At 38.4% G+C, this 70,373-nt stretch overlaps 1 protein-coding gene across 1 annotated transcript; it reads left to right on the top strand.

The window, feature by feature from the left end:
- Positions 1-17,703: 17,703 nt before the first annotated feature.
- Positions 17,704-38,541, top strand: ATP6V1G3 (ATPase H+ transporting V1 subunit G3; the record flags this gene model as incomplete). The annotated part of the gene is made up of 3 exons (XM_079698094.1): positions 17,704-17,803; positions 31,157-31,257; positions 38,368-38,541. Exons 1-3 carry the CDS (start codon positions 17,722-17,724, stop codon positions 38,539-38,541), a joined length of 357 nt encoding a protein of 118 aa, XP_079554220.1. The 5' UTR covers positions 17,704-17,721.
- Between the last annotated feature and the right edge of the window lie 31,832 nt (positions 38,542-70,373).

Raw genomic sequence — 70,373 nt, 5'->3', positions numbered from 1 at the left:
TTTCCCAAACCCTTCAGCTGTCATTCTGTGCTGACCTGCATTATTCATTCTGGAAAACGCAGGACACATGAATTCAAGAAGCACTTGTGACCTTAAAGAAAGCCAAGGTAGTGCGTACAGGGAGTCCTGGTAGCTGAGGAAGTGTCTGCATGAACAGGAATGATCTTCACTGACTCAGACTGTGTCCAAATTCTTCTAGTCACTTTTAGCTGTACAACCTTTAGAAAATCAAGTATTTGAACATTCATTTCCTCAACTAAAAATGGGGTTCTAATCATCTAACATGGTCATTCTGAAGTTTTAAGGGCCTATGATGGGCCACACAGCTCCCAGCACAGAGACAGGCAACGATGCACAGACATTTACTGGCCTTCCATCGGGACTGATTGTCTTTTCATCCGTCAGACATCAGCCGTAATATCAGTACATCTTTAACTTAAGTTAAAAAGAACATGCCCCAGGGCCAAACGTTTTTGAGAGAGAAATATTGTCCTGCCTAAGAATTCAGATGAGAATGACCACCATTTCAGCAGAACCACAACTTCTTGGGAACAATCTAAGGCCTACTCAAGGGAAGATTCAAACATCCAATTAGTTCTAAGGGGAAGAGGAGGTGGGAGACAGAGAAATGAAGAAGAGAAAAGAGTAAACAGAATTAGTTGAATTCCTTAGAGGAGAGAGAAAAACAATCACTCTGTTACTGTTCACCTTCTGGACCCCTGTAATCCTGTCTTACACATCCAATGAAACCATTAACCTGTAGAGACACAGATCTCTCCGACAAAATATATCATTTCTATGACTTCATTTAGACTTTAATAGTCTTCCAAAGTGATCAACTTTTCTAATTGACCTAAAAAATCAGAATCTGCCTTTGATCATATTTTTTTTTAGTGTAACCTCTCTCTCTTCTCTTTCAGTGCCCATTTCTCTCTCCAACTCTTCTTTTCCCTAAATTAAGAAAGGAAAGCCTCTGCCAGGGAAGATATTCTCAGAAATAACCCTCCAGATAGACTCTTCTGAATAAGAAATCAAGGAGGGATATCAAAATTAACTAAGAGTATAATCATCTTGTCTTTGGATCTGCTACATTTTCTAACTTGCTGGTTTAGAGGATGCCCCAGTTTCTTTTAGGACTTGGCTTTTGAATTGGAGCACGCTGAATTTTCCAGATTGAGTGATGAGGGTTATCATGTGTTTATCTCCTTGTTCCTACTGAGATCACAGGAAACACAAGGAAGAGGAAAAAGAAATTGAGGTCCATTCTGGCAACAGACCCAGCAAGCAGTTGTGAAGGAACTAGGGCTGTGAAAGCGAAACCTTAAATGCATGTGCCACAGTCAAGAAGTCTCCTTTCCTTTCAGTAAATATTTAACTTTCCTTAATAAATCTAAATTCTAGAAAGCCACAGTAGATTCCAGGAAGGGCGAAGGTAAATCTTTCTGAGTGTTTCTTTGCCAGATCTAATGCTAGTAATCTCAGGCTGAATAGTCCGGAAGGTCTTTGGAGTCAGATGAGCTTTTCAACACTGGAAGCTTAGGGCCAACAGGGAGAGTCAGTCTTGAGACCAGCCTGTTCTCATGAATCCTTCAGATTGAAGATTACCGGTGGACAGGGTTATCTGCATTCCCAACATTCTGCATTAGATGGGGTTTACTGGTCCATAACAGCAACCCTGGCATTGGCCTCCTGGTAATAGGAGACAGAGCATCATGGACAGGTAATTTTACCTAAAGCTTTCATATCTTATAATAATAATAATCACCTTGTTATATTCTTAACACCTGCTATATTCTTAATGCTTATCACATAGTAATAGATACTTGCTGAATGAATGAATGATGTAGTGCTTATATGATGATAGACACTTAGCTTAACTACTTTCTGTGCATAATTGCATTTTAATTACAAGCTCACACTCACCCTACAGGGCATTAGGTATGACTGATCCAATTTTACAGATAAGAAGATAAGCCTCAGAAAGGCTAAGCAACTTGTCCAACCTAGAAAAAGAGCTGTTTGATTCTAAAACTCCTGTAACAATGCACCATCAACTCAGCTCATCCTCAGTCTTAAAATCAAGGATTATTAAGGAACTATTTGTAATGGTTCTAGCGGCAACAAACTAATTATCTCAAATTATTCTAAAATACCCTTTCCAGAAAATTTAACATCCCTATGTTTATTCATGTATTCAGGCAACATACAAGAACACTGCCAGGTTCTGGGAAAATGGGCAAAGAAGGCTTGAGTTCCTGTCCTCGGAGATCTAGAGAGACTCACACAAAAGTGGAAAATCACAATACAGAGAGTTGAGCATCATGTTAGAGAGAGGTACAGGGTATTAGGGCACATGGAAGAAGGAGATCTGTGCCCCCCCTCCTCCAAAAATATCAAATGCATGAGAAGAAATAAGAAGCATGATCTTGAAAGCACGTAGGTGGTGGCAGGGATGCACCTGAGACAATCATGGAACAATGCTCATGTTCACTTGTTAGACTCATGGCCTCAGTCTCATTTTTCATTTCCAATTTTGGTAAATTGTCACTCATCCTTTTCCCAGGTTAAAAACTCTGTGGGTTTTCATTTTAAGGATTAAAAAACTCTTGTGTTAAAATGCTTTGTTTTAGGGCTTCCCTGGTGGCGCAGTGGTTGAGAGTCCGCCTGCCGATGCAGGGGACACGGGTTCGTGCCCCTGTCCGGGAAGATCCCACATGCCACGGAGCGGCTGAGCCCTTGAGCCATGGCCACTGAGCCTGCGTGTCCAGAGCCTGTGCTCCGCAGCAGGAGAGGCCACAACAGTGAGAGGCCCGCGTACCGCAAAAAAAAAAAAAAAAGGGCTTCCCTGGTGGCGCAGTGGTTGAGAGTCCTCCTGCCGATGCAGGGGACACGGGTTCGTGCCCCGGCCCAGGAAGATCCCACATGCTGCGGAGCAGCGGGGCCCGTGAGCCATGGCCGCTGAGCCTGAGCTTCGGAGGCTGTGCTCCGCAATGGGAGAGGCTACAACAGTGAGAGGCCTGCATACCGCAAAAAAAAAAAAAAAAAAAAAAAAAGCTTTGTTTTCAGGTATTTTATTGGCTAATCCTTTCATCATTTTTGCTATTTTTCTCTATGTCCATCACATTCGTTTTAAATTATGGAGTCAAAAATTAAAATCAGTCCCCCCTAAAAAACATTGGAGCAATGATACATATCACATAAAAGAGAAACTCTCCTATGATTCTACTCCTGTTTATATAGCCCAGGGTGTGTGGATAGATTCGTACGTGTGCAAGCAATTCTTGAATGACATACCATATTCTTGATATCCTATCAAGTCCCTTAAATTACAGCAACTGCAATTTTTCTATTTCCCCTTTTTCTATTAATCACCCTCCTCCAATCCAACCAGAGCTTTCAGATTTTCTGTCCTTAGAAGTGTCCACATGCTATAGGTTTTAGGCTCACTTCTAAGCAAATTAAAAGTAGTTTAGGAGAAGAAACTAGCAAAAGGAAACACACAAATAAGTTGCAGATTCTAATTAAACAGCTCACAAATTCCAGTGTAATTTTTTCTTATTTACAGTAAACAACCAGCAACATTTGTCTGTTTATACTACAATGCGTGCTGTACCTGCTGGACCCTGCTTTGTGTGTTTATTGTCATTGCAGTCACAAAACAAGAAAGCTCTATGGGAGTTCACATTTTTTAAAGATTGTGAAACTATTTTGAGAGCTAATTGAATTATTATTATTCCATTATCAGCAGTATACTTTAGATGCTTTCCATAGCTACAACAGTTGGCTGGAAATACAGAAATGCATTCTAATTCAACCCCTTTCTAAGGGTTCATCTCTGATTGGTAACTGTAGCTCACTGAAACTCTTTTGTGAAAGAAAGGAAGAAAGGAAGGAAGGAAGGGAGGGAGCAAGGAAGGAAAGGAGGAAGCAGGACAGAGAGAGAAGGAAAGAAAGAAAGGAAGAAAGAAAGAAAACTGTGATAATAGCTAAATTTTCTACATTGTAAATATTTTTCTAAGTGTTTTTCATATATCAAATCATTTCATCTTCACAACTCAATTACTTTATAGTTGAGGAATTGCAGGTACAGAGAAGTTAACCTACTTCCCCAGGGATACACAGCAAATAAATGGCAGAACTGGGTTCAAGAGCAGCACTGTCCAATACAAATATAATATGAGCCACATATGTAGTTTTAAACTTTCTAGTAGTCACATCAAAAACAGTAAAGAGATGGATTAAATTAATTCTCATACATTTTATTTCACCCAGGATGTCTAAAATATTATTTCAGCATGCAATTAATTTTACAAAGAGATGTTTTTACATTCTCTTATATACACTACATTCTCAAAGTCCAGTAGGTATTTGTGTTTATAGCACATCTCCCTGTGGACTAGCCAGCCACATATGTGATCTCAATGGGTGGGTACGGCAGATGGCTACCATTTTGCACAAAGCAGCTCTGGAGTCTGGGCTTTTTTTTTTTTCTTTTCTTTTGATGTTTGACATTGATCAATGTCAAATGATGAACTTTTGAAAATGATGAACCTTTCCACTGGGTTAGTGGGTTTAACTTACATGTACCTAACATCAGTTCTAGATAATAATCCAAGTACTTTATGTCTGTCTTGACTTCAGAGGGTGCCTGATGCTCACAGCTGAGTGTTAAGGAACGCCTACCTTTTACAAGAATAGGAACCTATTTCATGCAGATGAGCCCAGGCTTCCCCTCGCTGTTCCCATCCACCCCACAAGCTTCGGTTCCCCTGGGCATCAGCAGCCCCCTCCCCCTCCTTCCCCCACAGCTACCCATTTCCTTCTGATGAGTGTGCAGCTCCTTCTGCCTGGGGCTCTTCTTCCAACCGATGCTTCTTTTTTTGTGTGAGTTCCCAATGCAGAAGAACTTCTAGAGCTCCTTGATCTCCTTGAACTCTCCTTCCTGATGCTCTCTTCCATCTTCTATGGTCGGGTGCTTCGCTGACCAAGGGGACATGGTGTCCTGGGAGCCAACGTTGCAGAACTGGGAGTGTCCCAGGACCCAGACTGTGAGCAGGACAGCACCTATTCCAGGATAAAGGCTGCACCAGGCAGCCCTTTCTCTAGGTCTCCTCCTGGGCATCATTATTATTATTATTATTATTATTATTATTATTATTATTATTATTACTATTATTAATTTTTGACCGCCAAGCAATATAGAACCTTTATTTTAATGTGATTACTTAAACTCCTATGGACTCATATCAAATACCAGTTTGGTTTTGTCAGTAATAATTATTCTAGTAATAATACCATTTATAATAGGGTTACTCCTGGGCACTTTCTCTCTGACACCTTACCTCCATTTTGTTGAGGTTTCCTGAACATTCGTCAGGGTCACCAAAGTGTAGCTCAGTGGTTGTTCCTTGTTTCCCTCTCCCATATACCCATAAAGCAGGAACTAGGTTAAAGGAGCATTTAGGCAGTCCTAGAAGATAAAAAGCTCCTTAAAAGGTCAGCCTGGGGTGAGGGTGAAAGGCAAGAGAGAGGTTGCCCCTCTCTTTGCCTCCCTGTGCAGTTTCTGGTGAGGAGGTCATGTGAAGATGATGCTGTGTAGTCTCAGTTCTCTATAAAACAAGCTGGGAAACACCCTCTTCTCCCCAGTCTTGTGATGCCCTAAGTCACCCAGGGACAATTTTTACCCCAACCAAGACCATGGTGTCCCCAAGGGCTGCCTCATCAATTTCTTTACCATGATTCCAGCCCAGGGGTGGCTCAACCCCATTTTACCTCAAGGTTCTGCATCTTCAGATTCCACCTCAAGCTTCCTTGCTGCTTTCTTTTTCTTTTTCTTTCTTTTTTTTTTTTTTTTTTTTTTTGGCTGCGTTGTGTCTTTGGTGCTGCACGCGGGCTTTCTCTAGTTGCAGTGAGTGGGGGGGCTGCTCTTCCTTGCAGTGCACGGGCTTCTCATTGTAGTGGCTTCTCTTGTTGCGGAGCATGGGCTCTAGGTGCGTGGGCTTCAGTAGTTGTGGCACGCGAGCTCAGTAGTTGTGGCTTGTGGGCTCTAGAGTGCAGGCTCAGTAGCTGTGCTGAGCAGGCTTAGATGCTCCACATCACGTGGGATCATCCTGGACCAGGGCTCGAACCCATGCCCCCTGCATTGGCAGGTGGATTCGTAACCACTGCGGCACCAGAGAAGCCTGTTCCTTGATGCTTTCCTTCACTTTGCTGTTGGTGACAAAAGGCACAGGGAGAAGATAATTCCAGTGGTTGTTGATGGTGGACGTCCACAAAATTTTGGATCCCATGCCCACCTCAAACCACCTCATGCCACATACAAGCAATCCAGTTTATCTGCAGAATACCCAGTCTTTTCCATGCAAACCCAGGCATACTTTATTCCTAAACCTCTTAAGAGTAAGACAGCATATTAAGTAGAAAGAATATTAAAAGTCAGAGTCAATGTCAAATCCTGGTCCTTGCTTGACCTTTCAGGAGCCAGATAACTAGGACCAATCTCCTGAATTCTACGCATCTTAGTTTCTTCATCTATAAAATGGACAAAATGATGCTTGTTGTGCCTACCTCATGGTGTCATTGTGAGATTCAAAGGAGGTAACACATACGAATGTGCTCAGCAAAGTGTCAAGAACTATGTATATATTACGACTGTGTCAAGTCCTCTATCTCATCATTAACATCACGTGAGTGTGGGTACTCCTTTGCTGCAGAGTCCACTGTGGTTGCCAGTAGCACCATGAAATTTATGGAGTTCAAGTCAACTAATTTGTATCACAAAATCCTTCAATGGAGGATTGATTGAATTTCCAAAACCTGTAACCTCTAGGCTGGTCTAAAATAGGTCAAATAAAAAAATTCATTTCATACCATTTATTTTCCTTTGATATAGAGCTACCTCTGAGAGATGAAGGGTGAAGTCTCAACATAAGTCTACTGCCCTGGCATTAAAATCTAACTCAGTGACTATCTCCTCCATTACTTTGTTTGATCTTCGCAAAACCAAGCACATCTAATGGCATATGTTATGGTTAGAAATCAATAGTAAAACAGAGTAAAGCCAACATTCCAGGCAATCAAGAATAGTTCCCAATTGTCCACCCCACTGCACTCACCATTAACCATTTGATAGTTGTCCGAAAGCCAGAAAAACTGGAAAACCCAGATACTCTCTCCTTTTGTTCTTCCCTTCAGTTTATGTCAGTAGTTTTTAAACTTTGGCATTCAAGGAATTACAATACACAGTTTTTTTTTTTTCTAAGCAAATTCAAGTAAACCAAACTTCACAGGACTTCAGAGGGTTTTCATTCATATCTTGACATGGGCAAGCCATAGACTTTGGTACCTAAAATGGCTTTATAAACTGCAAGTCGACCCCAGGACTCCCAGTAAGTCTACTTACTTCTGCCACTGCTATTTCCTTCATTTGAGCACTCCAACAGCTGACACTGATAACTACCATTTGCCGGGAACCGTCTCTATGCCAGTCATTACAATAGGCATCTTTTGTGATTATCTCTTATAGGTACAATGACAGCAAATTGTGGATGTAACTATCACCATTTACAGAAGAAAAAATAGATGTTCAGCTAAGGAAAGCAACACTTTGGAGGTTTCTTGCCTAGAAAATGGTGTTGTCAAAACCTAAGCCCGAGGTGGACCCAATGTGTATGGCTCTTTCCACTAGGATGTACCACAGTACATCCTGAAATGATGTACTGTGGTACATCATTCAAATGATGACCTGAAAAGGACTGCACAGTTCAGAAGTCTGCTAGACAGTCACTGTGATAACCCATGCCGTGTAAAAGTCAGGGAGGTTACACATTATTTCTGCTTTATCCAATGGCTGCCAATAATAGCAACACTTATGGAGTACTTTCTCCATGACAGGCATTTCTCACACTTGATCCAATTTAATATTCAAGATATACTCATGACACAGGTACTGATTTATCTGTTTCATGGATCAGGCAATATAACTTGCCCAAGATCACCAACCTTACCAGTGACAGGGGTGTGGCCCTAGTGTCTTGAGCTTTGGGTGCCATTTCTGAGCCACCTTACACCCTAGGAAGCCAGGGTCCAGCTGCCAGGGGTTCAGCCTTCGGAGCAAGGGATTCTGAAGCAAAAAGCATGTAGCGTATCTTTGAAGAACTCCACTGAAATCTGCCCTTTTAGTTGGGATACATTTCAAACGTTGAGGACTAGAAAATATCTTTAATAAAAGTGTCTTGTTTTTCTTTCAGCCCTTCCCTGGATTCCTATTTAAATCCTTTTGTCTTATCTCTGAACTGTCTATCTGATAGTGAGAATTCTTGCTTGAAAACAGAGTTTAGCAATGTATCTTAGCTAATCCAAACCCTAATTTTTCATAATTAGAAATTGATAAATGTTCTCACAGCAAAATTAGGCCAAAAGATAGGACTTTTTACTGTTATGTCACAAAACGAAGCACTGTTTCTACATCATTATTCCATAGACAATTCCTTTTAGCCATAGAAGTTTGTCTTGAGAACAAAGATTCTACTTGAAATAATAAATTTGATTAAAAAATAAAGTAGGTCGTGGCAGAGTAGGGAAGTGAGTTCTCTTGGTGGGCAGATAGAAAAATCATAAGGATGTGAGCCATGAGGGTGATGAGATAAAGGAACTAAATATAAGGTTTTGAACACTTTTTTTTTTTTTTTTTTTGTGGTACGCGGGCCTCTCACTGTTGTGGCCTCTCCTGTTGTGGAGCACAGGCTCCGGACACACAGGCTCAGCGGCCATGGATCACGGGCCCAGCCGCTCCGTGGCATATGGGATCTTCCCGGACCCAGGCATGAGCCCGTGTCCCCTATATCGGCAGGCGGACTCTCAACAACTGCACCACCAGAGAAGCCCTGAACACTTTTTTATTTAATTATTCAATTTTTAAAAATGTAGCAGTAACTTGTGCTAGATACTATTCTAAGTGCTTTATAAATATTGATTAGTTTAATCTTCACAACAGCCCTGTAAGGTAGGTACTGGCTTTATCTCTCATTTTACAGCTGAATAAACTGAGGCACAGCGAGAGGAAGAGCTGAGCTGAGACCCAGACTAAGCTCTCTGCTCCCAAGTCCCTGCTCTTAAACAGCTTTATGCTATTTTATTAGTGGTGATGCATACTCCTAACTAGACAGTGAGGGCGTGGAAACTAAGATATAGTCACTTAATGCCTTGACCAACAATTTTGGAATATATTATAGTACAGGTTAAATCTAGTTGAATGTCCTCTCAAAGAAGAGATTGTACAGAAAAATTTTAAAACATTACTTTTCCTCCTGGTAATGGAAACCTTGATCTATCTTGTTTATTAAAAGGAATCTCTCTTCTCTTTTTCCTTTTCTCTCTCTTCCTTCTCTCTTTCCCTCACTCTTTTCTGCCTCATTATGCTTTAGGTCTGTGGTTGATTAATATGTACAGGACAGGGAGCTAAGAGGTAACGTGGTGGTGAATGTACTTTATGAACAGACCTCTTACACAGAAACATTCACACTTACTATGGGATAGACCAGTTGCAGTCATCATACTCTCCCTGGAAGCCCCATATACCTTTGCTCCTGTAGCCATATTTGAGGACATACTGTCTAGCAGATACAGTAAGTCTCCTACATACGAACAAGTTCCGTTCCAAGAGTGCATTCATAAGTCCAATTTGTTCCTAAGTCCAGCAAAGTTAGCGTAGGTACCCAACTAACACAATCAGCTATATAGTACTGTGCTGTAATAGGTTTATAATACTTTTCAAAAAAATAATACATAAAAGACAAACACAAAAAATAAACATTTTTAATCTTACAGTACAGTATCTTGAAAAGTACAGTAGTATCAGCTACTTCACTGCTGCTTTTACACTTGCTTCTGGACATCCTGGGCTTGAAATAAAGATACTGTACTACTGCACTCTATACAGTGCTATACAGTAAAGTACACAAAAGCACATCCACTTGTAGAGGATGCACATACGTGACAACATACGCCAGACCCGTGAACTAACTTACGTGATTGGACATGCAAACGCACATTCGCATCTTTGAAAGTTCACAACTTGAAGGTGCGTATGTAGGGGACTTACTGCACTGTTATAGAAGCTAAGTGTAAAGGAATGAATTAAACAGGTAAGATCTGTGCCTTCATGGAATGTATTATTCTAGAGGGAGGAGATGGATAATAAGAGAAATAGAAAAACAAAATGTGAGATGGTGCTAATAGCTATGGAGTAAAATAAACAGAGAAGCAGAGTAGTGAGTGTATGGGAAAGGGAGGAAGCAGGGCCTGCAAATTCAGATGGGAAGTCGGAGAAGCCCTCCGTGAGTCAGGACAGGAAGTGGGAGGACCCAAGTCAGCAGATACTAGGGGAAGCACTGCAGACAGAGGAAAGGGCAAGGACACGGGTTCTGAGGCAGCAGTGTGCCCGGAGCAGGAGTCTTCAGATACCTTGGTTAAGGATCTGATTTTTTTTATTTTTCAAAGTATGTCCTTTTATAAAACAATTAGTTATTTATTTTTTGGCTGCTTTGGGTCTTCGTTGCTGTGCACAGGCATTCTCTAGTTGCAACGAGCGGGGGCTACTCTTCATTGCAGTGCACAGGCTTCTCATTGCGGTGGCTTCTCTTGTTGTGGGGCACGGGTTCTAGGTGCGCGGGCTTCAGTAGTTGCAGCACGTGTGGGCTCAGTAGTTGAGGCTCTCAGGCTATGGAGTGAAGGTTTGGTTGCTCCACAGCATGTGGGATCTTCCTGGACCAAGGATTGAACCCCTGTCCCCCCTGTTGGCAGGCGGATTCTTGACCACTGCACCACCAGGGAAGTCCCAAAGATCTGATTTTTACCCTAAGGGCAATTGCTATAAGGTCTTGAGCAGAGGAGTGACATTGTTCTGGCTGTTTTAATAGGATCACTCTCACTGCTGAAATCTGAAAACAGATTTAAGTGGAGCAAGAACAGAAATAGAAGAAAGATTCGTAGACTAAGGCCTATCATCTATCTGAGACGATGATGGCTTTGCCCAAGATGATGATGAGAAGCAGGTGAGAAGTCAGATTCTGAATTTATTTTGAAAGACGAGTCAACAGATTTGCTGAAGAATTGTATATGGGTAAGGAAAGAAAGGATGACTCTGCTTTGATCAAATATGTGAAGGGAAAGACCATTTTCTTAAATGGGGGAAAATGTAGGAGGAGCAAGTTCACTGGGTTTCAGGAACTCTGATTAGGACTTGTTAAATCCAAGGTGACTTCTAAACACCCAAGTGAATAAGAGAATGGTATTCAGGGCAGAGTTGCAAAGTGGAGATTTCATTTATGAGTCATCAACATGTAGATGGCATTTAAACCCGTGAGACAGGATGAGATCACCCAGGGAGGGAATATAGATAAAAAGGGAAGTGGTCTAAAGGACAAATCCTGGGCAGCTCCAAAACTTACAAGAAAATGGGAAGGCACCAGAGAAATAGACAGAAAGGGAGCAGCCAGAGAGGTGGAAGGAAGATCAAGATTGTTGGTGTCCTCCAAGGTATGTAGAAGGTGGCTTTCAAGTGATTCAACCAGGAGTCATGGCCAGAGATGCCCATGCCTACCCTTCAAAGCAACATGGTGTACTGAGGACTGTATCCTCCATCCTTTTGAATAAACACTCATATACTTCAGTAACAACAGTTGGCAGAGCAGGGAGTAGAGGTGGTGGTAGACAGTTACACAACTGTCTCAGGATAACTTCCTTAGACTAGAACCATCAAGATATTTCACAGAATCCATCCCAAGAAGCAACATCAGCTTCACAGGGGATGGGGAAGACATTAAATACTGCGAAAGATGCAGAAAGACCCGAGTGACAGCATTGTAAGTTTCTCACAGGAAATAGGGTTATTTGTTGTACTGCATATGAAGGAAAGTGTCAATGTAATAAAATATAAATATATATGGAGTGAAAATATATATGTGAGGGCAAGTGAAGCTTGAGAAATGTCCTCTGACATGTCAGAACAAGGTCCTGAAAGGTGGAGAAGGGATCGGTGACGTCTGAGAGGATCCAGAAAGTTTCATTCTTTCAAGTTGACATTGGAAATGGGCCTTGAAGGCTTTGTTTTCCAGGCAATACAAGAAAGCTATTCCAGGTGAAGGAAAAGTCTGCATAAAGGCGTGGAGGAAGGTTTCTGGGGGTGGGAGGGAGGATGAGTAGGAGGATGAACGAGTTAGAGGAAGAAGAGGGTCTGCGGAGGGGAGACAGGAGTCAGGAGGGCTGCCTCCCTATCGAGTGACAGATAAAGAAAGAGAAGAGGATCATATTGGATTTTGGTATTTGTTTTATGTATCACTGCTCAGCTATAATGAATATGTGATGTGAATAATGATTCTGGGCTCTGTAGAAAACTCCAGACCAAGTCTTGGAGCTTTGCCTAAAAAATTGCAGCTTACAGTTTGGAAATACCTAGAAGCTCCGGGCCTTCTGGAAACAAGGAGTTAAGCTACTTTTCACTATTACTGAGACTCAGGGACTAAACCAACGTGGGCAAAAGGAGGAAGGATCATATTATTAGCTGAAATATGCAGGGGATGGATGGATGGTGAGAGGAAGTCTGAGCAGAAATGAAACTTCAAACGAGAGAAACCAAAAAATATAGACTGAACGCTCGCTAAATGTATAATTTAGCTATTCAAAACTTTCAATGTTACATTTTTTTCAAGCTAGGTACAAGCAAAACTAAGAGGTATTTCACTGGACTTCTTCAACATTCAACAGTGAAACGTTTTCAAAGGGTACAGGTTTTGTTTTTAAGAGTTTGTCATTTTTTGTAACTTTTTTTTTCCATTCTGCACTAATAAAAAAGAAATATGAAAGTATTTAGAAAAGAGAATCAAAGAACAAAGACCTAAATCTACACTATACTAATTCTTACACTTCCTTTTTACAAAGTTACTATGAGTGCTATGTCTTATTTCTCTACCTCTTCTGAGAAACCAAATCACTTCTATTTTTTGGAATTTGTATAAAAATATATAACAAATATTCAGTTTATTATTGAAAATAATAATTAATAAGAATAAAATAACATCATATATATATAATAAATAATATACATAATAATAAGTAATAGTATCAGTAAATTGTGTTTCTTATATGGTTACACACAGAAATCAACATTAACACAGAAAAAAATGATTCATACCACTCAAATTAAAGAAAACAGTATTATTTGGTTTAATTTTTAGGTATAAAAGGAAATATAAAATAGAATAGAATAAACAGTAAGACCAGAACAAGTGGTCCCAAATAAATTGGATAGGAAGAATTCTCGTTGCCTAAAACAAGTATTTCTGAGGAGAAATTTTCACTAATCAAGGAGATCTAAATTAAACCAAATCTCACTTTGTTTTGACATTTTTGTTTTCAATTGTTTGAGCACCTAGCATTTTGTTTGATCCATATTTTGATCGTGTTTTATACAGAGGGAAATGCCAATTGATAGGCTTGTTTTCTGTTCATCTTTTTCATGAAGAAAAAAGAAATATGGAAGGAAATTGTTCCTGGGAAGAGAGAGGATTGGGGGGTGGGGTGGGAGGGAGATAGTTGACTTTGAGATCAATTCAGTCCTTCCACTTAGGAGCCCCTGACCTTGGGGCTGCCTCTCAGGTTTTCTGAGCCACAGTTTCCTGACACTAGTCTTGTTTATTTTATAGGTGCCCCAGTCTCTTTACTGATTAAATCGATGTGATATGTGACAACAATACCCATTTCCAGGACAACCAGGAGAATCAAATGGGTGAATGTAAGGAAATATGCATTGGAATTGTGAAGTCTCAGACCCAATTTTGTTGGTATTTTGCTGGTGAACAGAAAAAGAAATGCTTGTTCATTAATGCCTCAACAACACAAAATATTTAAAGAACAACTCAAATCTGGGTTATTAACAGATAAAATTTGTAAAGTATGATTATCCTCAAAATGTTAAATTTTATAAATGAAAAGTCACATCTGGAATTCGCTTTGATTTTAAAAGGGACTAACACAGTTACAGTAAGTAATCCATTAGTATGATTAAAAAATCCCCTCCATTTATGATAAAGTTCAGATTCCCATCCCAGGCTTCCAGCGCTACCCAACCCCACTCTGCCCACTTCCCCTGGACTTTATGTTCCCATTTGTTCTGCAGTTTAGATTGTAAGTTCCTGTCCAGCATGGTTTTATTTCTACAGAAGATCCTGTTAATATACCATCAAATCTACACAAGTGTAGGCCTGTAGTTACTTTTTTTTTTTTTTTTACCCAGAGCCCAGGCTGAGATGATATCTTTCTCTGCTTATGGGTAGATTTTTCTATCCCTCCTTCTAACAGGGACTGTGATCCTTTGAGAGTCAGGGGAAGACAAGATGGAATCATTCTAATTCCCTACTTTGAGTTACACTCAAAACCCTTTACTCCTGTGTAAGTGGACACCTCTTTCAATATTCCACTTTGCATCATTTTGTCAAGAAGGATCATGCAATGTCCTGTTGGTATTTCTGGTCCCAAGAAAGACTCCTCTATTAATTAAATGAAGAGAAGGAAAACTTCTGTCATAAAATTTAAAATTATGAGTGAGATCTTAAAGGAAATATGATTTCTGCCAAGGATATGTTCACTGTAAGTTACAGGTATTTTGAAAGTACCTGATAATATTATTGTGTTAGTAGCATCTAACAATGGGTGATTCCTCTGTTCTGACTGAACATCTAGGTTATTCAAAACTTGTCACTACTACAAAATACAGTTTCCATATGATCCAGCAATCCCACTCCTGGGCATATACCCAGACAAAACTATAATTCAAAAGATACATCCACCCCTATGTTTATAGTAGCACTATATACAATAACCAAGACGTGGAAGCTACATAAATATCTATAGACAGAGGAATGGATAAAGAAGATGTGGTACGTGTATACAACAGAATATTACTCAGAATAATAAATGGAATAATAAAGAATGAAGTAATGCCATTTGCAGCAATGTAGATGGACTTAGAGATGATCATACTAAGTGAAGTAAGTCAGAAAGAAAAAGACAAATACCATATGATTTCACCTATACGTGGAATCTAAAATATGATACAAATGAACTTCTCTATGAAGCAAAATCACAGACATAGAGGACAGACTTGTGGTTGCCAAAGAATGGGGGGATGGGTTTAGAGTTGGGATTAGCAGATGCAAACTATTATATAAGGGATGGATAAATGTCATAGTCCTAACTGTTTAGCACAGGGAACTATATTCAATATCCTGTGATAAACCATAATGGAAAAGAATATGAAAAAGAATATATATATATAACTGAATCACTTTGTTGTACAGCAGAAACTAACACAACATTGTAAATCAACTATACTTCAATAAAAATTTTAAAAAGAAATTATCATTATTGCTATCAGAGTTTACTTACAGAATTCTGATAAGTGTTTGAGAACTTTGTAGACCAAAATTCAATCAGGGCATTGCTGAGTTCTGAGTGCTTGAATTTGTACAATTAGTCCCAGTGTAAATCACTGATGGGCATCACTTTGTGTTAGTGGCAGGAAGTGGTGTTGAACACCTTTTGTATTTCACGTAATACATATTTTCTGTACTGAGTGTCTGAAAGTAAAATGTTCTCCAAGTTGATTTAAAACACACACACGGGGGCTTCCCTGGTGGCGCAGTGGTTGAGAGTTCACCTGCCGACGTAGGGGACACGGGTTCGTGCCCCGGTCTGGGAAGATCCCACATGCTGCGGAGCAGCTAGGCCCGTGAGCCATGGCCGTTGAGCCTGCACGTCCGGAGCCTGTGCTCCTCACCGGGAGAGGCCACAACAGTGAGAGGCCCGCATACCACAAAAAAAATTTTTTTTAATAAAAAAATAAAAATAAAACACACACACGTTAATATTATATTATTTAGGCAAACTGATTTGAATGGAAAAAAAAAAAAAAAAAAGAAACAGCCAGGAAAGGAGTCTTAGAATCAGGCCAGGAAGATGTTTATTGTGGACCAGAGATGCCTTTGCTGGTGAGAATCTAGCTAATTACCTTGTTCAAATGATGACAAAGTCATACCTGTCCCTTCAAGCTTTTAGTATTTTTCTATGCTAGTATAAAAATATCATCTTTCTTACCTAATTCCTCTCCTGTAATCTCTCTCCAGAATCACCCTTTCTCTGTAATTCAAGATCTGATTCTCCTGAATTGACCTCATTTGGTGCAATGCACTCAGGAGATAGTCAATAAACACTGTTGGTATAAAATTAAAGCAAGTTTCTTATAATGACCTCCACCTAACCATTCACTGAAATCACTGATGATCTCCATTCTCTCAGTTAGTAAAAAAGTACTAACTGATGCCTAAGACAGGCCAAATATGAAGCCAATGAACGAGCTTCTAGTTTGCCTTCAGTCTTCTGCTCTTACAATTGAAATCTGTGTTTACCAGGAGCTGCGTTTGTTCACATATCTGTTTATCCCAGTTGGGTTGTAATTATGCAATAAAAATTAAATTTTATAAAATGATTAAATATGAATGCAAAAAGAAAGGTGCCCTTGTGAAAAAGAGCTTTTTTTTTTTTTTTTTTGGAAAGATTTGTACACATGATGTACACCTGGTGCTTTGATACAGGTATGGATGATGAGATATTTTTAAACTGTTAGGAGGAAACTAAAATCTTAAAAGATTTAGCTCTAAGGATGTATTCAACTTATCTTTAAATCCATTCATCTATTGAAAGAAATTGCACCTGGTATTTACAGATGAGGCAACAGAGGTGTAGTTTATAAAGCAATAGTACATGACACTCCACTCTGCTGATTATAAAGCCTTGGCCATATGTCAAAAGATTAACTTTTCATTTCAGATAAAATTCTTAGATACAGGTGAATGATATTTTATGATCCTCTACTGTGAAGAACGTTCCGATCTGTCCAATCACTAGTGGATTGAATCAAATCAAATATGATGGATTTTATTGGACTGTCTTAGGACAACCCCCAATGCAAGCACAAAGCAATTAACATAAAATGCATGTTTAGATGATGTGAATTTAAACTCAAAACCTTCAGTAATATTTCCCTTAATGCTGATTTAGTCACTGTATTAAGATCGAACTCTAGCAAACAGCACTGCTACAGAACAACACAAAGCCCCAAAGAATCCTTTTCTTTCCTATCACCTGAGGCCTAGGGAGAGAACAGAATAGATGTCTATCATAAACCCAGGAAATCCTATTTCCTCCCAAAATGTTAATAAATCTGTCCTGAGGAAATAATTGAATCACTAGAAACAAATAAAGACCTAAAACTAGAAGCACCAGGACAAAGAACAAAGAAAGATCTTGTAACTTGAAAGAAAAATTCAGTAAATAAGTCAGTATTCCTAGGAAGGATAGGGACGCTGATCTCCCTAAAGACCTCTTACTCACTCTTTGTAAGTAGATGCAACACCCCTTTCATAGAAAAGAGCTAAAGTTGGCAGAAATAAGTTCGTGACTTCCTTGACTTAACTTGTTTTTCTGGATTCCACCCTTGGGCTCTCCTTGGAGCCCAGCTAACCTACTCAGGCCATTTTGGAACCAACAGTTGTGCTTAGAACTCACTGTTGACGCAACAATTTGAGCTATGCGGTGATTTCTCTAAGGATAAATAGATCCATCACTTCCCAGAGTCACAGAAGCCGCCCGACTGGAGCCGCCGCCATGACCAGCCAGTCTCAAGGGATCCACCAGCTCCTCCAGGCAGAGAAAAGGGCCAAGGACAAGCTCGAGGAGGCTAAGAAGAGTAAGTCTCCATTCTGTCTGATTTGTGAGGGTTTTGTCACAAAAAGGGACAAGGAGGATGCAGTAGGATGAGCACGGATCTCAGGGGCAGGCAGACTCTGGTTAAATCCTGGTTCCATGGGGCTTCCCTGGTGGCGCAGTGGATGAGAATCAGCCTGCCAATGCCGGGGACACGGGTTTGAGCCCTGGTCTGGGAGGATCCCACATGCTGCGGAGCAACTAGGCCCGTGAGCCACAACTACTGAGCCTGCGCGTCTGGAGCCTGTGCTCCACAACAAGAGAGGCCGCGATAATGAGAGGCCTGTGCATTGCAATGAAGAGTGGCCCCCGTTTACCACAACTAGAGAAAGCCCTTGCACAGAAACGAAGACTCAACACAGCAAAAATAAATAAATTAATTAATAAAACTCCTACCCCCAACATCTTCTTTAAAAAAAAAGAAAAAAAAAATCCTGGTTCCACCACACTCCCTGGGAGAACTTGGCCAGTTCATAGAAGCTACCCAGTTGTCTGTCCCCCATCACTGTAGTGGGGATGGATTTTGCCAGCTCAGATCTTTTGGACAGGCCACTTGCTAAGTGAAATGATAATAGACATTGAAGTTATGGAGACACAGGCTTAAGCTTTGCCTCTGCAGTTTCCTTCACATTGTCCAGCCTCAGTGTCTCAATATTGTGACATGGTTCAGAGATAGACCACTGGGAATTCCTTGGCTGTCCAGTGGTTAGGACTTGGTGCTTTCACTGCCAGGGCTGGGTACAATCCCTGGTTGGGGAACTAAGATCCCACAAGCTGTGCAGTGTGGCCAAGGAAAAAAAAAAGAGAGAGAGAGATAGACAACTTCCATATTGAATCTACTTACTAGGGAGTGAACTTAAATAAGTGACTTAACCTCTGTAAGCATCGGTTTCTGTTTCTATAAAATTGTGATCATAGCAGTTAATGGCTCATTCTCCTCCCTCTCTGGATAGCTTTTAACTTCTAATCTTTAAAAATATTTCCATTTTATTCTCATTTTCTAATACTCTTGCTATTTAGCCCTGCATCTACTGACTTAACAGGTAAGATGTTCTCAGTAAACCTCAACCTGCTTCCTGTTCTCCTTGATACTCACAACAACCATATAAATTAAGTATTACTATTATTTCCATTTCATATACGTAGAAACTGAGAGTCCATAATTTGCCATAATATTTTTTAAAAATAGAAAATATCATCCAAGCACCATGTTCAAAGCTTATCTTATTTACCCCTCACACAAATCTATTTTGTAAAAAGGGGAAAGTGATGTTTAGAGAAATTATGCTCCGTTCCCAAGGTCGCACAGAGGGTAAATGGTAGAGACTGGATTTGGATGGGGTCTGATTACCCAGCCATGATCTTAACAACACATGGCACAAAACGTACATGATTTTGATAATGAATAAACTAAGATCGCAGATCTGCAACCCAAATTCATGTTCCCTGGGCCAAGACCTCTGTTCTTCCCACTGTCCCATTTCATATCACATGATGACTTAATCTATAGGAAGGTATGTCATTTACCTTCTCCCTAATCACATGCCCTGTCTCTGCAATTAGATTCAAAGCCCTGCAAGATAGGGATCATGTCTTAAAATTGTTGCTTATGTAAGTAGTTGGATTCATGGAGTGATAGGAATCTGGTGATACTGGCAGAAGCTAGTTTCAGTGTAGTGCATGAAACGTAGACACAGGACATTACAATGAGAGAGAGGAAGTCGGGTTGAGGCACTGCTCTGTCCCCTGGGGTTTTCTACCGCAGGCAAAATCATTTTCCTTTCTTAAGATAAATTGATTTCCTGAACACTCAGCAAGGTGGGCACCAACAACAAAAAAAGAAAAAGACCCCATGTGGAGGAACTAGAAGAGAACAGCACGGCAAAAGATAATGAAAAGGAAAACTTTACCTACTTCTCCATTTTTTTTCCTACAAGAAACCATGCCAAGGATGGCAAAATGGTATGAATGCAGCGTACTTGTACAGGAAACAAAGCAGTCCAGGACCTGCCAGCTGAAACAGTGTAGAAAACTCCCTTATTTTTTATTCAGATTTCTTTACCACATTTAAAATATCCAGAACAGAAAACCAACTTATTTTAAGATGTGATCATTATGTTACCTTTATTTTCCATTATGGAAGAAATGAAACAATGATAAAGCACGTACAGAATCGATGTTATCAATAAACAGCAAGGTCCTACTATACAGCACAGAGAACTATATTCAGTATGTGTGTGTGTGTGTGTGTGTGTGTGTGTGTGTATATATATATATATATATATATATATATATATATATATATATATAACTGAATCACTTTGCTTATACAGCCGAAATTAACACAGCATTGTAAATCAACTATACTTCAATAAAAAAATAAGTAAACAACAAATGAGAAACCAAAAAAAGAAAAAGAAAGAATCGATATTATTATAGGATCCAAATGATTTTTACCAACTACTTCTCCTTTTTCAACATCACTAGAGAAGTACTGTGAATCATACAAGTTGTTTGAAAGTGGGAGCCAGTCAGAACAACCTAAGCTCAGATTTCATAACAAAGATAAAAGCCAAACTTATTTTCCTTTCCTCAAGTACGTATGCTGTCCTTGGGCAATCTTTCCTCAGAATTCAGCACTAGAAAATCCATACTGTATTATTCGTATACAAAATGTTCATTTTGTTTGCTGGTCACTGAAAGTACATGTGTACTTTTCCTTTTCTACATCTTTGTTCTTAAATATTCAAACAAATATCAGTCAGTAATAGTAAATACCCAGACCTTAAAAACATTTTGGAAAATATGTTTCCAAATGTTATTTCAACCAATAACCTCTGCACTCAGTTTTACAGAGAATGTCTCTCCTCTGCGTCAAAGAGCTTTGAGAAACATTTTCACTGGATAGAAGCTGTTTTCTTGCCCAGCTGTAATTGGGCATCATACTCACTTCTTAAGCATACTAAGGCAAAATAAAATAATACCTTTTTCTACCTGGTATTTTGTAGCTTCTCTCATATTTCACTATGTTTTATTTCATTCATTTATTTAATTCAATAAGTACTTATCGGGCACCCACCATTTCCAAGCCACTCTAATACATATACTGATGAGTAGACCTAGACCGTTCCTTAAAGAATTCCCCAGTGACTTAAATATGTAAATGACATGAGAGGTACAGATAGCCATCATTTTTATAAACCCATATGCTTCACTTTATCTTTTTCCATAAAGAGATTTATTTGAAAATCTGACATAACGAGGGTAGAATAGAGATTCAGAATGAGAACCAACAGATCACAACAGTGAACACCATTGTAGGAGGTCTAGAATCACCACCTCTTTCTTAAATCCATTTATTTGAAAGTCCCTCAGAAACTTACACATAGAGTCTCTGCTAGGAAGAGACTTGGGAATATTTATTTTAAAAGGGAGAAATAGAGGGAGGGAGAGAGATAGAAAATACAACAATTTACATGTTAATCTTTTATTTATAAGATTAATAAGGTGGAAATGTTTAATATTATGTTGCAAAAATATTGATTTATCAATTAAGGAGGCTGCCGCAGATCCCGGTGAAGCTGTTACATAATCCAGTAGATGGTTTAAATAAATGTTAAAAAATAAAAGTTTTGCCTAAAGGGGTACAGATTAGGGGTTGGAGGCCCTGTGTATAAGGATCACAGGTCCCCACTTACCAGCTGCTGAGACAGATGAGTTTGTTTTTTGTTTTGTTTTGAAGGAGGGGGAGTGCGGGGTTGGGGGTGAGTGAACAGACTTAAAAAGTGAGGCAACAAAATAGAAAAAACATTGGCTTTTTCTTATGTTTCTTTTACAAGTTATTGAGCATCTCTGAGTTTCAATTTTTTCTTTTCTAAAATATATAAATATATTTTATATTTTTTAAAATATAAAAATATATAAGAATAAAATATTATATATAATATTTATATTATACATTATGTTTATAATATTAAATATAAATATTATATTTTATACAAATATTTAATACATATATGGCCAAATTTTTTAAAGATCAGAAAATGATGCCTAAGGCAGTAGAGTACAAACTAAATAGTTATTGTTGTTTTTAACTTATACTATATATATTGTATATTACTATAAGTAATAACAATAGAAGAATGAAATAGAAGAATAGAATACACAGTCTAATTTCATTCTCTTTTACAACTGCTGCAACTTCTGGGTCAATTTTTCTCATAATGGGGGAGACTGGGTCTGCTTCTAGATATTTGTCTCTATTCACTGATTATGGATTCCATTGTATTTTTTAGTTAAGATCCTTACCTAAATTTTTATTTGAAGAACTCAGATATTTGCCTCTGTTCACCGATTATGGATTCCATTGTATTTATTAGTTAAGACCCTCACCTAAATTTTTATTTGAGACACTGTTTGGTTGAATTCAGATGGAATCACAGTAGGTTGACACTATTTTAAATAATCTTACTTGAAGTTAATACCTTTTGCCTAAAAGTTGTTCACAATCAAAACATCAAAGTGAGTGTGTTGGCCGAAGACAAACTAAATACATTTTTGCAACAGAACTGGGACCTATCCTGGAGCCCAGGTTTGGGGAATTGAACTGCATCTTTGATCAGAATTAGAATAGAAATTCAAGGTAGCATTATCAACAGGAGGAATAAGGACTTGTGCTTCTTTGGAATATGATTTTTTACTTTAAGTTATGACCTTTTATGAGAGCAGTATTTATTTCACTTATACCACTGCAATCTTGGAAAGGGACACACCCACAGGGGTCGCAACCAGACAGTGTGGGCTGAGCCTCCAACTGGCTGGGTGGCACTGGGCAGGTCGTCTCTTAGGATCCTGATGCTTTGGCCTCCTTAGCCTCAAATTGGAGGAACAGTATCTACCTCATGGAGTTGATGTCATAATCAAATGAGCAAATGCTTATAAAGGAGTTAAAACACCCGTTGGTACCTAGAAGAGGCTGCATGAGAATTAGCTACGAGTATTTTTCCACTACTTAATAACGAGGATTCTGAGTTCAACTGAGTTCCCCTGACCTCCTCAGCATCTTTGATGAAGTCCCCATTGGATTATACTTTAGTGCAAAATAAATAATTTAAATATTTCTACTTCTTACTTAGATAACACATCAGTGAATACAATAATGCAGATTTGTTTGGATCTCTAGGAGGCCTACCAACAATATTTTTGTAAATCAACATTTTTAATTGTTTGTTTCCCAGTATACAGATATTCCAAGTTTATTTAAACAAGCACCTTGATTTCATCAATTTTCACTATGCAAGTGTGTGTTCTGATTCATGAAGATACAACTTCTACTGAACTAATAAAATAGAAATGGTTACAGTAAAAATTCATGGCCCTGTTTTGTATGTTTTGTAGGCTTGTAAATTCTTCCTTTTTCTTTATAGTCCACAGACTAATGGGTATTTGTAGGTATATTGGACGTTCATTTCTTTGAGTGGGTCATGTTAAAATAATAACCACACAACATTTCATCTCTTAATAACATTTGGTTATATTCAATCCAGGATCTACACAAAACTACTTATTTTATATATATATATATATATATATATATATATATATATATATATATATATATATATATATATTTTAACAAGGCAAGAACAAGTAAAAGAAAAAGCAAAGTAATTACAAGGAGGTAGAGTAATGAAAGGAGAGAAGAGGATAGGCACCAAAAGAGAGGCGCTTCTTTGTTTCCTTGGCGACTTCACTTTTTCCAATGTTTGTAGTAGGTGAGCCAAAGAAAAGCATTCTTCAAACCAGCTTGGTTATATCATAATATTAACAACCCTCCAAAGCCAAGAAAGTTTTTTTTCTTTTTTTCTTCTATGTGGTAGAGCAGAATAAAATTGTTATTAGCAACAGTTAGAAATCTCCAAGCATTCCTTAAGTGCACTTTGTGTTTATACCAAATCAAGGTGACCTCTGCTCTGTTTATGTTTATTTTATTTTTTTTCATTTGTATACCTGCTCTTTGTACCACACTCAAGTATCTGACTTGGTTTCCAAAGCTCAACTAACATTGTTTCTCTGATTCTCTAAGCCACTATATTATCTTCCTAGGGCTACTGTAACCAATCACCACACACAGGGTGGCTTACAATATCAGAAATGTATTAAACTCCAGCTCTGGTGGCCAGAAGTCCAGACACAAGGTGCTGGCGGGGTCGCTTCCTTCTGGAAGGAAGAAGGAGAATCTGTCCTGTGCCTCTCTCCTAACTTCTGCTGATTGCCAGCAATCCTTGGCTTTCCTTGGCTTGGAGATGCATCCTTCTAATCTCTGCCTCTGTAATCACATGGTCTTCTTCCCTGTGTGTCTGCTCTGTGCCCCTATGCTTCTGTCTCCAGATCTGCCTCTCCTTAGAAGGGCACCAGTCATCAGATGTAGGGTTCATCTCAATCCAGCATGACCTCATTTTAACTTGATTACATCTGCAAAGACCTTCTTTCAAAGTAAGGTCACATTCGCAGGTACCAGATGTAAACATATTTTGAAGGACACAATCCAACATCCTCTAATTGTCAGATTCACTTGGCTGTCCTGAGTCCTTACCTTCTTAGTCTGTTTTTGTTAGTGAAAATGTCTCAAAGAAATTGCCTGTATTGCCCGTGTCTACATTTATTTAAACTCCATTTTCTCCTGAACCCACTCTAATCAGACGTTTGCCCCTCCAACTCCGCCAAAGCCCCCCTTGTCAAGACCAGCAAAGTTGCTAAATCCAATTAATTAATTATCTCAGTCCCAACTGAATTCCTCTTTCATCTCTGAAACTCTTCCCTCATTGGACTATGCAGCCCTGCTCTCATGCTTGGTTTTCTGTCATCTTCCCAATCTCTATGGTTGGTGCCCCAGGTGGGACTTGCTCTTTTCTGTATCCACAGATACTTCCTAAGTGATTACATCTAATTCCATGACTTTAAATCCTGGCTCCAGGTTGATGATTCCCAAACTTAATATTTCCAGCCCGACTTGCTTCCTTGATCTCCAAATTTATATAAACAGCAGCTTCTCCCCATCACCACTAGATGGGCATCTCAATTAAACTGCTTTCTTGAGTCTGCCCCAAAATAAAATGATGGAGCCAGCATTGACTCATCTATCTCTCCTGTTTCTCCATCAACTCTCTCTTCAAAGTATATAGAACTTCTTGTCAATTCCACTGTTGCTTTATTATTTCTAATCTTCATTAACATTTGTCTGACCTATTGCAATAGATTTCAAATCAATCTTCCTTCTTCTCCCTAGCCCTTACAATCTATTTTCACCACACTAGCCAAAGAAATCCTTTCTTTTATTTATTTTTTTCTTTTTTCTTTTCTGGTCACTATGTGCAGCATGTGAGATCTTAGCTCCCTGACTGGGGATTGAACCAGTGCCCCCTGCATTGGAATCTTAGAGTCTTAACCACTGGACCACCAGGGAAGTGCCAAGAAATCCTTTTAAATCAGAAGTAGTATAATGCCACATTGTGGCTAAAAACCCTTCATGGCTTTAGCACCTCAGGGATCCCAGTCTTTATCAACCCCATGAGGTCTCTGTGACATGGTCACACTGCTGCCTCTCTGATATCACTTCCTAACATTCATCCATTCTGCTCTCTTTGACCTGTGACCCAGTCAGGTGGATGCTTTTACTGTTCCTTGAACTGGTCAAGTACCCTTCCCCCTCAGGGTCTTTGCCTCTACTGTTCCCTCTGCCTGGAATGCTCTTCCCTTTCAGGCATTTGCATGGCTAGTTGTCTCATTCCTTGAAGTCTCTGCTCATGTACCCCGTCCTCTGAAAGGCTGCCCTATCTGTGTCAGCACCCACTGCCATCTCTCTGTCCTTAGGCGCCTTGATTCCCCTGCACAGTTCTCATCATCCCTGCTGTATCATATCCTTACTGCCTGTTTCCTAACTCTGCTTCCCCCTCATACATTCAGAGCTCCATGAGGGCAGAAATTTTGTCTGTTTGTGGTTTTCACTGCTGTATCAACAGACCTAGAAGAGTGGGGGACATAGTAGATAGACAGGAGTATTGGTTGGTTAAATGTCTTTTATTTCCACTCCATGGAACGTGTGTTGGCCACCTCCTCCTTGCACTGTTCTGTCCTCTCTCTTGGTTTCCCCTACTTCTCTGATGACTACTCTCAGATCCTCCTGAGGCTCCTCTTCCTTTCCCCATCCCCCAATGTTGCTGATCCCTAGGTTGAGACCTTAGCACTCTCTTCTTCTCTTTCCATACACACACACACACATAAACACACCCTGTCCCATGGCTTTGATTTCAGTGCAAACCCGCTGCTAGGACTAATACACACACAAACTCAGATGACTAACAAGCAAATCTCTGTCTCCATTTTAGACCTTTCTCCTGAATTCCAAAGATGTCTGTCCAGCCGCCCTCTGGATATCTCCATGTAGGTGTCCTCAGGGAAACCTACAGGGGCTTCTTTTTTGGTGACATCCTAGGGACCTTTCCTCCAGCTCATGCTTTACTTGCTGCCTTCCTTCTTAGCAAAATTCCCCCAGGAATTGGAATCTGTTTTCCTAACAATGATTAGAAAGTGTTGCATATTCTTACAATCACTACATATACAATTTTAAAAATCCTTCCAATGACTCTTTGCATTAGGTTCTTAAATCTCTTTTATAGATGAGAATACTCAGGTTCAGAAACTCTAAATGACTGGCTTAAGGTTACAAAGCTTCTAACATCTTATTGTATCAGTGCCTATTATATCATTCTGATTTCCTTCTGAAATGATCAATGTCATCTTGTCTTTCCACAAGAACAAGTTCCAGAACCAGTTTAGCTGTACAACCAACAGAGTGTCTCAAGGGCCGATCAGCATCTTGGCACAGTCCCTTGGCCTCTTGTAGCCAAGAAGCCAGGCAGGATGCAGCTGTGTGCCTTGCCCTCTGTCTCCATATAGAGTTCAAGTGTAACCTGCCCAATTTCTTAGTCCTTTCCCCACAAATCACCTAAAAATCATTCCAAACATCTTTTTCTCCTACTCTTCCTCCCACGAAACATCCTATGGAATATATCCCAATAATGGCTTGTTGAATGTAGGACATTTCTGTGTAACAAACCAAATGTCTAAAAATGAGTGACTTCAGATATGGAGAACAGATTTGTGGTTGCCAAGGGAGAGGAGGGTTGGGGGAAGGATGGATTTGGAGTTTAGGATTAGCAGATGCAAACTATCATATAGAGGATGGATAAACCACAAGGTCCTACTGTATAGCACAGGGAACTGTATTCAGTATCCTCTGATAAACCATAATGAAAAAGAATATGAAAAAAGGAATGTATCTATATGTATAGCTGAATCATTTTGCTCTACAGCAGAAATTAACACAACATTGTAAATCAACTATACTTCAATAAAATAAATTTTAAAAAATAAGGGAATTCCCTGGTAGTCCAGTTTTCTCAAAAAATATTTCAGAAAAGCTTGTCTTGTATTTTTCTAATCTCAAAAGTAGACAATTCATTCCCATTTCTGTGCTGGCTAATAAGTCTATTCAGCTTAACGTTTCCTCCTCACAAGTCTTCCCTGACCTCCCCTAGAAGCCTTTTCTGAGCCCCTTAATCTACATGTGTGGGTCTGTTTGTATTTTTCACTTCCTCTGTTACCAGAAGATGCAACATGACTCTTGGGATGAAGGGGAAGCACAGGCTCTAGAATTTTCATAATAGAAGTTTCCATAAATATTGTCATTTTTAACTTTCACAAAACAAATAGAACTAAGATTTCTGTTTCATTGCTTTCACAGTTGATTTTGTGTATCCTTCACAATTTTATGCATTTTCTAATTTTCCTCTTGGACGTTGAAGCAGCATGTACATGTTTCCAAAATACACCATATTGGGACTTCCCTGGCTGTCCAATGGTTAAGACTCTGTGCTCCCAATGCAAGGCGTGTGGGTTGGATCCCTGATTGGTTAGGGAACTAAGATCCTGCATGCCTTGCATTGCAACCAAAAAAAAAAAAATACACCATATGTACCTCAGCTAGAGTCAAGGACCATATCATATATTTTTCTAGTTCTATTCCTGTGCATAATAAGTAGTACATGTTCAATAAATATTAAATAAATAATGGATGAATAAATGAAAACCACTTTCCTGCACCACTCTGAAGCACCTGCTTTAGCAGTATTTATAATTGTGTTGTGTGAGATCTCCACATTCTCTAAAACAAAAATTAGAACATTCAGCTTAATAAGCCTGTGTGATCTTGGAGGAAATTTGGGACAAAAAATTTGACTGTTGTATTTAAAATCTGGACTGTCCCATAGGGTCGCCCTTGTGTTTGATAGAGAAGGTATTGAGAAATAAGAAAATGAATCCCTTTTGGCTCACAGCAACCATGTTTTTAATGCTTAAGAAGAACGAGGTGTAATTTTTTATGCTTTTCTTTAATTCTTATTTTATATTGGAACATAGTTGATTAACAGTGATGTGTTAGTTACAGGTGTACAGCAAAGTGATTCAGTTATACCCATAAAGTATCCATTCTTTTTCAAGTTATTTTCCCATTTAGGTTATTACAGAGTATTGAGCAGAGTTCCCTGTGCTATACAGTAAGTCCTTGTTGGTTATCTATTTAAAATATAGTTGTGTGTACATGCCAATCCCAAACTCCCAATCTATCCCTCGACACCCTGACACGTTGCCCCTGGTAACCATAAGTTCATTCCCTAAGACTGTGTTTCTGTTTTGTAAATAAGTTCATTTGCATCATTTTTTTAAGATTCCACATATAAGTGATATCAAATGGTATTTGTCTTTCTGAAAGAGGTGTAATTTTAAAATTTGGAAATCTCCCGAACAGACAGAGAAGCCAGCTAGAGGTTAATACAAGTGGATTTGATGCATGCATTTTGCTTCACCTCCAGCGAGACAGCCAGCATGAGGCTCTAGTTTCTTGCCCTGGATAAAATCAGGTGGAACATATGCAAGCTCTCACAGGCAGCAGCTGCCCAGTCCTTCCAGAAAATTGCTGTGCCAGCAGCGACTTCCCTGTGGCTCTCCTCTTTAACTGAATGAGAACCAGCAGGTGACTGGTGCCATGAGGAGGGGATCAGACACTCCGAACTTGTCACTGTGCGATGGAGCTAATATGCAGCCTCTTAAGTGGAGCACTGGATTCTTCCCGGCGGCAGGGCACATGGAGATTTTCTTCTTTCTATTATTATTTTTATATGCTAGAGTCATGATTTTGAAACCAGCATATTTTACATAATTTGCAATTAAGGTGGAAAGTCAAGATGTTTTATGTGGTTGATTGGATAAAATCGTATCCTACAACCCATCATTATGTATCCAGAACCCATTATAACTAAGAAAATGTTAATACATCTTAAATATATTTTTGTCCTAATGTGAATGATGAGCCGTGATAAGAAAGCGGGCTGGGGATCCAGCAACAGCTTTCCTTGCCAGCATATCTAATTGTTCTGCAAATAGCATGTGTTTGGTTACCTCAAAATGGTTAGAACTCTAGAGAATAAAGAAATTTGTATATGTAAAATGGTAAAGAACATTAATTAAGTAGGAAAAAGGTAAGCATTTCTGTGAATGTTCCATTAAGCCTCAAGCATCAGAAAACCATTAATTTATATGAGACCTTGGATTTTACAGAGAATGTAGACAGATTCTGTTCTGAGTGAGGTCAGCTCAGTCCCATTCAAGGGTAATACATATTCAAAGTGACACATCTCAATTTATAACTCAGTGACACTCTTTATCCCATCTATATACAGTGACTAGCAAAACAACTCATACGCAGCAAGGAGAGAAATTTAGACACTATCTACACTCAAATACAATGAAGGTACAGGAAGATGAAACCATGTAAAAGCCTGCATCTAGATTGACACATAGATAAAAGTTTAAGATTTTTTAAATGCTACTTAATGAGAACACATATATTTATTTATTTATTTATTCATTATTTTTATTTTTATTGAAGTATAGTTGATTTACAACGTTGTGTTAGTTTCAGGTGTACAGCAAATTATTCATATATATATATATATATATATATATATATATATATATATATATATTCTTTTTCAGATTATTTTCCTTACAGGTTATTACAAAATATTCAATATAGTTTCCCGTGCTATATAGTTCTTATTGGTTATCTATTTTATCTAATTTATGTTTATATATAGTATTGTGTATATGTTAATCTCAAACTTCTAATTTATCCCTCTTCTCCCCTTTCCTCTTTGGTAACCATAAGTTTGTTTTCTATGTCTGAAAATACACTTATTTAGTTCAAAGTCTACACCATATAACAAACCCTTGACAAAAATTAAAAACAAAAGCTTGAGACCTTATCATAGAGAAGAAACTATGTTAAATGGGCAAAAAAATAAAGGCATTTAACTAAAATAAAAAGACGATAGATTCTGAGACAAATTAATTTTAATACAGTTGAGAATTTCTTTAAAGTTTTAATGATCACAAAGCATTAGTATCTGAAGGTGGTGGGTGGTGAGTGCCTAGCAGTGATGACTCTTACTCTATAACGCCCCAAACTTACTCTGGTTGTCAAAAAAAGTCATGTGTTTACCTAATGATCTCCACAGCTTTGTGTTTGTCTGAAACTTTCATCTGCATTGCTGTCTGCTGACTTAAGACTTACACCTTTGCTCTTAATAAACGGAAAGAGAGCTACTTAACTAAACCTCCTAACCATTAAAAACAATTGGTTTTACAATCACTTTCAAGTCCCCCTCAGAGAAAGCTACTACAAAAAGTATCTACTTTGATGTGCTCTGGGGCTTAATCAGACTTTCTAGAGTCAACAAATGGCAAGGAAAAAAAACCCAATAAAATGCTTTTAAAAATTGTTAGTTGGTTTGATAGAGTCTGAGCTGCATGTTTGTGCATTTGGAGATCTGCCAGTATTCAATAGAATCCAGTTGGTATGGACTGAAGGATTCCTGGCAGCAAATCAGGACAGAAAGTCTGACCAAATAATGTCTTTTTGACTCAGTGACAGCTAAAATCTGTTCTCTGGCTGGTACTGCTGTGAGTAAATGGGCAGATATTTTATTGAAACATGGAGGTGTGAAAGAATGTTGTCATTTCCATGTTCTAAAGAATCCAATTGAAAAAATCAGGAATTTTTCAATATCTATCATTTTTTAATGCAGGATGTCATTCTAGAAAAAAAATGCATCAAAAAATAATGTAAGACCTCACCCATATTTTTAAAAATCAAGTTGTAAATTCCAGATGGGTTGAAAAGAAATAGTGCTCCTTCTATGCCACTGTTAATTTTCAGGAAAAGCCAAGCGTTTGCGGCAAGCCAAGGAGGAAGCAATGGCAGAAATTGACCAGTACAGAATGCAGAGAGATCAGGAATTTCGACAGAAACACGCTAAGGTAAGTAAGAAAGTCAGCACTGACTTTTTGCAGCATAGACTATAAGGTATGAATATTCATTAATAATGATAAGATATTAATCCTCATAAGGTGTCATGCACACTACCAAGAGAGAAAAATACCCTGGATGGAGCGAATATAGTTCAACCCAGGCTGACTATCAAGCGAAATCTTAAACGTTACAGAATTACTGATTTTACATTTTCACTTCCAAGGCTTTTTGATTTGTCATAGAAAGTGTCAATCTATAGTTATTGTCTAACACATTGTAGATTAAAAATCGTATTCTCAAATATACAAGTGGATGGAATTGCTTAAAGTATTATTCCTACAACAGATTTTTTTAATTAATTTATTTATTTATTCATTTATTTTTGGCTGTGTTGATGCACGTGGGCTTTCTCTAGTTGCGGCGAGCGGGGGCTACTCTTCACTGTGGTGCGCAGGCTTCACATTGTGGTGGCTTCTCTTGTTGCAGAGTTTGGGCTCTAGGCGCACAGGCTTCAGTAGTTGTGGCCTGCCATTGCAGGGGGCACCGGTTGGAGACCTGCTCTGGGAAGATCCCACATGCTGTGGAGCAACTAAGCCCATGTGTCACAACTACTGAGCCTGCACTCTAGAGCCCCCGAACCACAACTACAACAGATTATTGACTAACACATTTTAGAAAGAAAGAAACATCAGAGAACATTTATGTTGCTGTTATCTGTTAACGTTTACTAATAGAATCAATAAAATGTGTTGTACAATGTTCTACAATGAACTTGTTAGGCCAAATTTCCTTTGGTGGATTCAAGATTTAGGAATGACCCAAGTAGATGTTGTTATCTATTGCTGAAAAGTCTTCTGGTATTTCCTTACGATTTCCTTTTCAACTGACTGGCTTCATTCAACAAATCTTTTAGGAAAATATAAAGAAATGCTTTTTCCTACACTAGCACTTAAAAAATATCTGCAGTTTACAGTAAAATAATATATAAGTGCATGAATTTTTCAGAGCTGATTGCAATATGTCTTAAATTCCATGTGCCATAACTAAAGTTTATATATTTTCTTTTTGCCTCAGCAAAAATACAAATAAAACTCTGTGCAGAAGCCTGACATTGCAAGATGAACTACAAGCAGATTTGTAAATCTTTCCGTTTACAGCTTTGATTTTAGTGGCAGTAGTTGCGGAGCTCATGTGGGATCAGGTAAATTGGATTACACGGTAGGAAAAACTTTTCCAATGGGTTGTTTCTTAAAATAAAATGCCATTTCTAGAACAAAGTGGACCACTCAGCAAAAATAAATTCTTCTTATCAATATTTGGAAAAAGGAATCATAAAGTCCCAAGTCCACACACGCATATATGCCCTCTATGATTGGCCCTTGGTTATCTCTCTAAACTGTCAGTTCTGAAAATGTCATGCACTTACCTTTTACTCTGAACTGCAGATATTTTTTAAATGTTAGGGTAGGAAACAGCATTGCTTTATATTTTCATGAAAGATTTATGGAATGAAGACAGCTAATTGAAAAGAAAATCATAAGGAAATACCAGAAGACTTTTCAGCAATAGGCAACAATATTTACTTTGGTCATTTGTAACATTTTTTACTACTTTTGTCCCTACTTGTTCTATCCTCGCCATATGTCTCCCTGTTTTTCCCCAGAAGAACTAAACAGGCTGCTGCCACAGTGTCTTTGCCTATGCTCTATCCATTCTGAGGATCTTCTTCTTTTACACACATTCATCTCTCCTTGATCTCTCTTTAGTTGTTAGCTCTTCTTCCTGATCACCTTATCTAAAATTGTGTCTCTCATAAAAAAAGAAAGTAAGTACCTATTGTAGTCATAGCACTTATCACTACTGGATATATTATATATTTACATATTTTGCTTATTGTTTATCTTTCCTTCTGGACCATAAGCACCAAAATACAGGTTCTTTGTTTTTTTCTCTGTTTCTTTCCTTGACATTGGTATGGAGTCTGCTCCACAGTAAGTATCCAATAAGTATCCAGTAAGAATGAATAACTAAACATCTCTTCCATACCTTTATCTTTCCTATTGAGTTCTGTCATAACCATGCCATATTAGGACCTGAAAAAATAATCATTCTTCACACCAATCAGCTCTTTTGATCCTGTGTTGAATGTTTCTAATATATGCATTTTTATGTAATTACAAAACTGACGATCATTTTAGAAAGTGGCTGGGTTTACTCTCTTGAAGTATTATTTCTCCAGAAGAATATCCTAAAATGTAAATCTGGTTCAGGATATTTGTTCTCTGTGTCAGAGAATAATTAAAATTCCTCATTACTCTCATAATTAGAGCTCTAAGCCAATCTTACAGCTAGTTGATCAAAAGCTTACATAAAAAGTTCAGCATATTTAGGCCTCTGCTACCTCAAGCATATTGTCAACCATGAGCACAGATCTTCTTTCCTGGCATGACCTCCATATGTCAGATACAGTGCTATTCCAGTTAAGGCTCATCATCGTTAACCCAGGTCATGTGGGAGGTCTGGGAGGAGACCCAAGAAACCAGTTTTCTGCCTGCTGTGGGTGTTGCTCCTTGATGCTACTTTTTTTGGTTGCTTTTTGGCTCTTGTTAATGTCTGGGTTTTTCCAACTCCCCTGACTTGTCAATAGAAGCGAGTATCCCAATGTGGGCTGTATATCAATGAATATTTTTATAACAAAGATTTACTGATCACTTGCTTATTTACTTATTTGTTGTTTCACTTTATCCCTTGCTAGAATTTCGTACCATTCAGCAATGAAAAAGACCAAACTAAAAATATATGCAACAGCTTGGGTGACTCTAAAAAAGATGCTATGCTGAGTGAGAGAAGGCCATCATTTATACTGTTTGATTCCATTTATATTGGATACAAAGTATATACTGTATGATTCCATTTATACAATATTCTCAAAAAGACAAAACTATAGTGATGGAGTTACTGCAACTATCCTGTAGAACTTTGGAAAAGTCCTACAAAATAACATCTTCTACCAAAGATGATAAAAAGAAATCTGGACTACTACAGTGGAAAAATTAAATCTACTGTTAATGCAAGTAAAAGTTAGATGCACCATTCATGTAAATCAAAGACCTGAAAATGGTTGCCCTGGACATATTGAAGATTTTTGTCTTTAATCTTTCTCCCTAAATTCATATCATGAAAACATTTTTGTTTCCTTGAAGCAACCACAAATTGAGAACTCAAAACTGTGTGTGGGACCTGAACCTCTGATTGCCCTTAAACTGGGACATGTAAACAACTTAAAAAGAAACTTATTGAATGATGAAAGATTTCACCAACACCATCGGTCATTAAGCTGTAAAGCTATACACATCAGTCTCAACACTGAAGGTTTGAAAATACACATAGAGAAGTCTTTAAATTGTACCCTTCGACCATATGTACCATTAGTTGTCACTTAAATATCAACTTCTAATTTATACAGTGTCCCAAATATTCAAGCAGCAGGCTTTGGCCAAGAAGAGCAGTAGAACAGGTAATAAGTTCTCTGTAACACCTGGTGATCTGCTCATTCTATTCTGTTCAACAAATATATATTGAACATCTACTATGTGCCTGGCAATGTTTGAGGCAGTTATAACTCATCCGTGGACGAGATGACACTTATCCTTCCCTTTGTGGAGCTTACATTCATTAATTTAAACTCCTACATGGCTTAAAGCAGCACTGTCTTCAGATACAAATGCAATTCTTCCCAAGGAAGACCATTTAAAGAGGTGTATGGTGAGTTACGGTATCGTACCATCTAGGAGACAGTGCAGAAACTCAAATTATTACAGGTCAAATAAACTCAGAAATAATGTCATATAATTATGCAGGATGAGACATAGGAGTATTGGTTATTGACAAGGGTATTCCAATGTTTCTGAAAGTTTAAGATGGATTATACAAATTTTAAGTACAAACAACACAGTGAGAAATCATAATGATCATTACTAACACTTACTGATTACTTGCTCAGTGCTAAGTTTCTGTGCTAAACACCATCTTCATAATAAATATCTTCAGAAAATTATCATGTTGCCTTAATAAAGGACCTTAAGAATATAACTAATACTAGTGGCTGTCATCTGCCGCCCTAGACCTGCACTGTCAAAATGATGGTAATTCTCATGTAGCTACCAAGCACTTGAAATGTAGCTAGTCCAAATTAAGACATTCTATAAAGGTAAAATACATACCAGATTACAAAGACTTAGTATGACAAACAATAATGCAATAATATTACACTGTATATTCAAATAATAGTATGATTATATTGGGTTAAGTAAAAATATTATTCAAGTTAATTTTACCAATTTTTTAAACACAACTCTTGAAAAAAAAATACTTACATGGTTCACTTTGGGGCTATTACATTTGTGTTGGACAGCACCACTTTGCACTCATGAATCTGGGTGATTTTTTAAAACGATCCCATCAAATGGGTGATGTTATCCCCATTTAAAAAATAAAGATCCTAAGGTTGAGAGAGTAGCATTGACATATATACACTACTATGTGTAAAATAAATAGGTAGTGGGAAGCTGTTGTATAGCACAGGGAGCTCAGCTCGGGGTTCTGTGATGACCTAGATGGTTGGGATGGGTGTGGTGGGAGGGAGGTTTAAGAGGGAGGGGATATATGTATACCTATAGATGATTCATTTTGTTGTACAGCGGAAACTAACACAACATTGTAAAGCAAATACACTCCAATAAAAAATAAAGATCCTAAGGTTGAGATGAACTTTTCCAAAGTCCTTCAGGACAGTTGCAGGAACTTAGCCTAATAATAACTATTTTTAACACTACTCCAAAGAAAAGTAGATAATAGTTTCATAACTGTGTGTCTTTTAAATTTTTCACCACTTAAGACATTGAACATAGAAACACTATTTTTTTTTCTTTTGAGTTTGGTAGACTCTATCAAACTCAAAAAAAAAAATCCAATATTGGATTTAGAGGAAAAATTTTATTCTGGTAGAACTATTTTGGTAAGTAGTTCTCTTCTATTTTTCAATATCTTCATAGCAAGGGAAATTTCGTCCACATGTCTGTGCTTCTTGTATACTCACTTATCAAAATGTTATTTTATAAAAGTTATTTGATGTCTTAGAAGTTATGTCACCCCAAAATGACTTTCTTTGAACTAGGAAGCCCCAATTGCCTGGACTATAAACAGAAAAGAACTTGAACCTGATTGCCTCAATTGCATTTGATTTCAACTTTGGGACCCAGAAAGATCATGTGGATTCTAGAATTTAGAATAGCCTTCTTTACCTTGAAGTAAAAAATCAATCATTAGTGAGGTCTCTTGGACTAAATTAAATGCATATTTTCCATAAACACTCATGGAAGAGAAAAACCAGCTGTGTTGCCTTAGCAATGTCCTGTTCAAGAAAGGCTGAGTTTACAACGGGGATAAAATTAGGAGTTGTCTGTTTGCTTTAGCAAAGGATAACCTTACAAAGGGTTTCTCTGCAGAATCCCTTTACATTGGTAACTCCCCGGGTAAAATTATATTTCAATCATATCACTACTTGACAGAGAGGTTAAGAGATAGTGGAGGTACTAGGAAATACTGGGACTCACTGCCCATGAAAGACCAATCAGAAAGATAAGTTAAACAGACGTCTAAAATTACAATGGAACTAGATGGACAAGTACAGATCTTCCTCAGCTTATGGTGGGGTTACCTCCTGATAAACCCATGGTAGGCTGAAACTATCGAAGTTGAAAATGCATTGAATACACCTAATCTACCCATATCATAGCTTAGCCCAGCCTGCCTTAAACGTGATTGGAACACTGTCATTATCCTACATTTAGGCAAAGTCATCTAACACAGCTGATCTTGTAATAAAGTGTTGAATATCTCATGTAATTGATTGAATACTGTACCAAAAGTGAAAAACCAAATGGTTGTTTGGATACAGAATGGCTGTGAGTATAAGGATTGTTGACCCTTGAGATCACTGGGCCCACTGGGAGCTGCGGCTTCCACTGCTCAGCAACACAAGAGAGTATCGTATAGAATATCACTAGCCCGGGAAAAGATCAAAATTCAAAGTACAGTTTCTACTGAATTTGTATCACTTTCACACCATCAAAAAATTGTAACTCAAGCCATAAAAATTAGGGACCAAATGTCTGTATATCCCAATTTATACCAAAATTTTCAAGATTATATCTAATACCTAAAAAAAGATACACCTGTGCATGTGAAAGTATCTTATTGAGCATACTGTGGCTGTATCTTTCTAAAACAAAACAAAAAAAGATTTAATGAGTTCAGATAATGTATTTTAAAAATTGACAAACCAGGTATTTGCTCTTTAAAGACCATCAAAATGGGTTTAATGATGTCTTTCAACTTTATTTTCCAGACTTTTAGTACAGAAAGTAAGCAATAGGTAAGATACAGGAACTCAATGGAAACTATTATAAATATCAATACATGAAAAAATTTCTGAGCATGGTATAATGACTGTGAACTTGCATTCAATTTGTACTGTATGAAGGTCAATTTAGAAGTAGAAGTCACCTGTTGTGGCCAGCTGTCTTTTTTTTAAATAATTGATTTACAATATATTTTCAGGTGTACAGCATAGTGATTCAGGTTTGACTCTTTTTTCCAGATAATATTCCTTTAGAAAAGTGTATCCATCCCACTCATAACACTGGTGATCTTACCCATTCTCTGAAAAAATTCTGGAAAAATAATGCATAATGTAAATGACAAACAAGCCAAAATGAATTTAACTTACAAAACAATTAAATTTTTTAATAGATCTTTATCGGAGTATAACTACTTCACAATACTGTGTTAGTTTCTGTTGTACACCAAAGTGAATCAGCCATATGCACACATATGTCCCCATATCCCCTCCCTCTTGAGCCTCCCTCCCATCCTCCCTATCCCACTCCTCTAGGTGGTCACAAAGCACCGAGCTGATCTCCCGGTGCTATGCTGCTGCTTCCCACTAGCTATCTATTTTACATTCAGTAATGTATATATGTCGATGCTACTCTTACAAAACAACTAAATTTTAATATGATGTATAATGTAGTGAATTGTCTGTTTTATTTTGGCAGATAATGGGCTCTCAGAGTAATATCTCAGAAGAAATAGAAGCACAAACGCTAGAGAAGATAAAAGAACTGAATGGAAGCTACAGCAAGTCCATGGAAAGTGTGATCAACCAGCTTTTGAGCATCGTCTGTGATGTGAAACCAGAAATCCATGTGAACTACAGAACTGCCAACTAAATGTGCATCCCATTGTTCAATAAACGGTGTCTGCATGCCTCCTGGTTACTTATGGTTTCATGTTTATATTAAGAGATTTGAACTGTACATCTTAAATTTACTAGACATCTACAGATTATAATGTGACATAATTCATACATGAATACTGAATTTAAAAGCAAACCAACAAAAAAGTTGTTACAGCTTTCCTGGTAATAACTATGACCTTGTCTTTTAACTCGGAGTAAGTCAGGAATGCAGGGCAACATATTTTTTGACACTTGAAGGAAAAACATGGACTTGAACATTTTTTTAGTGGGTGTAGGTTATTTTTTTTATTTCCTCTCCTTTTTATCAGTATAGAAAATGTGCTCTTAGTTGCAGTTGTTAAAAGATCATTTTAAAGGGAGATATAATCATGACTCTGATCCAGATATAAAATGAATATATGTTAAGGATTTTATTTAATTCAATAATCAATGAGGAAACCAGTAAGATGTTATCACTAGTTCAAAGAAGAATAAGAACTTCATAGATAGAAAGAGAGATGATAGATAGATAGACAGATAGATACATAGATACTTAAAGAGTAATGGGTTATATAACCATCCTCTCTGCCGAACCTCAACAAAACAATTATTATTCTCTTTCTAGCAGAAATGTTAAAAAAATATTAAATGACAATTAAATTAGTTGCTAGCATACATGTTTAGGCTAAAACAAAAACAAAAACAAAAAAACCCCAAAATAACAACAACAAAACCTCCCAGGAGAAATAGTAGGTTAGTATGTATTACTAAGTTATCAAAATGTGATCTTCTCTCTGGAATGAAGAATGCTTCATCAAGTAGTTAATATCTTCCATTTGTTGGGGGTTTTAGTTCTGCAGAAGAGCTCAAAGATATTGTTATGCATATCCCTTGAGGTGGAACCAGGACCCTGCCCCAAGGCTGCACTATTGTTTTTTTGCTGCTACACCTTGTCTCTGCATCCTCTCCCTTCCCTGATTAGCAACTGTTTGAACCTGCCCTTTGGAATTTGGGGCAGGTCATGGAGGCTGAAGCCTATTTCCTACAAATAAGAAACAGGGGACACAGAAAGGCTTCCATGCCCAGGAGCCCCATGGGGTCCTGCTTGGTTTCAGTGTGTATCAAACATGTGTTCTTTGTTTGGGACAGGACACGTTAGAGCATATTCATACATTGACTGAAATTCCACTAAAGAGGAAAAGATTGTGATGCAGAATAGAAGAAAACTATTGCAGAAGCCAAGTCCCTGAGAGGGCAAGAAGCATAGGATTCTGATTAAAGCAGAAGAGTTGGCCTTAGATAAAAGTAGGAACTATTGTATGAACAGGAAGATGGCAGTGGGATTGACATACAAATGGGTAGGTAGATTTAGTGCTAGGAAGATGAGAAAGTTCCTATCTGATTTACTGCTGCTGCTGTTGTTTGTTTTAATAAATAGGAGGAAAATGATTAGCTGAATGAGAAATTTTAGGAGACTTAGCAAGACAAAACAAGGGGGAAGTGATCATTTTAGAAAGTATGAAGATGGTGATGCTAGGGAAGTGTAATAGGATTGCCAACAGTGTTGAGTGTCAAAATGAGGTATAGTACATTGTCATCCTTTTAGAATGAGATGACGTCAGTCATGTGCTTTTCTCTGGTGATAGCAGGATTCAGGTGTGGGCAGATGGTCTCGTTCCACCTCTAGATTCATCAACAAAGACCTGAGATCAGCTCTCTTGTCCTGCTTCCTTCAGCTCAAAAGTTGCACTGGGAAAATTGTCCTCAAAATGGTTATTGTAGCCCTAGACCTAAAGAAAACAAGATCACTGAAAGAAAAGCACTAAATATAAAGATAGGTATATATTCTTCTTCTTTTTTTTTTTTTTTTTTTTTTTTTTTTGCCATGGCACGTGGCTTGTGGGATCTTATTTCCCCCACCAGGGATTGAACCTGAGCCATGGAAGTGAAAGTGCCAAGTTCTAACCACTGGACAGCCTGGGAATTCCCTAAAGGCAGGAATCTAGATGTCATGGAAAATGTTATGGCTCTATTTTATCAGCAAGAGGGAACGCAATTGCTTCTCTTTCTAGCTGGTTGTCCTGTTTCCCATTCTCCCATCTCCATCCTCCCAGGATGATGGGATCCTGACATTGCAGGGAGTTACTGGTGTAAGGAATTTCTTCACTCACTTCACAGAGTGCCTGAAGGAGCTTCTTACCAATGACATAATGGAGATCTTACATCCTGTGCAATAGTAATCATTCATCCCCTCATTCATTTATTCAACCAAGGTTGCTGAATTGCATTAAATCACACATTGGATATGGGAAATATATCCAGGGCCATTATGGTAATTGACAAATCCATGTTCTTACTCCTCCCACCTCCAGTCACCCAAGTGCTCACTTCCAGTGTAAGAGGGGGTAGTTGGATTGCATGGGGTTCCCTATGTCCTCAAGTCAATTAAACTCCTGTTATGACACTGTGAAGAGAAGCATATTGACTATGACTGTGGCTAGAGAGATCGTGTAGCACAGTATTAAAGGGCACCATACCTGCAACTAGACTGTGTGGATTCATATCTCAACACCATCAGTTACTGACTCTGTGACTTTGAGCATGTTACTAACCTCTCTGTGTTTTAGTTCCCTCATTCCTCGAACAAAATAGTAATGGTGTTACCACAGAGAGTTCTTGTAAATATTAAATAACTAGATACCCAGAAAATGCTCAGAATGTTACCAGTCACATTATGTGTAATATATAAGAGTTTATAATAATAATTATCATTATTACTATTATTATAGTAGAAAAAGAACTAGCCAAATCAACTGATTTAAGGACAGAATGATTGTGGTATGGGGTGGTGAGGTGGGAAATGGCAGAAAACCATTGTAACTTACTTCTGTAGCCAGTTTAAATAGACTATTATGAAATTATCTCATTTTTAGAGTAAGCTGTTTATCTTCGGTGAAATAGAATCCAGTAGAACAGAAGTTTAATTGAGCTTGTTTTATCATGCTAGCACTTCCACTGAAAAATGAAAAAGCATCTACAAGTGTTAACTTGTTATCATTTTTATTAATGTGTAATCAATTAATAAGAACATATGTGTTCCACAGACCAACCCCAGAGATATTTAAATAGAGCTTACAGTGAATATGAGAACCTTGCCAATCTTCTAAAGACCTGTTTCCTAGTGAATTCACAGTTTGTAGTCACAGTTCAGAAATATGCTTTCCTAAGCAAAAGTGTAAATATGCCCAAACACCCCAAATAAAACCACCAGCACCGAATGTGATGTACATATCATTCTACACAAGAGGCAAGAAGTTTCCTACACTGACCCTATCAGAGTCAGCAAAGTTTGAAAGAGCTGTGATTTTGCTGATTGAACACTGGATAGACCACCATTCGTGAAAGAAGTTTCAGAATCATCTGTGATCACACAGAAGGGAAAGAGGAACCCTCAGGCAATATATATACACCAACACAATACCACTTATCACCCCAGCTGTGAAATTAGTAATTGCATCGATAGTCGATAGTAACCTATACCTCTCTCTTTCATTCAAGTTAAGGCCTTGTTAATGGTGAGAAAGTCAAAACAATAGTCTTAACAGCAATATTAGCAAATGAAAAATATTAAGGGCAGTTATTATAATAACTTGCCATTCTCTTTGCCTAGAGTTTCTTTTCTTTCTTTCTCTATCTGGCAAATTCTACTGGTTTTTCAAGGCAGTGATGCTGAAAACTTGGCCTCTGTGCACCCGTGCCGAATAGAATCTCAGAGACAGAGTTTTGGGTGAAGTAGGAAAGAATAGCTTTATTGCTTTGCCAAGTGAAGGGGGACTCAGTGGGCTTTTGTCCTGAAAAACTATGTGTCCCAACTAGGAGGACTTGATGAGGAGTTTTATAGCAATAATTCAAGGGTGGGGTTGCTGATAAGATTAGGGTGCATGCAGGGCCTGCATTCCTTTAATCTGGTCTCAGGTAATCTTCTTGATGGTCTTCTCTGGTTCCTTTAATGTAGCCTCAGGTGGGTTCTTGGCTGCTACTCCCTTGTCTCTGCAACCCCTCCCTTCCTTGATTAGCAACTATTCGAATATGCCCTTTGGAACTCAGGGAAGGTCATGGAATCTGGAGTCCTTCCCTACAAACAAAAAAATGAGATACAGAAAGGCTTCCATGCCCAGGAACCCCACAGGGTCCAGCTCGGTTTCACTAGGGTTAAAGGTCTGTTTCATTTGTGAAGTCTTACTCAACTCCCCTAGGAAAGGTGGCCATTACCACCTTGGTGATTTTATAGCTCTATTATAACACTTCCCATGTTGTAGGACGTATTCTATTGGTCTCTCCCCATCCCCTAACTGTGATTCCTCCAGGTCAAAAGCTATGTCTTACTAATCTTCATCTCCTAAGGCTTAACTCAGTGTTTGGCCCTGGATTGTTTAGTGACTAATTAATAAATGTAAAGTTCATAGTAATCAATAGTTCTTATTATGATATGAGAATAGATCCTCATGAATACTGCAACAGGAATTTCATAGAATTAGAACTTAGAACATTTCTTAGAATCTATTTTTCTGCTAGAAAAAAAAAAAACAACCCAAACACAAAGTTGATTAGGAGGTAGCCTGGTAAATGTGGGAGGGTGGGAGAATGGTACAGCTAGAAGAAGAGCACCCACAAAGGCAAGGAGATGTAGAAAGCTAGAGAATTGCATTTAGGAGGAGGCTTAAATTGCTGTTGGAGAGGCTAGAAGGGTGGCTTATGAAGGGCCTTCAAGGCCACGCTAAGAAGTTTGTTCTTTACCTGAAATGAATCAGGAGCCATTGAGCAGCTGTAAGCAGTAAAGTAAAATAATGAGAACTGCACATGTATTGATCAGAGTGCCTCCAGTGGATTAGAAAGGGGGACCGGACTTGACACCAAGGCATCTGTTAGGAGGCTATTGTTGGAATCCAAGTGGGTGATAAGTAGGTCCTTATCCATAGCAGGAAAAGAGACAAGAGGATAGAAAGAGAGACAATAAAGAGGTAGAACTGACTTGAGAACTGAATGGATATGAAAAGAAAACATGATAAAGTTCTAAAAAAAAAAAGAAACTTAAGGAGAATTCAAGGGAAAAAAAAGACTGCAGACACTGAGAAGAAACAGTCCTGAGGACAAAGGGGAGAACCAGATGTTAACAGTCCTGCAGAAGGAGACTGAGCACATATCCTGGCTAGTTCCTGCCAGACAGACAGACTCAGTTTATACCTGTTTCCCTGGTAGACTACTGAGAGCTCCCTCTTTCATTCTCACAGTTGTCATAATATGCAAAAACCAAAGTTAAATCAAAATAACATACTTGAAATCCCGTTGAGTTCTACATTGCCTCTACATCTACCTGCCACTACTGACACCCCTTCGCCCCACCAGAATCTTGACTCTCAGATTTTGTCCAGCTCTCTCCATCTCAATCCCCTTATATCATTCAGCCCCTGCCATTGTCTCCTTCTCCTCCCACCCTATAACAACACAAAACAATATAGAGAGCCTGGAGATCTGGGGGGATTGTTGGTGGGTGTGTGAAATATCCTAGTAGCTACTATACACTCATCATTGTGCAGGATGTACAGCTGTTCATGCAGGCAAGTGCACTCTATTCTGAGTCGTGATGACCTGGAGTCAATCTCATGCCATCATAGGTTTTCTCAAGAGAGCTCATCTCTCCAAGCTCATCTCTCCAAGCATATTATGGGTTTTATACTTTTCCTGAACATTGATGGGGTCAAAGGGATTTTTCATGCCCTAGCATGTAGCATCTCACTTGAAAATTTTCTTTTGCTCCTGCCTCTCCCCCAAGGTCTCTCCAGCCATTCTTTCAAGCAGTCTTGCTTTGCCAACCTCAAAAACATGGAAACCAGCCACCTAGTCTCTTTCCTCCTGAAGTTTTCTTTCTTACATTGTCTTCCCTTCTCTCTTTCCCTGCACACTCCCTTATATAATCCCTGGGGGAAAAAAAGAATAACTAAATCCAGCATCAGCTTCTATCTCCAAAATGGATATTCCCACATCCGTCACTTTGCTTGGCAAACAAAGAATCATCCAGCTACCAGAATCCAACCTTTAATAAGACAATGGGAAAGTTTAAATAACAAACTCCAATCTTAAATTAGTTACAGTACACAATTTCTCAGATAATCCACAAAACTCTGTCTGTTAGACACAGCTAATCTTAAATTCCAGGAAGAAATGGGAATACTGGGTTTTAAATTTACCTTATTAAAAATGTGAATATGGCAATACCATCATAGAGTTTAATTCAGTAGGTCTGGGATGAAATCCAAGAATCTGCTTGTTTAACAGGCACACTTGGTAATTCTGATGCTGCACTGTCTGCAAGAGATTCACTTTAGACAAAAGGACACACACAGGCTGAGAATGAAAGTATGGAAAAAAGATATTCCATGCAAATAGTAACCAAAAGAGAGCAGAGGTGGCCATACTTATAACAGACAAAATAGACTTTAGGTCAAAAATGATCACAAGAAACAAAGAAAAACATTATATAATGATAAAAGAGTAAATTCATCAGGAAGATGTAACAAATATAAATGCATATGCAGCCATGATCAAAGCACCCAAATATATGAAGCAAACATTAATGGAATTGAAGGAGGAAATGGACAGCAACAAAAATTAACAGGAAATTTCAATACCCCATTTTCAATAATGCATAGAATATCCAAAAAGAAGATCAACAAGGAAACAGAGAACTTGAGCAACACTATAGATCAAATGGACCTAACATACACAGAACATTCCACCCAATAGCAGTAGAATGCACATTCTTCTCAAGTGCACATAAAACATTCTCTAGGATAGATCACATGTTAGGTCACAAAACAAGCCCTAAAATATGTAAGACTGAAATCATAGCAACTATCCTTTCTGACCACAACAGAATGAAACAAGAAATCAAGAGCAGAAAAAAATCTGGAAAATTCACAAATATGTGGAAATTAAACAACACACTCCTGAACATCCAATGGTTCAAAGAAGAAATCAAAAGGGAAATTTAAAAATACCTTGAAATAAATGAAAATGGAAACACAAGATACCAAAACTTATAAGGTGCAGCAAAAGAAGTCCTAAGAGGGAAGTTTACAGAAATAAATGCTTACATTTTTTAAAAAAGAGAAAGATTTCAAATATAAAACCTAACTTTACATCTCAAGGAACTATAAAAAGAACAAACTAAGCCCAAAATTAGCATAAGGAAGGAAATAACAAAGATCAAAGCAGAAATAGATGAAATAGAGAATAAAAAACAATAGAAAAGACCAAAAAAACTAAAAGCTGGTATTTTTAAAATTATATCTGCTTTACTTTTATTTCAAACTTTATTAATTTTTTATATTTTGTTTACTTTTTTAACATATTTATTGGAGTATAATTGCTTTACAATGGTGTGTTAGTTTCTGCTTTATAACAAAGTGAATCATATATATATATATATATATATATATATATATATATATATATATATATATATATATATATATATCCCTATATCTCCTCCCTCTACGTCTCCCTCCCACCCTCCCTATCCCACTCCTCTAGGTGGTCACAAAGCACCGAGCTGATCACCCTGTGCTATGTGGCTGCTTCCCACTAGCTATCTATTTTATATTTGGTAGTGTATATATGTCCATGCCACTCTCTCACTTCATCCCAGCTTACACTTCCCCTTCTCCATGTCCTCAAGTCCATTCTCTATGTCTGCATATTTATTCTTGTCCTGCCCCTAGGTTCTGCAGAACGTTTTTTATTTTTATTTTTTTAGATTCCATATATTTGTGTTAGCATACAGTATTTGTTTTTCTCTTTCTGACTTACTTCACTCTGTATGACAGACACTAGGTCCATCCACCTAACTACAAATAACTCAATTTCATTTCTTTTTATGACTGAGTAATATTCCATTGTATATACGTGCCACATCTTCTTTACCCATTCATCTGTCAATGGACACTTAGGTTGCTTCCATGTCCTGGCTATTGTAAATAGAGCTGCAGTGAACAATGTGGTACATGAGTCTTTGAATTATGGTTTTCTCTGGGTATATACCAAGTAGTGGGATTGCTGGATCATATGGTAGTTCTATTTTTGTATTTTAAGGAACGTCCTTACTGTTCTCCATAGTAGCTGTATCAATTTACATTCCCACCAACAGTACAAGAGGATTCCCTTTTCTCTACACCCTCTCCAGAATTTATTGTTTGTAGATTTTTTGATCATGGCCATTCTGATTGGTGTGAAGTGATACCTCACTGTAGTTTTGATTTGCATTTCTCTAATGATTCACGATGTTGAGCATCCTTTCATTTGTTTGTTGGCAATCTGTGTATCTTCTTTGGAGAAATGTCTATTTAGGTCTTCTGCCCATTTTTGGATTGGGTTGTTTGTTTTTTTGATATTGAGCTAAAAGCTGATTTTTTTTTTTAAACCCTAAGAGTGCTCATATTTTATTTATTTATTTATTTATTTTTTTGCAGTACATGGGCCTGTCACTGCCGTGGCCTCTCCCGTTGCGGAGCACAGGCTCCGGACGCGCAGGCTCAGCGGCCATGGCTCACGGGCCCAGCCGCTCCGCGGCACGTGGGATCTTCCCGGACCGGGGCACGAACCCGTGTTGCCTGCATTGGCAGGCAGACTCTCAACCACTGCGCCACCAGGGAAGCCCAAAGCTGATTTTTTGAAAAGACAAATAGATTAACAAATCTTTAGCTAGACTTACCAAGACAAAAAGAGAAAGGACTCAAATAGATAAAATTATAAATGAAAGAGGAATCATTACAATTGATACCACAGAAATACAATGGATCATAAGAGACTACTATAAACAATTATATACCAACAAATTGGACAACATAGAAGAAATTGATAAATTCCTAGAAATATACAACCTACTACACCTGAATCATGAAGAAACATAAAATCTGAATTAATCTATAGCTAATAAGGTTATTAAATCAGTAATCAAAATCCTGCCAACAATAGCAAAAAGCCCAGGACCAGATGGCTTCACACATGAATTCCACCAAATATTTAAAGAAGAATTAATGCCAATCCTTCTCAAACTCTTCCAAAAAATTGAAGAGGAAGGGAACATTCCCAAACTCATTTTATGAAGCCAGCATCATCCTGATACCGAAGTCAGACAAGGATACTGCAAGAAAAATATAGGCTAATATCCCTGATGAATATATATGCAAAAATTCTCAACAAAATAGTTTCAAACTGAATTCAATAGCACACAAAAAGAATCATACAACATGATCAAGCGGGATTTATCTCTGGAATGCAAGGACTGTTCAACACATGCAAATCAATAAATGTGACACACCACATTAACAAAATGAAGAACAGAAATCATATAATCATCTCGACAGATACTGTACAGAAAAATCCTTCGACCAAATTCAGTTTCCTTTTATGATAAAAACACTCAATAAACTAGGAATAGAAGGAAATTACCTCAGTTTAATAAAGGCCATATGTAACAAGCCCACAGCTAAATCATACTTAATGTTGAAAAACTGAAAGCCTTTTCTCTATGATCAGGAACAAGGCAAAGATGTCCACCCTTACCATTTCTATTCAACATAGTACTGGAAGTCCTAGATAGAGAAATTAGGCAAGAAAAATGAATATAAGTCATCCAAATCTGAAAGAAAGAAGTAAAATTATCTCTGTTTGTAGATGATCTCATATGTAAGAAAACCCTAAAGACCCCACAGGAAAAAAAAAAACAAAAAACAAAAAAAACTTGGAACTAATATGCAAATTCAGTAAAGTTGCAAGACATGAAATCAACATACAAAAATAAATTGTCTTTCTATACACTAAAAATGAACAGTCCAAAAAGGAAGTTAAGAAAACAGTCTCATTCACAATAGCATCAAAAAGAATAAAATACTTAGGAATTGCCTTAACCAATGAGGTGAACGAGGCTTGTGCTATGGAAACAAACATTTATGAAAAAAAATTAAAAATATAAATAAGTGGAAAGACATCTCATGTGCATGAATTGGAAGACTTAATATTGTTAAGATGTCAATTCTACCCAAAGATCTACAAATTTAATTCAATTCTTATCAAAATCCCAATGATGTTTTTTGCAGAAATAGAAAAACCCATATTAAAAGGTCTATGAGATCTCAAGGGACCTCAAATAGCCAAAACAATGTTGAAAAAGAATAAAATTGGAGGACTCCCAATTTCTGCTCTCAAAACTAACTACCATATTACAGATATCAAAACAGCATGATACTGACATAAAGACAGACATACAGATCAATGGAATATTTGGATTCTGTATCATTTTAGATCAATAGAATATACAGACTCTGTAATACATGGGCTTTCTATATTAACAAAAGAAAAATGAGACTAACTGGTCTTCATGAAAATTAGAAAAATTAGTTCATCAAAAGACACTATCAAAGAAGTAAAAAGTCAATCCACAGAATGGGAGAAAATATTTGTAAATCATATATGTGATAAGGATTAATATCCAAACTATATAGAAAATTTCTAAAACTCAACAACAGAAACACAAACAGCCCAATTCAAAAATGGGCAAAAAAGTTGAATAGATATTTACCCCAAGAAGATATACAAATGGTCAACAAATATATGAAAAAGATGTTCAACATCACCAATCATTAGGGAAATAAAAATCAAATCCACAATGAGTTTTTATCTCACACTTACTAGGATGGCCATTAATAAAAAAAAGAAAAAGAAAGAAAGAAAAGAAAAATGGTGTCGGCAAGAATGTGGAGAAATTGGAAGCTTTATACATTGTTAGTAGGAATGTAAAACGGTTCAGTTGACATGAAAAACATTATAGAGGTTCCTCAAAAAAATAAAATATGAACTACCACATGATCCCACAACACCACTTCTGGGTATTTATCTTAACGTATTCAACGGTATCTCAAAGAGATATCTGCACTCCCATGTTCATTGCAGGAGTATTCACAATATCCAAGACATAGAAACAACCAAACGTCCAAAGATAGATAAATGGATAAAGAAAGTGTGATATATACATACAATGAGATATTATTCAGTCTTAAAAAAGAAGAAAATCCTGTCATATGCTGCAACATGGATGAACCTTGAGAAAACTATGCTAAATGAAATAACCCAGTCACAGAAGGACAGATACTGTGTGATTTTGCTTATATGGGGCATCTGAAGTAGTCAAACTCGAAAGCAGAAAGTAGAATCATGGCTGCCAGCAGCTGGGGTGGAGGTAAATGGGTGTTATTATTTAATGGGTAGAGTGTCAGTCATTAATCTGAAAATGTTCTAGAGCTTTGCTGTACACCAATGTGTATGTAGGTAACAATACTACACACTTAAATTTTTACTGAGGATAGATTTCATGTTATGTGTATTTTTACCACAATAAAAAACAACAACCTAAGACACTTTTGTGAAGGATGATACTTTCCATAGATTTAGAGAGAGAAAAAAAGTACATGTGGGGCTTCCCTGGTGGCGCAGTGGTTGAGGGTCTGCCTGCTGATGCAGGGGACACGGATTCCTGCCCTGGTCCGGGAAGATCCCACATGCTTACGGAGTGGCTGGGCCCGTGAGCCATGGCCGCTGAGCCTGCGCGTCTGGAGCCAGTGCTCTGCAATGGGAGAGGCCACAACAGTGAGAGGCCCGCGTTCCGCCAAAAAAAAAAAAAAAAAAATTACATGTGATTCAGTCCATGTGTGAGTGTGTTAAATGTGGGACATTGAGAAGGGAAAATTGAATAAGGAAGAAATTGAGATGATGCTTGGTTATATATTCTTTATTAATGTACTGAATTATTAATTATAAAATACCTAGCACATGTTGATTTTTTAGGGCTTGAAATCTTTCTATTATTAAAAAATGTCCTGCCAAGATTTATTATAAAATATATTAATATGTGTTTCTTTCCTCACCAAACAAAGCCAATAAAATGTTCACAGGACTTGCCTACTTTTTGATTTCTCTTCTTCTTCCACAGTAAGTTTTTATTCTTTGGTCTGTTATTCATTTGTACATGAGGATGTATGTGTATTTTTTTTTTGCCATTTCTTTATTGTTAATATTCTCAGTCTTTATCATTTTCTCCCCCTTCATAGATCCTTTACATCTTTCCTTGTGATATATTTGCCAATAGTTTTTCTTTCCATTCCCAGTAGCTCCAGTCGCCTTTGCTGTGGTATCTGACAGGGCGTGGCCGAGGACCAGGCAGCAAAGTAGACACTAAGTTGGACACTTCTTAGTTGAAACCCAGCTTGTCCCGCCAGATTAGCCTTCTGCAGGTTCTCCAAGACTCAGTGTGCTCATCTTAAGAACGCATGATGCCCAACTCACACATTTGCTGTAAACTTTAAGGTGAAAAGGGAATAAAGATCCTCTTCTATAACCTGGTTCACAGTAGAAGCTCCAAGGAGAGGTGACTCCCCTGGATCTCACCTTCTGTTGGGGGAGAAGGGGGCAGCCCCTCTCCTACCTCAGAGCTCTGCTGGTTTTAACCAGCAGTTTATGTAGGACGTCCCACATGACATCTCTGCTTTCTCTGAGTTCTATTTCTGCAAACCTTTCAAATCTCTTCAAATGTCCTTATCCTCAAGTCTTACATATGAAACTCCTTACCAAATCCTTATGGGTCCGGACACACAGTTTTGAGATGCATGAGTCCGCTGTGTCCCCCCTTTGCCTGGTAAAGAAATAAAGCTACTCTTTTCTACTTCACCCAGAACTCTGTCTCTGAGATTTGATGTGGCACCGGTGCACAGAGGCCGAGTTTTCAGCATCATGAGCACAATGCTGTGGTGGTGCAGTGGGGAGAGGCCCCAGCAAGGAAAGAAAGGCATCTCAGAGAAGGTTGGAGCAGCCCTCAAAGATTAAGGAGGGATTGGCTGCTATGAGCAGGGAAGGTATGTCCAACAAGGGTAGGCCTCTTTATCATGTTAACGCTTCTTTGTTTTCTTATAAGCAAGATCCAACAGAATAGTTTCATTGACATTCGAACATTCAATTTTTATGTTCTCTACCTTGCCTTTTAGAGATATCATGATCTATTACTTCTGCCAATCAACTTCACCTTTCCCCATTTATCTTCCATTACAAATTCAACCAAAGAAGCTGCCCCTGTTGGTGCTTGAAAGTGTGTAGAATTGAAAGTGAGAACTTGGCACCAGCAAACACCCCGTCTCCATCATAGCCCCCTGTCCTGACCTTCTGTCCATTTGTTGGCTTCTCGATGCTTCGATGAGGCATTAAGCCACGTTCTTTCCTGTCTGAGCCCTTTTTTCTTGCTCTTGAACAAGGCTCTAGAGAACTTTTCCATTATCCACAATTTCTCTTTCTTAGTCTATTAGTTTTAATCCCATACACTGACCACCACAAATAATCCCGGGTGCCTGGAGGCTGTGTCTGAATCCCTGCTTGAACTTTGTAACTCCATATGTGACCTTAACTCTATCCTACAAGCATTTATTGCATTTTGCCATCTCTGATCCAACTTACACATGGACTGCCTCCTATAATCCCTTCAGCAGCTATTCGTGTTTATTTTGCTCTTTAATCATTAACTTCCCTCCTCTCTCTCTCTCTCTCTCTCTCTCTCTCTTTTTGCCGTGTGGCATGTGGGATATTAGTTCCCCAACCAGGGATTGAACCCATGCTTCCTGCATTGGAAATGTGGAGTCTTAACCACCAGACCACCAGTGATGTCTCAACCTCCCTCCTTTCTAGAATATTCTCTAGCTTCCTATTTTACAACATAGTATTTCCCGCTCCCCCCCCCCGCCCCCCAATCTTCTCTGGTGTCTTAGGAACACTCATCTCTGGATTATTCTTGATATTTTCCCCTTTTAACAAGGATTTGCTCATCTTCCATTGGTGTCTTCCAGAGTTTCAAGCTTTTGAAACATTAATTTTAGGGGAAAAAGACTCTTCCACTATTGTTACCATCTCTACCCATTCAACGGCCCCCTTTTCTCTTTGGTAAGAAGAATCGGTCATAGCCTGGCCTTGTAAAACTCATGGTCAGTATTTCTTCAGGACCCCATCATGTCAAGTTTTCCTTTAATCTGAACATTTCACTTTAAGATAATGTTTTAATAGAGAATGGATTTGAAGACCCAGGGAGGGGGAAGGGTAAGTTGGGACGAAGTGAGAGAGTGGCATGGACATATATACACTACCAAACGTAAAATAGATAGCTAGTGGGAAGCAGCCACATAGCACAGGGAGATCAGCTCGGTGCTTTGTGACCACCTAGAGGGGTGGGATAGGGAGGGTGAGAGGGAGACGCAAGAAGGAAGAGATATGGGGATATAGGTATACATACAGCTGATTCACTTTGTTATACAGCAGAAACTAACACACCATTGTAAAGTAATTATACCCTGATAAAGATGTTAAAAAATAAAATAAAATAATATTTTATTCAAAATGTCCTGAAATATGGTTTCATTTTTGTTCAATGGTTTAACCTAAACATTCCCTTAAAGTCTCTGGTAAATTACAATGAAACTAATAACACGGGTGGTGCTGTGTACATCTGATGCATCACAAGTTTGTTTTCTTTTTAATATTTATTTTTGTATTTTGTTTCCTGACTCGGGTCTTAGTTGCCACACACAGGAGCTTCGCTGAAGCATGTGGGATCTTTTGTTGTGATGTGCGGGCTTTTCTTTGGGTCGTGAGGGCTTCTCTTGTGGCATGCGGATTTTCTCTTCTCTAGTTGAGGCGCACGGGCTTATTTGACCCACCGTATGTGGGATCTTAGTTCCCCAACCAGGGGTCAAACCCATATCCCCTGAATTGGAAAGTGAATTCTTTACCTCTGGGCCACCAGGAAAGTCCCATGATGCATCACAAGTTTAGCTCTGAGTGTTCAACTGTGAGTTCTATGATCTGGGATACAGAGATGTAAGAGGTTGTCTTGTCTTTTAGGTCTTCCTACAAACATAACTAAAAAGATGAATTAGGGATGTTTAGATTCAGGATTAAAAGGCGCATTTTGAAAATGTGAAGCTTGTCCAGAAGAAGGTTGAGATGAATTAGAAAAATGCTGGAGGTTCTAAATACTCCAAGTGTTAAAACAAAATTAATATTATGAACTTCCTGACATGCAGAGGTGCTTAGAGGTTAAAACTCTACATCTACCCTGTCATAACTGCTCACATCTTAAATAGTGGTTGGGTTTTGCTTTGTTCTTAAAATCTTGACAATTTGGGCAAAACTGCATTGCCTATTTATAACAATTAGGTTGCACTTTGCAAATGTCCCCACCAACACACACAGAGACACACAACACATACACACACACAGAGAGAGACACACACAACACAGACACACACACAAAACCTTTGGCTTGTTGTAGTAAACACAAACATGAAATAAGCTGAATGATTTGGAACAATTACAGCACCAGACTGTGTGTAAATAAGTAGTGGCCAACCCTGCTTCATACCCTTGGAAATATTTAAATCCACGGATCACCTTTGACTACTTCTGGACTCTTCCTATCACTGTCTCCTGTGTCCAGTTGAAAAATCTTCCCACACTTTTCCAAACACTACATCCCACATCCCAGAGTCCTATGTTCGCTCATCTAAGTCACACTCACAAATGCATTTTCAGTCCCACTCTCATATTTAGCTGCCCGGTGTGGAAGGAAGCCCTCTGGAGTGGGGTCGGTTTCCAGTCCTGGACTGACCTCACATTCTCAACAACACATAAAGCAGCAGCAACAAAAATGTCACCCTCCCACGCAGCACTGAGCATTTGCAGCCACAGAACCGGGCTCTTTCTACACATCAGTATTTTCAGTCTTTGTCACAAACATAGCTCGAAAGTGCCAGTCTCCCCATTTTAGAGGTGACAAAACTAAACCTCAGAGAGGTTGAGCAATTTGTTCAAAGTCACAGAGCCAGTAACTGGGATGCAAGCCTGAATGTGTGTAATTCTGCAAAACATCACCAAAACGGCTCCACGGGCTCCATGACCTTGCAATTTCACTTTTCTCCTTTAGAAAACACTGGAACAACTAGAGGCTCTTCCCTCTTGCTCACCACAGCTGGGAGGATTCAGTGTTGGACACCAGGATGTCCACTCTGCCAGCCCTTAAATGTCTTCTGCATGCAGAGCCTGAAAAATCCTTCTTCAGCCAGTAATCCTGTCCAGGAGGGACCTCCTATTTTTTGGCGACTTAGAAATCCTAAATCAAGACCTCAGTTTAATATAAATCTTACTCCTCGTATCCAGCCTTTGGATTGATATTACATTAGGACCATGTTTTTCTGCTTCCAGAATTTCAGAAGCTGTATCACTGGTTGCCATCTTCTGAACTATTAGATTATATTTCTACTTTATGCTGTCCTAGCTCCATATTGATAAAATGCTGGGTCCAATTCTCTGAAGGCTCATTTCCTTTCTACTTCTTAGGCATGAAGCTCTCCCTGGTTTGAGGGGAGGTGCACCCACTCCCTTGCTCTCTGCCTGTGCCTGGGTCCCATCTACAGACGTATTCTTCCCACTTGCTTTGCTCTTCTCAGTTCAGTCCTACAACAATGATGCCTACCCTGTGCTTGCGTCCTGCCCTCAGACAAAAAGCTCCATCTCCTGAAGGGCTCTCCATCCCTCTTTTCTTCGCTGCTCTCGGGGAGCAGCCTCTTATTTACCCTCCGCTATTGTGTCTGCTTCTCTTTGCTTTCCAACTCCAGCCAGATTCTATACCATTTTCCTCCTTCACTGCACAAAGCTTCTTCTTCCTGTGCTTTCTTCCCCCGTCACAGCCACGGGAGCTCCCTGCATTCAGGTGAGTGGATAGGACTTGCTCCAGTATTTTCTACCCTTTCATCCCAGACCCTGAAGAGGGCACAGCTGTTTCTGAATCCCTTTTAGGATAACAAGCTATGGGGAAATGCATCCTTCTTCACCATAAAGGTTAAAAGCAGTGTCACTTTGACACGGGACTCTATGATGTCCTGTTCCCCTTATACCCAAGAACCCCTGACAGCACAGCAACCCAAGGATGATCACCTCCCTCACTCACCCTACACAAGGCAGAGCTCTTTCTTTTCTTACCTGGTAAGTTACCTATAATCAGCTACTCGGGGCTGCTCTAATTCCTCCACTGGGCTGTTGCTCCTTCCCTTCTTTCTAATTTCTTTTTCTTTTTTTCTTTTCTTTTCTTTTCTTTCTTTCTTTCTTTTTTTCTTTCTTTTTTTTTTTTTTTTTTTTTTTTTTTTTTGAGTATCTTGCAGGATCTTAGTTCCCCGACCAGGGATTGAACCCATGCCCTCAGCAGTGAAAGCGTAGAGTCCTAACCACTGGACCGCCAGGGAATTCCTGCCCCTTCCCCTCATTTTTGAGACCTCCTTCCTCTGGATGTTTTCACTCCCAGGTTCCCAACACACCAAGTACCCCAGGTGGTGATAAAATTTTCTATATTCTCAGACTTGCACTCCTGCTGCAAAATGTCCATCCATAGTCCTATGTTACAGCTGATAATAGCTATATGTTAATGGATTTAATCAATCTTGAGATTTTTTAAGTCTAAAAGAGGAACTGGTTGGCCAAATGGTCTCTGCACTACAGAATAAGATCCGCTGAGAATTGCTTCATCCTGCTTTGGAGACCCTGCTTTCTTTCTGAGACCTCTGGTCTCAGCTACATTCTGCCTGGCAGGGATGCTGCACCGTCCAGCATCCCTTCTTCTTCTTTTTTTTTTTTGTCAGTTACCCTGTATCCCTCAGGACTTGGCTGTCACAGAAAATAAAAAAGATCTGAACCAAGAATCATGACTCATCAATATGGAGTCTCTAGTATCATCCTAACACTGAAAGAAAAAAAGAGGAAAGACAACAGCATAGAAGTCAAAATATGGAAATTGAACTTTGTCCAGTGAAAAGCGATCTTTATTATTTCTGAGAGAGAATTTCTTTTCCAATAAGCTCATTTTAGAGTACAAATTCCTGGGTTTTCTATCTCATCCCAAATGTTTCTTGATATTGTGGTGAATTGCATAGATGTAAATGTGATGCCCCCAAACCAATATTATTCTGTGACAATTATAGGTGATAATATAGTAATTTTTGATATGCTAATCTTTTAAAAAGATTACATATTAAAAAACAGAAATTGAACATGAAGAGCTTTCTAGTTTTTATCATTTAATAATAGTTTCTTTGAATTTGGCAGCAAGTATTAAGGCTTAAATAAAACACTGGAGAAGGAGTTTGAAGAAGACTTGCATAAAATTTAAACTATTTCTAATTTGTACCATAATTTTGACAAATTTTTTTACATGTGCTTTTGTGGATTTTGGTATTTTTCTATTGTTAGATAAGTGGAATTATAATTTTTAGTGGAAAAATATTGTGAATAAAAACTGTATTTAAGAAAGACTTATCTTCAGGAGTCTGAATTCTAAATATGAGGTGGAGAAAAATCTTACATTCAGCTAATATTTGTCAATAATCTCAGTATGAACAATTGTGAGTTGGAACTAGGCTGAATATTGGGGAAAAAAAAGAAAAACTGTTGAGGAGTTCTGAATAATATTACATGGCTTTAGTAGGTTATTAGTCATGATAGATAGAAATAAGTTGAAGGTCACCTGAAATCAATATAATATCATAAGTCTACTATACCTCAATTTAGGGGAATTCCTTGGTGTGGTTAGGACTCTGGGCTTTCACTGCCAGAGCCCAGGTTCAATCCCTGGTCGGGGAACTAAGATCCTGCAAGCCTCATGGCCCAGCCAAAAAAAAAAAAAAAAAAAAAAAAGGAAACAAAACAAAACAAAAAACTATACCTCAATTTAAAAAAACAATTTAAAAAATATGCAGATTACCATATGGGCATCAACAGGTATTAATGTTGAGAAAGCGAAGGAAATACATAAGGAAGGCGTAATAACAAGAGAAGTAGTGTACTCAAATAAACTCTGCAAACAAACAAACAAACAAAAAAAGAAGTTAAAGATGAGTCAAATGAAGCTTGAATAAGAAAATAATGTAATTATCAGAGAAAGGGGAATCTAAAAATAGAGATTTTGAGGAAGATAAAGAGTTTTATTTTACACATACTGAGAGTGAAATCATCTCAAAACAACCAAGTTGAAATATCCAACAAGAAATTAAAAAACAAGACTCAAAATTGGAAAGCAAGGGGCTTCCCTGGTGGCGCAGTGGTTGAGAGTCCGCCTGTCGATATAGGAGACGTGGGTTCGTGCCCCGGTCCGGGAAGATTCCACATGCCGTGGAGCGGCTGGGCCCGTGAGCCATGGCCACTGAGCCTGCGTGTCCAGAGCCTGTGCTCCACAATGGGAGAGGCCACAACAGTGAGAGGCCTGCATACTGCAAAAAATAAAAATAAAAATTGGAAAGTAAGATTGGAAGTAATACTAATAGACCTTATTTTATTTAGCTCTTAGCATGTGCTGATAACTGGTTAAGTACTTTCCAGAGATTACCTATATACTGCACACAGGTACAACTTAAGAGGAAAAAAGGCTACCATGCAGCCCACCAACTGGAATAAAAGGCCAAGAAATGGGGCATCTCAAGGCCTGATGTCAGGAGAAAAGAAACGGTCCCTTTAGGACACCTAGATGAATTGGTATCAATCATTTTGTGCCCATGTATCATTCATTCAAGATTAAAAATCAGCAGTTCCCTCAAGGAAGGTCAAGGTGATGTTAAAAACTTAGAAGCGTGAATGTCGGGCACAAAAACCACAGACCTCACTACAGAAGACCATCGTTGAAAGAACAATGACAGCTCACCTAGACTGAACACTTACTCCATGTATGTCAGATGTGGGACCAATGAATTTTCATCCTGACAACAAATTTCAGATGCAGGCCCTTGTACTAGTTTTCTGAGGCTGCGTGAAAAATGGCAACAAACTGGGTGGATTAAACGAATGGAAATGTATTCTCTCACAGTTCCAGAGCCTGGATGTCTGAAGTCAAGGTTTCAGCCGGCCTGGAGGCACTAGGAGAGAATCCTCCTCGCCTCTTGCAGCTTCTGGGGCTGCCAGCACTCCCTGGCCTCCTTGGCTTGTGGCCGCCTTATCCTTCTGCCTTGTTCTTCATGTCACTTTTCCCTCTTCTGTTTCTTAAAAGCACTTGTCATTGGATTTAGGGCCCAATTCACCACCATCCCATCTCACGATCCTTAATTGAATTACATCCACAAGGATCTGTTTTCCAAATAAGTTAACATTCACAGGTTCCAGAGATTAGGATGTGGAGTTATCTTTTAGGAGACCCCCATTCATCCCACTGCAGTAGCACAAGCATCTTCACTCTGCAAAACAAACCTGAAGCCTGAAGACAGCTAGCAACTTGCACACAGACTCACAACTCTGAAGTGAGGATGAGCCGTATTCAAAGCCGGGTTGCCTAATTCCAGCGTCCCTGGTCTAAACCACGATACTGTACTGTGATCCACAGGACGTAGGAGGTGAAATAGTGTGGAAGGAGAATCCAAATCAGAAATCTAAAAGGAAGCGTTTCCACCCATATTGGGGCAGAGGAAATAGCCCTGGACCATGGACTACACCATGGAGTTTTTTACTGAGGAGATAGTGTTAGTCAACATTGAAATCCCACTGCATACATTTATTTGTTGTCCAAGTTAGTTGTTTGGTAAACTGTATAAATTTGATATCACAATATGGGACTCTGAACTAATCTCTTGGATTGTCTTTACATTAAATCCTCCATTTAAAGATTGATTCCTGAAATAGATGGGCCTCACTCATTACAATTTTAGTCAAGAGTTTAGTCCACAGAATAGGGAAACCAGGAAAGGGATGCTCCATCAGAATGGTGCTTTGACCATATGAATCCATGTCAATATGAATCCATGTCCGAATAAATCGTGTTGTATCTATACATGTTCTGGAGTTATTGCTGGCACCTTATTAAATTATATACTGTTAAATTGCAAGATATGCATGTGTGTCCACACACATGTGTTAATCCTCCACTTAGATTGTGAGATCTCTCTCTCTCTTTTTTTTTTTGGCCACGCCATGCGGCTTGTGGGATTTTAGTTCCCCAAACCGGGATTGAACCAGCACTCTTGGCAGTGAAAGTGCTGTGTTCTAACCACTGGGACGCCAGGGAATTCCCCTAGATTGTGAGATCTTTGAAGTCAGACTTCTACCCCCAGGTCATAGGATAGTGCCTTGCCTGTAAATAGGACCAATAAACATCTTCTGAGAGGTTAATTCCTTGACATATTAGCATGTATCTTTGACATGCTTGTCATGAGGCATATGGATTTCAAATAAAATAAAAGACAGGGTCCCTGTCCATCTAAAGCTTATAATGGGGTTGGCTTTTCTTTTGTCTTTCTCAAAATCTGTATTCATTATATTTGATATCATGTAATAACCTATAATGGAAAAGAATCTGAAAAAGAACATATATATATAGTATATATATATATATATATATACTATATATATATATATATATATATATATATATATATATACACATATATATTTGAATCACTTTGCTGTACACCTGAAACAGTGTAAACCAATGATACTTCAGTAAAAAGTAAGCTATATAAAAAGAAAAAATGATCCATATCCTTTTGAGTACAACGTTCCGAAAGCTGGACACAAACAAACAGCTATAGAAGTTTCCAGTGTTCCTACTTAATTTAATTAAGAAATTTTATAGTGTGTCTTAGAATTAAATTTGATATGCTAGAAAAAAAGTGTTAAGAATGTAATCCAATTTTTAAATTATAATGGTCAGATTTATAGTTGATGTTGATTAACCTAATAAGATTCATCTGTTTTAGTATTTTTACATTTTGTGTGTGAAATTCACCTTAAGTTTCCTAAATTGTGAGTTTATTATCTATTTTCTCAGACCACTGTGTAGTGGGCTTTGGATTTCTATATATTACAGTGCCAGTTCTGTAATTCCTACTTATACAAAGTAAGGTGGCTGCCTTGTACCCAGTACACTAGTTGTATCATTTACAGCTAGTATCACAGTTGCTTTGGTTTTCTATCTTTTATTGCCCTTCACCTTACAATAGTAAAAGACAATTTAAACCACAGGAAATTCCCAAGGAATGGTACCACTGGCTGTGAATACATGATCCAACATCATTATTGCAATTTTTTAGTAAATTTAACATTGGAATATTGTTAACAATAAGTGTAGCCTTTATAGGATGTGACCTCACGTGGAAATCCATGCCTACTTGTCAGTTTATTATATTTGGGGGAATACTATTCTTTCTTGTTAAAGATGTACTAAGACTCAGTTATGAAATCTATGCTGACCTTTTCTTATGGGAAACATACTACCATATGTGGCCCATTCTTCTACCACATAGATGTGGATTCTTCCTCCTATTTTTCTCATTATTCAACAGCACAGACTATCCCTTTCTTAAGTCCCCACGTCAAGGGTATCTTTCTGGACCATCCATCTAAAGGAGTCCTTACCCCCATCACCCTTGTCATCTCATTATTTAAAGCCATCTCAATTATTTCTCTGTTCACAGACATTGCCTGTAGTTCTCTCTGCTATTACTGTTTTTCCTAGAGTACAGGATGGTGCCAGGCACATAGTATGTTCTCAATAAATATTTGTTGAATGAATTAATGAATAATTGATCCAAACTCTTATGTACAATTAAAGCCCTGTGTTAAACTCAGACTAATAGTAGAAATAGTCTGCTCCTTGGCAAATATGGGAAAGATCTATATGGGACAGAGAGAGCTATAAGTAACTCTCAAATTACACTGTAGGTTTGGGTTTTATTTCTGGGAGGATTTTTCTACAGGTCAAATCATTAACTGGAAATATTTAGGTCCTTTGAATATTTCAGAAGGTAGCAACATACATTTTAATATTTAAAGAGAAAAATGTTCTAATCACATTAGTCATCCTGTTCTACTGAATGCCACACAGATACAAGAGGCATCACATTTCTTATGTCTCCAAATTCTTACTGAGAATATATGTTTAATCAAAATCAATTAGAGATGACTGTATTGTCTAAGAGCATGACATCGACCTCTGCAACCAAATGAAGGTGCTTCTCCTCCCCTCACCCCTCTCCCCCTCCCCCACCCTCCACTTCAGACTCCAGTACCCAGTCCAGGGTGTCACCTGTGCTTCTGAGCTACAGACTGTAGACTAGAGATTCCCACGACCCTCTCCTTGGGTTTGATTAATTTGCTAGAGCAGTTCATAGAACTCAGAGAAGCATTTTCTTTACTAGACTCCCTGTTTGTTATAAAAGGGTATAACTCAGGAAGAGCTAGAAGGAAGAGATGCCCAGGGCCAGGTGTGGGGACAGGGTGCAGGGCTTCTGTGCTATCCCAATGCTCCACCCTCCAGCACCTCCATGTGTCATCGACCAGGAAGCTCTCAGAACCCGTCCTTTGGGTTTTTATGGAAGTGTCATTACATAGGTATGATTGATTAAATCATTGGCCATTGGTGATTGATTCAATCTCCAGCTTCCTTCCCCCTCCCCAGAGGTAGGGGTGAAGGGGTGAGGACTCAAGTTTCCAGCCCTCTCATCACATGGGTTTCTTCCCATTGTGATCGGCCCCCATCCTTAGTGATCTAGGGCCATTCCAAAAATAACCTCATTAACACAGCAAGAACAGCCCTATCACCCTCATCCCTGAGGAAATTCTGAGGGTTTTAGGAGCTCTGGGCTGGAAACATGATGAAGACCAATTACATATATATAGATATTCACTAATGCTCTCTTGCTTCTATTTGCTGGGTTGCAATTCTTCCCACAGCCAGGGTAAATTCACCATTTACAAGGATTCTCCAATCCTTCCCTAATTGCAATATTCCCTAAACTCTCTTATCTGAGCTGACCTACAGCATAAAGTGACTCTTTATTTTTCTAACAGAGAATGACCACCCACAAAGTTGACAAACCACACTCTTTTTTTTTCCCCTCTCTTACCAGTTATTGGGTTTCAACAAGGAATAATGAATGTGATTCATGCAACTACTTTGGCTCAAAGAGCCAAAAAAATATCTTGGGGGTGGGGCGATTTTGCAAGATGGGAACTAGTATTTACCTGGAACATTCTATCGGACACCAGTCCCTGACCACTACATCATCCACTTCCTAATTTAATTTTGACAACAGATTGTAGGGTAGGTATTATTATCCTCATTTTACAGATAAGGAAACTGAGGAAACTTATCACAGCTTCACAGTTAGTGAGGAATAAGTTATCCTCTGAACTCATGTCATTCTACCATCAGAGCTGATGTCCCTTCCTCTTCTGGTAGGACTGAAAGTCTGTGGAAGAAATAATAAGATGACTAAGAGTGGTCCCTGCATGACAGAGAGAAGAGATACTCCACAAAGGTATCACTTATCTGTGGAATCTAAAATATGACACAAATGAACCTATCTACGAAACAGAATCACAGACATAGAGAACAGACTGGTAGTTGCCAGGAGTGGGGAGGATTGCAGAGGGATGGAGCGGGAGTTTGGGGTCAGCAGAGGCAAACAATTACATACAGGATGGATAAACAACAAGGACCTACTGTGTAGCACAGGGAACTGTACTCAGTATCCTGTGATAAACCATAATGGAAAAGAATATGAAAAAGAATATATATATATATACACACACAAATATGTATGTATAACGGAGTCACTTTGCTATACAGAAGAAATTAACACAACGTTGTAAATCAGCTATACTTCAATAATTTTTTTTTAAATACAGGATACTATGAGGGAATGGGATAAAGGAAAGTAAGTATAAAGTTGATGCCAGGGAACACAGCTCTTCAAACGTATAATAATTTGCATCATATTATAACAAATGAAAGATTAGAAAGACCAGAGCCACAGCAGTGGAAGGGTTGGAAACAGAAAGAAGGGGAAATATTCAAGAAATGCCAATGATGGGCATCAAGGCAAACACAGCATTGCAAGTGCCCGTGTGGAGCCACCAACAGGCACTGGTTAACTGGCTTTCCCACTCAAATGGCGAGAGTTTTGTGGTAAGTTATCAGTTGGGTGTTAGTGGGATGGGGAACCCTTTCTGAACAATATACCTAGGATTTAGTTTTGGTTTTCTCTTAAATTTGAAAATTTTATAACAGTTTTGTCTAGAACAACTTAATTCACACCATGAAATGTTTACTAAGTGGTAGCTTAAGTATATGTTCATATGCCAACTAAAAAGTAATTATTTTTTAATGAACTGTTCAGATACAACTACATTGTAGTGTCTTAGATGCCAAGCCTGCCTCAACAAGGTGAAGCACTTTCTAGCCAGACGTATTTAAACAAAATGTTTTGGTCTTTGTTCTACCCAGTTCCTCTTTTATCTCCTGTGTGTGTGCATGTCCACGTGGGTGCAACGATGCATACGTTCTGTTCTTCCGTGTTTTATGCTAAATGACTTGTTTCATCTTAATTGGACACTTTGCCTTGTCTGCTTGGATGTGTTCATTACAAAATGCTATCAATCTTTCAGTCTGCAATTAACGATGTTCTTCAACTATGGTATTTCCATAACTTGAGCTTCTCATGTTTGTTTTCCTATGTACTACTGTATAGATCTGTGCATTTGTGGAAAACTGAAAATACAGCTCAGTCTTCCAAACAAACATTTGGAATTATTTCTTCACACACTACTATTTTAACCAGAATTTTGATAGGAAAAGAACAACTTCTGGGTTAATGCTGTCTCTATAAATCTCTTAGTACAACAGCGAGAAAGAGAGAGAGAGAGAGAGAGAGAGAGAGAGAGAGAGAGAAATTAGGAAGGAGGGAGGGTGGGAGGTAAGGAAGGGGGAAAAAAGATCATTTCCTGTTTTGTACCATTTAATGTTTCTTATACCTGCAGCAGCTATAATTAAAGAAGGCTGTATTAATTCACTTGAATTTGCTGTTTAATCACTGCATGACAATTTACATACAGGCAACACAAGCTCACACAAAATTACATTTCTTGAACATAGTTAGACCTGAACCAATGTTAATTTTCAATTTCCTCTGAAAAAAATTTCTTTTATCTATTTTTAGAAATAGATTTTCATTCTACAGAAAGGAAACAATAAAAAACTATTTTTTTAAAACATAGAGGGTTGGCCATTTTGGATGGTTTATAGAAAAACTAAAATATGATTAAGGAAGAAAAAGATTGCCTGACAGGTATAGGAAATAAAACTTGGTTGGGTGCTCATGTTAATACTTACACAAATCACATATTTACCTACACTGTGACACTTCAAAAATATATTTGATCGGTGTATAACATGATCCTTCACTGTCTTCACCTTCATTTAATTTCAAGAAGTCTCTTCGTTATATTGCTAGGGTATTCTGTAAATGCATTCATTCAGCAAATAACTATTCAGTAGGTACAGCATGCAAGGCTCTGTGCTACCCTCCAGGTGATGCAGAGAAGAATGATTTTCAGAAACTACCCACAGAGGCCAGAAGGACAGAAATATAATACAATTTAAAGTGTTCAATGCCAACGGTGGTTTTGGGTAAAGCACTGTGAAAACTTAGACAAGGCAGAAGGCTGATATTTTCAGGAAAGCAGGAAAATACAATTTAAATAACTCAGCCTTTTTTCCAGAGGCATACAGAAATTATTCCCTTATTAGCTCTTTCTGAATTACAAGTTCTTTCTGCCTAATTTTGTGTGGTTGGAACTACTTGGAGACTGCTCACTTTTTCTGCTGGCACAGCCAAGGCACCGCAGACACAGACGGTGAAGGTGAGTCTACACCACGGCCAAGGCGACAGCCATGGCCACCCTCCAGGCAGGAGGGCCGGCGCAGACAGACCCCATGACAGGTAGACGAAGTCATAAATATTTTAGCAGGTAAGCATCTTTTTCATCCACTTAGCAGACACAGCAGCTAAGTCAACTGAAGCCTTTTGGAGGATGACAAAAATCAATCCAGCTCAACAAATATGTGCTTCTAATGGCTGTGGCCATTAATGTCAGCTCCTTTCAAGGGTGATTCCCAAATGCTTTTTCCCTTTGTTTCCATTTTGTGGGGAGTAAATGAATTCATGATTTGTTGTTTGTGATTGAAAAAAAAAAACAAGGCAAAACAAAAAATACCTCTTTCCCTACTCTTCCTCAAAATACCCACAGGAAGCCACCTGAGAGAACGGCCTGAAAGAAAACACTTTTGTTCAAAGCCAGGGAGGCTAGCAGAGCTTGCAGCTCTGCCCACAGCTACCTGGATCATGGGTCCTGCAGAAAAATATGCAAACTGGCAAACTGGGTACATTTGAGTGGTTTACAATAATATGTTTTCTTGTTCTCTCGCTAAGTTCTTTGCCAAGGGCAACGAGCACTGAAGTCGCTAGCGGTGGACCAGGCCCAGCTGTCAGCGTGATCCTTACCGCTTCTGGCATTGCTCTTTTAGCCGAGAGGCACAGCGATTGCTTACCAATAAGTCTTGATGAGTTGATAATGCAGGTAGACGAACTCGTAAATATTTTAGCAGGTAAGCATCTTTTTCATCCACAGTGACATAATCCTGCAGGGGTGAAGGATTTTCTCCTAGGATGGGCAATTAAGGAGAGGTAGGGGCCATGATTAGAACATTCCTGAGACTGAGAAAACTCCTTTTAATTTAGTACCTTCAATGGCTGATCTACTATGATGAACCCGAAGCACTATTGAAAATGAAGCTTTATTATCACGTTTAAAAAAATAACACTGATTAAATATTTTTAACTGCAAATTATTTACAAAATACGACTTTGCTACTCTAGCCAGATTAAAACCCCAAAGTGAATGATCTGAAATGAATCAGAATGGATAAGAAAAAGCCAAAAAAAAATTTTTTTTGGTTGTGTGTGAGTAACTGGGATGGATAGGATGGCAATCATGATGTTGAACAATCTCCCAAGTGAATTTTTATCCATTCTTTACAACAGCAATTTTCATTCAGTGTTTGATCATTATTAAACTTTTACATGGGGACATGTCATTACGATGGGATTGCTTGCAATATTCATAATTATTTTCCCATTCTTTAAAAAGTATAACTTTATGAGTTACAATGCCTTGTATACAGTGGTGCATAAACCTTGCCCAGCCTGCTTCTCTTGCCCCAGTTTAAGTATCCCTCTCTCACTGTCCAGTGCTCTTGATTCTTCTTCCCTTTTCTTACTGTTTCATCCAAGCTTTCAAAATCCCACTAAGAAAAGGGGACTAAGGCACGTGCAGCTATGAGAGTACCCTGGAGTGGAGGAGACGGGCTTTGCACGCCAGCTTGGTAGTTCACTGGAGAGTGGGGCTGATCATGCTTCCAGGGCTGCTTGAGATGGAATAACACATCCAGGTGCTTCCAAAATTCTAATGTGCAGAGAAACATCAAATATTATTAGATTTCAAAGACAAAGAAAAAAATGTAAATTTGTCACGTTTGCACCTTGATCAGAAATGGTTCCAGAAATTGTGTCATTTGCAGAGACGTGGATGGACCTGGAGACCGTCATACAGAGTAAAGTAAGTCAGAAAGAGAAAAACAAATATCGTATATTAACGCATATATGTGGAACCTAGAAAAACGGTGTAGATGATCTTATTTGCAAAGCAGAAATAGAGACACAGATGTAGAGAACAAAAGTATAGATATCAAGGGCGGGGTGGTGGTGGGATGAATTGGGAGATTGGGGTTGACATATATACACTATTGATACTATGTATAAAATAGATAACTGATGAGCAACTACTGTATAGCACAGGGAACTCTACTCATTGCTCTGTGGTGACCTAAGTGAGAAGGAAATTCAAAAATAGGGCATTATATGTACATATAGAAGATTCACTATGCTGTACAGCAGAAACTAACACAACCTTGTAAAGTAAATATACTCCAATAAAAACTAACTGAAAAAAAAAAAAGAAATGGTTCCAAATCAAGAGTGGCTTCAAAACTCATACAGTTTTCTACAGGAGGGGAAGGCTATCAAGGCAGAAATTGTTTGGTAAATAGAGGTTTGCCTGTTTCCTTGAAGTCGAGCAAAGTAAGTTGCTTTTTCTCTCCAGCGAACATCTTCCTTTCTGTGTTTTAGTACCAAACACACGCAGAGAATATATATTTTCAGAAGTGTATGGAATAAGATGACATCTGTCCCCAGATTCGTCCACTTTAATTCACCTATTTGGGTGGGAGGAGACTTAAGGTTGTGATTTTCATCATTTGTCTTGCGCGGTCCTGTTGGGTTTTACTTGTGGGTTCATCTCATGCTTAATACTCTTAGAAGAAAAGGGACCTATGTTCCTGGTTATGTTTGGGGGATTCTTTTCAAGCTGAAATTTAATCAATGATCACTCACACTAGAAAGTGTGATAAAGTGTCAATACGTAGCCAACTGTGAGTAATAATCTTAAAACCAGAAAATGCTAGCCTGAATCAGACAAGTGATTTTGAGGATGTTGCGTTTGCAGCCAACGAACGCTGGATTTAAAATTTCTCCACCTTTGTGCTGACATTCTGTTTTGAGGCACAAGATGGCGCTATAAACTCACTTAACTTGGAACCAAACTCTCCCACCCATAATTTCAAAGAGAAAAAAAGATGAGAATTTTCCTTAACTGATTTGATATCTGACACATATTCTTGAGGAAATGAATTTATATGATGTAACAGTTATTTCATTAAGTTTCAGTGAAAAAAATGCCTCCTCTTTTGGCAAGGAAAATGTGACTGTTTCTACAAACATAGACCAGTCAAATCTGCACTCAAAGTCTAGTCAGAGGAAAAAAAGTCAACATGCTTTTTGACTAACTCGACTGCTTTTTCACTGACTTAAATATTTTCTTGACTACTTGACAGTCAAAACAGTCAAGACAGTTTGTGTGTGTCAAGATGGGCCCTAGTTTTTAGTTGCAAAGTGAGCTTCTGTGTTTGTTCGATTCCTTGCCTGCTTCCTTTGTAGTCTAGCTGGTTAGCTAGGATGGTTAGGGCCGCCTGCTAATGAGACAAAGGTCACCCCATTTCCATCTTTGCCTGGGGGAGGTGTATCCTCTTCACAGGGTTTAGGGCTGTTCCTTGGCCAGGAATTGTGACCCTTAATCTGACCAGCCACCTCACCAATGCCTGAGCTTAAAAATGACCACTTTCAAAAACCTAGATGGTCAGAATAAACACATCATTACAAGAAGGTGAAAACAACAGAAAATGTGTATCCTAATAACAGCAGATCTGAGATGCCATTTTTCTCTAGAAAGGACTCAGAGGGTGCTTCCAAAATCAACTCCAAAGTCAACTAGCCAAGTGGCATTCCTTGTCCAGCCAATCAAATACCTTAAGAACCTCCTCTATGACAGGTGGGACGCCAGATGTCCAAGGATGGAGAAGTGAGTAAGAAACGGCCTAACGTGATTTTACAAGCTCATTAGGGACATAAACAGGCAAAAATTTATTAGATGATATGACAAACACCCTAATGGACACATAAACTACCAAGGAAGCAAAGGGAGAAGCTAACTTCCAGGCAATCATATGAGCTACATCTTCAAGATTGACCTGCATTCAACTATAAAATGTGGATAAGAGCATCCAGGTGAAGAAGCAGGGTGCTTGGGAGAGATACATGTTTGAGAACACACAGGAGTTTCCTGTGCCTAGAATCTGGGGTGTTGGGTGAGGGATCATAGAAGTTGAGCTGGTAAGATGGGGTCCAAATTGAACCAGATGAGTTTTGCATAATCTAAACAATCTGTGACACTCAAAGTATTCATGAGTCCTCATTAGTGGGAATAAACAATTGAATAAATAAGTAAGTGAGGGATATTAAATAAATCTCCTGTCCAAGGAATTTATACAGAAACTCCCCACCTTAAGGAGGTGGAACAAAACACCCCACCCCTTCAATGAGGGCTGGGCGTGACCTCTTCCAAACAGCACAGAATAGGAAGAGGGGAAGAAGACTTATTGCACCGTGGAAAAACCTGCAAACACACCCCAGCCGGGTGACCAAGGTTAACAGTCTAAGTCGTGTTGATGGTACTTTATCTCTATGGCCAATCCTCCCCAGAACCCAAAATTCCAGTCTAACCGTGACATTAGATAAATCCAAATTGAAGAACATTGTTCAAAAGATCTGACCAGGCGTCCTTAAAATTGTCACGGTCATCAAAACAAGGGCACTGTCACAGCCAAGAGGACGCTAAGGAAACGTGACAGCTAAGTGTTATAAGACATCCCAGATGGGATCTTGGAGCAAAAAGAGGACTGTAGGTTAAAATCAAGGAAATATGAATAAAATATGGACTTTACTTAATATGGAAGCAATATGGGTTCATTAATTATGATAAATGTGTCATATTATTACATGGTGTTAATGATAGGAGATATTGGGTGTGGGATGTATAAGAACTCTCTGTATTATTTTTGCAATTTTTCTGTCAATATAAAACTATTCGAAAAGGGGAAGTTTTAAAAATCTGAGTCACAAATTATCATTTTGAATAAAACTCATGTTTTATCTTTTCAAAAACAATTTGTAAATGTGGTAATATTCTCTCCTTTTACCCACCCTCTAAAAGGAAGAAAAAAAAAGATGGACGGAAGGAAGGGAAGGAGGGAAGGAGGGAGGAAGGAAGGAGAGAAAACTGACCTGGACTCTGGCTTCAAAACTACCTACACACGTAAATCAACTGTACTTCAACTGAAAACAAATACTTAGGCATGGTGGTGCCACATACCATATCCGCGTAGCACAATAAAGTTACTATAAAATAACTGAGGGA

Source organism: Hyperoodon ampullatus (genome assembly GCF_949752795.1).
Source record: "Hyperoodon ampullatus genome assembly, chromosome: 2".
In the NCBI taxonomy this organism is placed as follows: domain Eukaryota; kingdom Metazoa; phylum Chordata; class Mammalia; order Artiodactyla; family Ziphiidae; genus Hyperoodon; species Hyperoodon ampullatus.
The sequence above is the reverse complement of the archived record's forward strand: the minus strand, read 5'-3'. Positions and strand labels throughout refer to the sequence as shown.